We start from the raw sequence: 71,878 nt of genomic DNA, 5'->3' as shown, positions 1-71,878 counted from the left end.
TTGAGATGTTTATACTGATCTAGTTAAATACTTTATGCAGTGAAGTGAATTTCCCCATTGTGAGATCAATAAAGTCTTGAAAATATCTTATGGGGAAAATTAATGGGAACATTTCTTTCAGAACCTCCTGGTGAGCTCCACACTGCAAAAAGTGGATTCTAAGCAAGTAAAAAATGTCTTACTTTAAGAAATAAGTTCTTTTTCCCCCCCTAAAAAGTAATAATGTCTTGCCAAGCAAAGTTTTCTTGAGAAAAAAAATCTTATTTTAGGAAATAAAATCTAGCCATTTCTTGTTCAGATATATTTGCTAAAAAAAAACATGCTAATTTTTCTTTCTTTCTTTCTTTCTTTCTTTCTTTCTTTCTTTCTTTCTTTCTTTCTTTCTTTCTTTCTTTCTTTCTTTCTTTCTTTCTTTCTTTCTTTCTTTCAGTGCTCACGACCACACCCATGGTTTGGAGCACAAGTTCACAAAAACAAAACAGAACAAAGTAATAACAAATATCATTTTAACAGAAGAAGAACCTTTTTCAAAAAGGTACCAAATTTACGAATCACATTTTGACTTTGATTTTGCATACGTGAAATAAGTTTAAACATTGAAGGGTGTCTTACATAAAATTTTGGCAAATACTTTTCTCTATTAGTGACAACTTCCGCATTTGAACATTCAAACAGTAACAACATTACCATTACAGAGATTACAATAACGAAATTTTCTGTCAAAGCCTTCTTATCGGCCCACTACTTTTGCCAGTCGATTGTTTCCGGTTCTTAAATTACAAATGGCGTGTCTGTGGGAGACATTCTCACACAAAAGATACTTTTCTAATTCAAATACGGTTTTAAATTCCACATAAACATCACAAGACGACATAGTGCGACATCCTCCTACCCATTTCTGTATAAACTGGTCCTTTAGGGTTCGTTCCACTTTGAGTTTCAGCCAGTTAACATTGGTGATTTTCTGGGATCTCCAAATATAGGAGAGACCTCAGTCATCTAGGATCTGTTTCACTTGCAGCAACCATGGAGACATGTATTCACCTTTTCTAAACAAGTCCAACAACAGGTTGTACATTTTGTGGCTGTACTTGGTTTCCCCACAATCCAGCAGCTTTCCCCAGAATCCGATCATTCTCTTCTTAATCATTATTGACAAAGGGAATCGTCACAGCTAACATGGGCGATTCCAGAGATGTGGTCTGTATCTATAGACACAGACCACATCTCTGGAATCGCCCATATATGGTCATGTTTGAAAACAGTTAAGGGGGAAAACAATTTGGAGAAAAATCTAAACTTCCTCTAATTATTACTTTACTTTAACAAATGCTGAATTATGAATATAGTTTTCTACACAATAAAGATACAAAGACATGGAGAGGAGCAAAGTGGTTCAACGGCCCAGAAATAATGGAAAATGCTACCATGAGGCTTCATGCTAGTATCGTGCTAATGCTAACGCTAGCTAGCATTAGCTATGACTGTCGTTTTTTTTCACTTCTACTGAACAATCTGCTGTGAATAAACATCCATATGGACCCGGTTTAAACTTGACTCTTTTGTATGTGATAAATAAGTTTATATTTCACTAGAAAATGGCTAAAAAGAGTGAAAAATTGTGTCTCCCAAAATATATATAAACTGGGCTGGCTAAAGCCAATACAAGCAACTTAACTGTACATTATATAAATAAATTACAAATTAAATATAAGCTACTATTAGCACAATTACACTTTTACTTTTCTTCATTTTGCCAGGGCTAAACCAGTTTGACAGACATTTTTTTCCTGCGTTGAAAAAGTAAAGTGCGATTCCTTTTGATTCATATTTTTCATCACGTTAAACCTAATTGTAAATAATGAATCGGAATGAATTGGAAAAAAATCGCTCAAGTTCAAATCTGATAAAGCAGATTTTTTCAAAGTCACCAATGTCGAAGCAGTGGACGTCCGGGAGACACTCGGAGTCATCTGGAGAGGACACGCCCCCGAACAGGTAGATCCGGCCCTTCACCACACTGAGAACAATGAAGCACAGCTGTTTATTAATGCAAGAAAATGAATTGGTGGTCCCCAGACTTAAAGGGATATTTCAGGATTTTTGACATAGGTCCTCATTTCCTAGTTATCTAGAGTGTTGTTGATTCTGGAGATTTTTTTTTTTGTAATTCATGCAGTTCTTATATTTGAAGAGTTTCGTGGCGCTAGGCTAGCACATTTCTATGGTATCAGCTAGCCTGCATTAAAAACAGTCTGACCCGCTCCACAGAGCACCTGAGGCAAATCACTTATAACCTTATATTTGAGCAGCTTCAGCTTCGTGGTTGTATAAGCTACACAGCGGCGGAGTGATCTGCTAGAAAATAGTCCCTCAAAATGCGATCATTCATGTGATGCAGGTCAGTTATATTCCACAGACATTTATATGGTTAGTCTGGTGTTATAAGTGATTTGCCTCAGGTGCTCTGTGGAGCGGGTCACACTGTTTTTAATGCAGGCTAGCTGATACCATAGACATGCACTAGCCTAGCACCACTAAGCGCTTCAAATGTAAGGATTTGAATAACAAAAAAGTATCTCCAGAAATCAACAACACTCTGGGTAACTGGAAATGAGGCCCTATGTCAAAAATACTGAAATATCCCTTTAATATGTAGTACTTTAACATTGCGGACCACATTTTTTCATTACACAAGGTGTTTTTACATTTCCAGAGATGATTTTGAAGTTTCTTTTTCTCTTACACTACAAAAAGTGAATATCAAGCATTGGCTTAAATGACTTGAATTGAGGAAATGTATCTTGTTTTGAGCGGTTTTCACTCATTTAGACACTTTTCCTGATCGGACCAAGTTTGCTTTGCTTGTTTGAGGACATTTCACACCAGTTCTAGGGTAAATCTCGCTTGAAATGAAAAAGTAAAGTTGCCAATGAGATAAGACCAATTTTCTTACCCCATTGTATAGGCCTGTGTAGCACCTCATTTGAAATTTATTTTAATTTTTTTCAATTTTTGTTGAGTTTTTGTCACATTTTTGTTGAATTTTTGTCACATTTTTGTTGAGTTTTTGTCAATTTTTTGTCACTTTTTTGTCACTTTTTTGTTGAATTTTTGTCACTTTTTTGGTTGAGTTTTTATCACATTTTTGTTGAGTTTTTGTCAATTTTTTGTCACTTTTTTGTTGAATTTTTGTCACATTTTTGTTGAATTTTTATCACATTTTTGTTGAATTTTTGTCACATTTTTGTTGAATTTTTATCACATTTTTGTCAAAGAAAATGACCTGAAATAAGGACGAAATGTATCGAAACGAGTCAGAAACATCTCAGAACAAGTGAAATAATCTAGGACAAATGCCCAAGAACTTCTTAACTAGTCAAAACAACTAAAATTTGATTATTATGCTCAAATTGAGATGTTTATACTGATCTAGTGAAATACTTTTTGCAGTGTATATCCCCAGAGCATGTTTTTTATTATAATTATTATCATCAGAGTGTATTTTTACAGTACAAGAGTGTGTTTCGACATTACCAGAGCATGTGTCCTTCTCGAGCCGAGGGAATGGCTCCGCTCTGGGGGATCTGCTCCCACACCACCTCGTCCACCGACACTGGGGCAAAACATACAACATTTCAATCCAGTGCTAACACGGCTAATGCTACTCTGACTTACAATTTCTCTCAAACGCTTTGGCGCATTTCTCAAAACCGAAACACTCTTTCCGTCCAAAACAGATCGGAACCTGTTCTCATGGGCTCTCGTCGAACCAATTCATTCATTTGACAGTTATGGGACAGTGATGACCTCCAGAGGCTAAAGCACTGGCCTCATACAAAATGCTGCCCTTAACCCCGCTTTCACCAAGTACATTTTCTCCAGTTCAGCTCTACCCAAATCTGAAAGCTTCTTGACCGGAGACCTAACTCATCTAAAGCTTGAGTCATTTCGCCATGTTTTTGTTGCATGTTTTTTAGTGTTTTCTAGTGTAACGAAACTGTGATGGAGCCACAAAAATATGACGGAACCCAGTGTTAATTTCGTCGACTAAAATATTTAGTCTTAATTTTGGTCAAAGTGATATTTTTGACGACTAAAATTGGACTAAAACTAAATTAAAAGTTTCTCATGAGACTAAAACTATGACTAAAATCATCCAAACTTCTATTGACCGTCTGAAAGAGCTTCAGATCATTAAAAATCACTGTCAAAGGACGAGCTCTGTGCTTTGTTCATGTGGGAGAAGCTCCATGAAGTCGAGGACCTTGATTAAATATGATTAAAATGAATATTATAAATGCAAAAATAAAATAAAATATGTTGTCAAAATGAACACTGATGGAAACACAACAAAATGGTGACGAAAATGCAACAAAAATGAGGCAAGTGTTTAGATCTGTTTTGTAGACCTTCATTTTCAAGTGAGGCGTTGGCCTATAAGCAGGGGTCCCCGACTGGCAGATCAGGGTCCCCAACTGGCAGACCTGTAAAGTATCATCTTATCTTATCTAAACCAGGACTAACAAGGACTAAACAAGACTAAACCAGGACTAAACCAGGACTAAACAAGACTAAACCAGGACTAAATTAACTAGGACTATACCAGGACTATCTAGGAATAAACCAGGACTAACAAGGACTAAACCAGGCCTAAATCAGGAGTATCTAGGACTAAACAAGACTAAGCCAGGACTAAACTAGGACTAAACCAGGACTAAACCAGGACTAAACCAGTACTAAACCAGGACTAACTAGGACTAAACCAGGACTAAACCAGGACTAACCAAGACTTAACCAGGACTAAACCAAGACTAACCAAGACTAAACCGGGGCTAAAAAAGGACTAAACTATCTATGACTAAACCAAGACTATCTATGACTAAACCAAGACTAACTAGGACTAAACCAGGACTAAACAAGACTAAACTAGGACTAAACCGGGGCTAAAACAGGACTAAACTAACTAGGACTAAACCAGGACTAAATAGGAATAAACCAGGGCTAAACCAGGACTAAACTAACTAGGACTAAACCAGGACTAACCACGGCTAAACCAGAACTAAACCAAGAATAACTAGGAATAAACCAGGACTAAACCAAGACTAAACCAGGACTAAACCAGGGGTCCCCGACTGGCAGACCTGGGTCCCCAACTGGCAGACCTGGGTCCCCGACTGGCAGACCTGGGTCCAGATCCAGACCTCCAGAGGCTTTAGTCCGGTCCCCAAAGTCTTTTCATCCTCTCAATACACTAAATTTCTAACAATTTGAATAACATAGAAATAAAATGGCTAAATTATGAATTCATTGATCAGCCCTGCTGTATTGATAATAATAATGCATTGGTTTTAAATAGAGCTCAAAGACGCTCAAAGACGCTTTACATTCACTCCATACTTGGTGGTAGTAAGCTAATATTGTAGCCACAGCTGCCCTGGGGTAGACTGACGGAAGCGAGTCAACCAGTCTGCGAGAGAAACTGAAAAAGACGTGTCAAAGCGATTGAGAAAAACGGCATCTGTGAGTCAGAGCAGTGAGTTACCTGTGAGCATGTAGAAGTCATTCAAGTAAAGCGGACCATCCTAAAAGATCGATAAAAAGCAACTCGTTTTAGAAAAATGTGCTTCTTTTCGGTTCTGTTTGTGGAGTCAACGAAACCTGACGCTGACCTGGAGAGAACGGAGGCCCCCGAACACGAACGCCACGTTTCCCGCCACAGCCGACGCATGACCAGATCTGGAACAAAACCAGGACAAAAGCACAACTGAGAGTCCACATGACAGGTTTGCAGCTTTTTCTCATTCTCTCTTTTACTTTTACTACTTTTTTACTACCCCCCACGGCCCCAGAAACTGTTGCTTGGAATGAGGCGTCCGCGTCCGTGTTTTCATGCGTTTGTTGAAGTGTTTAAGTCCTCTGATCCGAATGCCTGGGCTCGGGAATGGCATTTCAAACCACAGTTGCAGCATAGATACAGACGGCATCTCGTCATAGAAGGAGGCGTGGCTTCGCCGAGGGGGAAAATAGAATCTTTTAGGAAACACAATTTTCACTCTTTTTAGCCATTTTCTGGTGGAATATGAACTTATTTATCACATGCAAATAAAGTCAAGTGTAACTCGGGCCCATATGGATATTTTCTCACAGCAGATTGTTCAGTAGAAGTGAAAAAACGGCAGTTGTAGCAAGCGCTAGCTAACCGTTAGCATTAGCCAGATGCTAACATGTAGCATCAAGTTAGCATTCTCCATTGTTTATGTATTTATGGGCTGTTGAACCACTTTGCTCCTCCCCATGTCTTTGTATCTTTATTTAGTAGAAACTATATTCATAATTCAGCGTTTGTTAAAGTAGTTTTTGAATAATTAGAGAAAGTCTAGATTTTTTCAATATTGTTTTCCCCCTTAACTGTTTTCAAACATGACCATATATGGGCGATTCCAGAGATGCCGTCTGTATCTATAGCCATGTAGCTTTCCCTCCTCTTTTCAGACGGTGTTTCAGTTTCCCCCTCACACCCCTACACCCCGCCCCAGGCCAGTATACCCCCCCTCTCACCTGGGGCTGGGAGCTTGTCCTTTCACGTTCTTCTCGATCCAGTGTCCACTCGCTAAAGCCATCTTCATCCGCCACAAACCAGGACTAAAGGAATATACCAGGACTAGGGAAGAGTTAAACAGGACTGACTAAACCAGGGCTAACCAGGGATAAACTAGGACTAAACAAGACTAACAAGGACTATACCAGGACTAAACCAGGACTAAATTAACTAGGACTAAACCAGGACTAACTTGGACTATACCAGGGCTAAACCAGGGCTAACCAGGGATAAACCACGACTAACTATGACTAAACCAGGACTAACCAAGACTAACTATGACTAAACCAGGACTATCTATGACTAAACCATGACTAAACAAGACTAAACCGGGGCTAAAACAGGACTGAACTAACTAGGACTAAACCAGGACTAAATAGGACTATACCAGAACTAACCAGGACTAAACCAGGCCTAGATCAGGACTATCTAGGACTAAACTAGGACTAAACCAGGACTAAACTAACTAGGACTAAACAAGACTAAACCAGGACTAAACAAGACTAAACCAGGACTAAACCAGGACTAAACCAGGTCTAAACCAGGACTAACCAAGACTAAACCAGGCCTAAATCAGGACTATCCAGGACTAAACCAGGGCTAAACCAGGACTAAACTAACTAGGACTAAACAAGACTAAACCAGGACTAAACCAGGACTAAACCAGGACTAAACCAGGACTAAACCAGGTCTCCATATACTCAGACTCGTACCTGTCCAGGTGAGCGGGTCTCTGTGTGGTTGTGTCTCGTTTTACAGGCTGCAGACAGCTGGGGGTTGCCGTGGAGACGGAATACACTTGACCCTGTGCTTCTCAAGCTGAGGTACGAGGCTCGCACAGCATCTGTGGCTGAGGAAACACACGGACACTGACATGTGTCTGACCGGCTTTGTTCAGTGTTTCATTGATGTGATGTTTCCACGTTCAGAGACTTTACGCCTGCATTTGATCTGATCACAAACGGTCACAAAAATATTAACTACGTACCCAGACAACAGCTGTGTGTGTTTTTAAATTCAGCTTTAAAGGAATAGATACAGACGGCATCTCGTCATAGAAGGGGGCGTGGCCTCGCCGAGGGGGAAAATAGAATCTTTAGAGAAACTCAATTTTCCCTCTTTTTAGCCATTTTCTGGTGGAATATGAACTTATTTATCACATAAATAAAGTCAAGTGTAAATCGGGCCCATATGGATATTTTCTCACAGCAGATTGTTCAGTAGAAGTGAAAAAACGGCAGTTGTAGCAAGGGCTAGCAAACCGTTAGCATTAGCCCGATGCTAACATGTAGCATCATGTTAGCATTCTCCGTTATTCATGTATTTATGGGCTGTTGAACCACTTTGCTCCTCTCCATGTCTTTGTATCTTTATTTAGTAGAAACTATATTCGTAATTCAGCATTTGTTACAGTATAATAATTAGAGAAAATATACATCTTTTCAAAATTGTTTTCCCCCTTAACTGTTTTTAAAAATGACCATATATGGGCGATTCCAGAGATGCCGTCTGTATCTATAGGCCACCGTTTTTACAAACTGAGATATGTTCTTACCTGAGCTTAGACGAGTTCTTTAGGACCTGTCTGATCTTCCCCCGTGCCTTCAGTCACGTAAACACAGCGCAGACGGCGTTAGCATTTAGCCTCTCCCCCTCTCCTCTATAGCTCCAAAACAGGTCAAGATAGAAGCTACCAAGCTCTTCCACGTTTTCACTATTTAAATATGGTTACGTGAAGTGTTCCACTACAAAGTATAATTACACAAAATTAAACAATGTGGATTTTCTAAGCGGATAAAGGGGGGACTATATTGTAAGGCGTAATAATACCAGGAGTAGTTCCAAATCCGCACAGTAATCTTCACTTTACTGTGATGATGCCAAGCTACTCCTGGTATTATCCCGCTTACAATATAGCCCCCCTTTTATCCGCTTAGAAAATCCACATTGTTTAATTTTGTGTAATTATACTTTGTAGTGGAACACTTCACGTAACCATATTTAAATAGGGAAAACGTGGAAGAGCTCGGTAGCTTCTATCTTGACCTGTTTTGGAGCTATAGAGGAGAGAGGGAGAGGCTAAATGCTAAGGGGGCGCTCTCACACCTTTTGTCTCCCTCAATCTTAGATTATGGTTTTATTGCTACTGCATTTAATATTTGTCTTTTTGGGGGTCTTAGTTTTAGGATTTTGAATCACAATAAAGATGGAGTTGTTCTTTTAGCAGCGGGTGCTTCCTCTCGCTCCCTGACAAAGTGAAAACATCAGCTTTAATTTATATTCTACTATACAGAGAAACATAAGCATGAATCTGTGTCACGCCATATGTGCAAACTGTGCAGCAAAAGTCATTTGTGTAACGTTTGATTCCACACATTGATCATTTTCACCAGATTTCATTCAGATAAACGCCCTGAGATCCTTTGAAAAGTTAAAGAATCACATTTTCTCATCTCAAGATTTCTTTTTCTAATACATATAGGAAAGTAAAAGAAAAATCTGCCATGAAGAATACAAATAAGAAATATGTTCTTGTACTTGTATAACAAAAAAAAAAATTGATAAAATGAATCGAAATAAGAAAACATAAATGTAAAGTTGACTAAATCAATCTTATTTCACTAAACATACAATATTTTTGTGTTGACTAAAACTGTAAACATTTATTTTATAGTAAAGCTAAGTAATATTCTTTTAAAGTGTATAAAGCTAAAACAAACTGGTCTGTAGAGTCTTCACAGATACAAAAACATCCCTCTTTTAGTCCTGACTTGACCCCGTGACCTTTGCAATGACGGGACTTTGACCCCCTCGAACCCGATGATCTCGCGCTCTCACAGTCACGTTTACTGCGCCGTCATTTCTGGCTTTTTATTCATTATTTCTGATTTTTTTTTTTTTTTTTTCCTCACTCAGCCCAGATCCATGTTTTATTCTGACGCTGCCTCATCACGGCGCCACATCCACAGACACGTGCGCCGCGCCGCATCGCGCCGCCTGCTCCGCGCGCGGCGTCCTGCAGGGGGCGCCCCTCTGCAACAAAATCACACAGAGAAAAACACAAGATTAGACTGGAATGATGCCTCCTTTACGCAATGAATCAAGAAAAAAAACAACTGAATTATTACTTTTACTCTGATAATAAATATAATAAATGTTCTGTAGATGATGGTGACGTTGTGTTTAGAGCAGCTCGGGCTTCATCACATGGGAAGGAGCAGCAGTTGAATAAAACATCAGGCGTAAAGATGGCGGAGCTGAAGAGGGAACCGGGTGAGGAGGAGACTTCAGAATAAAAGAGTTGGATCAGCATCATTTCCCTTACACTTAAAGGGATATTTCAGGATTTTTGACATAGGGCCTCATTTCCTAGTTATCCAGAGTGTTGCTGATTTCTGGAGATGTATTTTTTTTAAATGTAATTCATGCAGTTACTTATATTTGAAGAGTTTCGTGGCGCTAGGCTAATGCAAGGCTAGCGCATGTCTATGGTATCAGCTAGCCTGCATTAAAAACAGTGTGACCCGCTCCACAGAGCACCTGAGGCAAATCACTTATAACACCAGACTAACCATAGAAATGTCTGTGTCCATAATTTGGACCATTTTGTATTTAAAAGAACTTATATTTGAGCAGCATCAGCGTCGTGGTTGTATAAGCTGCGCGGCGGCGGAGTGATCTGCTAGAAAATAGTCCCTCAAAATGCGATCATTCATAAGGTTCAACAAAGATGTGACAAAAATTCAACAAAAATGTGACAAAAATTCAACAAAAATGTGACAAAAATGTGACAAAAAATCATCAAAAATGTGACAAAAATTCAACAAAAATTCAAGTAAAAAGTGACAAAAATGTGACAAAAATGTGACAAAAATGTGACAAAAATGTGACAAAAATGTGACAAAAATGTGACAAAAATGTGACAAAAATTCAACAAAAATGTGACAAAAATGTGACAAAAATTCAACAAAAATTCAACAAAAATTCAACAAAAATTCAACTAAAAAGTGACAAAAATGTGACAAAAATGTGACAAAAATGTGACAAAAATGTGACAAAAATTCAACAAAAATGTGACAAAAATGTGACAAAAATGTGACAAAAATGTGACAAAAATGTGACAAAAATGTGACAAAAATGTGACAAAAATGTGACAAAAATGTGACAAAAATGTGACAAAAACTCAACAAAAATTCAACAAAAATTCAACTAAAAAGTGACAAAAATGTGACAAAAATTCAACAAAAATTCAACAAAAATTCAACAAAAATTCAACAAAAATTCAACAAAAATTCAACAAAAATGTGACAAAAGTTCAACAAAAATTCAACTAAAAAGTGACAAAAATTCAACAAAAAGTGACAAAAATTGAACAAAAAAGTGACAAAAATGTGACAAAAATGTGACAAAAATGTGACAAAATTGTGACAAAAATGTGACAAAATTCAAAAAAAATGTGACAAAAATGTGACAAAAATGTGACAAAAATGTGACAAAAATGTGACAAAAATGTGACAAAATTGTGACAAAAAATGTGACAAAAATTCAAAAAAAATGTGACAAAAATGTGACAAAAATGTGACAAAAATGTGACAAAAATGTGACAAAAATTCAACAAAAATGTGACAAAAATTCAACAAAAATTCAACAAAAATTCAACAAAAATTCAACAAAAATTCAACAAAAATTCAACTAAAAAGTGACAAAAATTCAACAAAAAAGTGACAAAAATTCAACAAAAAAGTGACAAAAAATCAACTAAAAAAGTGACAAAATTTCAACAAAATGTGACAAAAATGTGACAAAAATGTGACAAAAATGTGACAAAATTGTGACAAAAATGTGACAAAAATGTGACAAAAATTCAACAAAAATGTGACAAAAATTCAACAAAAATGCAACAAAAATGTGACAAAAATGCAACAAAAATGTGACAAAAATTCAACAAAAATGCAACTAAAAGTGACAAAAATTCAACAAAAATGTGACAAAAACTCAACAAAAAAGTGACAAAATTCAACAAAAATGTGACAAAATTTCAACTAAAATGTGACAAAAATGCAACAAAAATGTGACAAAATTTCAACTAAAAAGTGACAAAAACTCAACAAAAAAGTGACAAAAATTCAATAAAAAAGTGAAAAAAATTCAACAAAAATGTGACAAAAATTCAACAAAAAAGTGACAAAATTTCAACAAAAATGTGACAAAATTTCAACAAAAATGTGACAAAATTTCAACAAAAAAGTGACAAAAACGCAACAAAAAAGTGACAAAAATTCAACTAAAAAGTGACAAAATTTCAACAAAAAAGTGACAAAAACGCAACAAAAATGTGACAAAAATGCAACAAAAATGTGACAAAATTTCAACTAAAAAGTGACAAAAACTCAACTAAAAAGTGACAAAAACTCAACAAAAAAGTGACAAAAATTCAACAAAAAAGTGACAAAATTTCAACAAAAAAGTGACAAAAATTCAACAAAATGTGACAAAAATTCAACCAACAAGTGACAAAAAAAAAAGACAAAAACTAAAAAAAAACATAAAAAAGGTGACTCAACACAGCAACACCGCGAGGAAAAACATCAGTTTTGTGAGTCTTAGCTTTCAAATGAGGTGCTACACAGACCTATATAAAAACCAAAGACGACAGCATGCATTCGGTTTAGTCGGGTGTTAAGAGGTTAACGCGTCTGTCAGTCCTCCTCGAGGCGATCACCCTAAACAACCCCAGGAAGACGCTTCACGCGGGCCGCTCTTATTATGAAGGGATGCTGCCTCTGCCCGGATCCCGCTCCCCCCGCGCACCGCAGCCTTGCCTGAAAGCACGACGCGCACTCGGTTCGGCTGCGCTCCCTGGATCTTACCTCTCGGTGTCGGATGTCCTGGTGCTGCTCCCCGGTGCCCGTGACTCTCAGATCCCCTGACCGCCCCCGCGCTGTGCCACGGCTCCTCTGCAGACCGCGCCGCCCGTGACTGCCCCGCGGGAGGGAGGCTGCGCACGGACCGATCCTGGAGGCTGCGCTGGGACATGGGGCCGGACAAGGGGACGTCCACGGGGCCGAGGGGCGCCTCGTGAGCCGCGGCAGCAGCTGCGACATGGACATCACCGCGGCGGAGGCGGTGGTGAGCAGCGGCCGGGTGGTGCTGGTGAAGAAGATCAGCCTGCGGGACGGCCCCCACGGTGAGGAGGGACGGGGATTATTAATAACCTTATTGATCCATCCGTGCGCGAGGATGGTTCCGCCATTTTGAGCCTATTTCATAATCCTACCAAATCACCTGCTGCTGTTCGGACACTGCCAGGGGGGAAATCTGGCTTTATATTCAAATGGATTCAGCATTTTGACGCAGGGAAATGAATGTTCACCTGAGAACGGGCTGCGGCTCGTTTTATTTAAGGGCCTTGAAGATCATCTAAGGCCATCCTTAAATGAATCTCCCTCCGACATATAAACAAAACTAAACCAAAGCACGACTAAACCAAAAACATGCGTCATGTAATTACAATCCACATTTATTTCGACATATTCCTTTTCATCTGAAATTTTTTATCACATTTTTGTCTTTTTTTTGTCATTTTTTTGTCAAATTTGTATCACATTTTTGTCATTTTTTCGTCATTTTTTTTGTCACATTTGTATCATATTTTTGTCATTTTTTCGTCACTTTTTTATCAATTTTTTCGTCATTTTTTCGTCACATTTGTAGCACATTTTTGTCATTTTTTGTCACATTTTTGTCATTTTTTTGGGACATTTTTCGTCACGTTTTTGTTATTTTTTAGTCATTTTTTTTTATCAATTTTTTCGTCAGTTTTTGTCACATTTTGTCTCATTTTGGTCATTTTTTGTCATTTTTTGTATCACATTTTTGTCATTTTTTTGGTCATTTTTTTGTAGCATTTTGTCACATTTTTGTTATTTTTTCGTCCGTTTTTTATCAATTTTTTCGTCATTTTTTTGTCAAGTTTGTATCACATTTTAGTCATTTTTTTGTCATTTTTTATCAATTTTTTCGTCATTGTTTTTGTCACATTTTGTCTCATTTTTGTCATTTTTTGTAGCATTTTTTGTCACATTTTAGTCTTTTTTTTGTAGCATTTTGTCACATTTTTTGTAATTTTTTCGTAATTTTTTTGTCATTTTTTTGTCAAATTTGTATCACATTTTTGTCATTTTTTGTCACATTTTTGTCATTTTTTTGTCCGTTTTTTATCAATTTTTTCGTCATTTTTTGGTCACATTTTGTCTAATTTTTGTCCTTTTTTGTCACATTTTTTGTCACATTTTTTTGTCACATTTTTGTAATTTTTTTGGTCATTTTTTATCAAATTTTCATCACATTTTATTGAAGGCCCTTTAAGATCATCTAAGGCGAATCAACACTTTGAAGGCCATCCTTAAACGAATCTCCCTCCGACACACAAACAAAACTAAACCAAAAAAACACGCATCATAATCACAATCCACATTCATTTCCACATATTCCTTTTCATCTGAAAGATCCACAGCTCTGGGTACAACACGTGGGAGGACGATCTCGCCGTCACATCTGCTTTTACGCCTCTATATTATCGCGTTATTTGGCCATTTTAGCCTAAGCCGATTCATATCTTTACACTGAAGTTCGTTTGTAACCGTTACGCCGATAAAAATGTCCAAATTGGGCCTAAAGGGCGCACCTTTAATGATTTTTGAGGGGGGGAAACAAGTCCACATGTTGAATCATCAGCTGTTTGTGGTCTGTGGGGAGGGGAGGGGGGGGGGGGGGGGGGGGGGGGGTAAACTCTCGTCACGTTTTGATATGCGCCAAACACGTGCGCCCCCATCCTCTCCGTCTCCCCCTGCGCGTTTTTCTTTCGGGTCCTTTACGCATTGTTCCGCCCAAACCGCGCGTAATTCCAGACGGGTCGTCGTTTTTTGGACCCCCCCGTGCCGGCGCAGTTGGATGAGATTGTGTTGGGATGTTGGGAATGAGGAGCTAAGATGTCCGCGCGCCTCTCTCGGCTCGGAGCGAGGATTACGTAACGCGCGTAAGGGACTGCAGAGGCGACCATTTTACGCGCGCCCGCACGCGCAAGCGCAGGGCATTAATGTTAGATCAGAGCGATGCCTTTGATGTGAGATGAGAAAAGGGAAGCGGTGTTTTATGTTGGGGGGGCTGGGAGGGGTGTCAGGTTAAGGACAGGGCTGGCTGGGTTTGTTTTTATCATGGGTTGAGCGCGCGCAGGTCTGATCTGAATGGAGGAATGAAAACAAGCCTGGTTTAGGTCTGTTTGGACCTGGGCATTTTTTGTCTTTTTCTTTTGTCAAATTGTTGTTATTTTTTTGTCAAATTTTTATCCCATTTTTGTCATTTTTTTGTCACATTTTCTCATATTTTTGTCATTTTTTCGTAAATTTTTTGTTATTTATTTGTCGAATTTTCATCACATTTTTGTCATTTTTTGGTCACATTTTTGTCTCATTTTTGTCATTTTTTGTCACATTTTTGTTATTTTTTTGTCATATTTTCATCACATTTTTGTCATTTTTTGTCACATTTTTTGTCACATTTTTTGTCACATTTTTTGTCACATTTTTATCCCATTTTTGTCATTTTTTTGGTCACATTTTCTCATATTTTTGTCGAATTTTCATCACATTTTTGTCTCATTTTTTGTCATTTTTTGTCACATTTTTGTTATTTTTTTGTCATATTTTCATCAATTTTTTTTCATTTTTTGTCACATTTTTGTCATTTTTTGTCACATTTTTTATCACATTTTTGTCATTTTTTGTCACATTTTTGTCATTTTTTGTCATATTTTTTTATCACATTTTTGTAATTTTTTATCACATTTTTGTCATTTTTTATCACATTTTTGTCATTTTTTCGTCAATTTTTTGTCAATTTCTTGTGACATTTTTGCCACTTTTTCATCCATTTTTCGTCACTTTTTTGTCAATGTTTTCTCACTTTGTTGTCACATTTTGTTCATGAAATGAGAAAAGGGAAGCGGTGTTTTACGTTGGGGGGCTGGGAGGGGTGTCAGGTTAAGGACAGTTTGTTTTTATCATGGGTTGAGCGCGCGCAGGTCTGATCTGAATGGAGGAATGAAAACAAGCCTGGTTTAGGTCTGTTTGGACCTGGGCATTTTTTGTCTTTTTCTTTTGTCAAATTGTTGTTATTTTTTTGTCAAATTTTTATCCCATTTTTGTCATTTTTTTGTCACATTTTCTCATATTTTTGTCATTTTTTCGTAAATTTTTTGTTATTTATTTGTCGAATTTTCATCACATTTTTGTCATTTTTTGGTCACATTTTTGTCTCATTTTTGTCATTTTTTGGTCACATTTTTGTCTCATTTTTGTCATTTTTTGTCACATTTTTGTTATTTTTTTGTCATATTTTCATCACATTTTTGTCATTTTTTGTCACATTTTTTGTCACATTTTTTGTCACATTTTTTGTCACATTTTTATCCCATTTTTGTCATTTTTTTGGTCACATTTTCTCATATTTTTGTCGAATTTTCATCACATTTTTGTCTCATTTTTTGTCATTTTTTGTCACATTTTTGTTATTTTTTTGTCATATTTTCATCAATTTTTTTTCATTTTTTGTCACATTTTTGTCATTTTTTGTCACATTTTTTGTCACATTTTTGTCATTTTTTGTCATATTTTTTTATCACATTTTTGTAATTTTTTATCACATTTTTGTCATTTTTTATCACATTTTTGTCATTTTTTCGTCAATTTTTTGTCAATTTCTTGTGACATTTTTGCCACTTTTTCATCCATTTTTCGTCACTTTTTTGTCAATGTTTTCTCACTTTGTTGTCACATTTTGTTCATGAAATGAGAAAAGGGAAGCGGTGTTTTACGTTGGGGGGCTGGGAGGGGTGTCAGGTTAAGGACAGTTTGTTTTTATCATGGGTTGAGCGCGCGCAGGTCTGATCTGAATGGATGAATGAAAACAAGCCTGGTTTAGGTCTTTGTTTGGACCTGGTTTATTGTTTTATACTTGATTTAAGCCTGATGGATAAAGTCTTTTCCAATATGAGCAACTGAGAAGTGGTTTCTGATTAAACCATAGTTTAGAATAAAGAGTCCAACCAACCAAATGTTTGGGATCCTTTCATTTAACCTCTTAACTCCCGCCTGAACCGAGAGGAACTTTTTCCTCACGTCATCAGATTTGTTTCCATCATTTTTTTGCTGGGTGTTCAACTCATTTTTGTAACTTTTTTGTCATTTTTTTGTCAAATTTTTATCACATTTTTGAAATTTTTTTGGTCATTTTTTGTCATATTTTTCCGTCAGTTCTTTATCAATTTTTTGTCATTTGTTGTTAGATTTTGTCTCATTTTTGTCATTTTTTGTCATTTTTTTCCATCAGTTTTTTAATCAATTTTTTGTCATTTGTTGTCATTTTTTTGTCATTTTTTTGTCCTTTTTTTGTCAATTTTATTTATCACATTTTTGTCATTCTTTTGTCATTTTTTTGTCATAGTTTAGAATAAAGAGTATATATATGAATAAAGCTATATAGGCCTATATGTATTTCTGTGCATGTCTGAGCTGTTTCGGTCGTTAATCCTCTGTGTCCGCTTTCCTTCTATCCTTTCCCTAAGCGGCAGGATGTTCAGATCAAATAAATAAAAACATTTTTGTCATTTTTTCGTCCATTGTTTTCATCACCTTTTTGTCATTTTTTGTCAATTTTTTGTTATTTTTTGTCACATTTTGTCTAATTTTTGTCATTTTTTGGTCAATTTTTTTATCACATTTTTTCTGCATTTTTTGTCTAATTTTTGTCATTTTTTGTCATTTTTTCGTCAGTTTTTTCGTCAGTTTTTAATCAATTTTTTGTCATTTTTTGTCACGTTTTGTCAAATTTTTGTCATTTTTTAATCACATTTTTGTCATTTTTTGGTCAATTTTTTATCACATTTTTGTCATTTTTAAAAAAATTTTTTTTTAATTTTTTTGTCAAATTTTTATCAAATTTTTGTCATTTTTTCGTCAGTTTTTTATCAAATTTTTGTCATTTTTTATCACATTTTTGACATTTTTTTGTAGCATTTTGTCACATTTTTGTCATTTTTTTTGGGTCATTTTTTGTCAATATTTTGTCATTTTTCGTCACTTTTTTGCCACATTTCCATCATTGTTTTCGTCTCAGTTTTGTCGCTATTTTCACACCTTTTTCCCAGAAGCTTTTGGACTGGGGTAAAGCCAAACTGGAGAAAATGTGCTCGGTTCAGGTGGGAGTTAAGGGGTTTAAAAGAGCCGTTCAGACGACTGGCCCACTTTTAGATCAACTTTTTTAAGAAGCCAAACTGAAAGCACATATTGGGCAACAACTAAACCGGTCAGAGGTGTTTTGACAAAAGCGCTTTGAGCAAATTGAGAGCGTTTACCTTCACACAGGCGAGGCTGGTGATGTCTTGCTCGAGGGTACAGCACAAGGCACACAGTCATGGTTATAAACACTTTTGTCTGTGTTTTCTGTGCCAGTTACCCGGAATGGGACGTCCCAGTGTGTACCACGCCATCGTCGTCATCTTCCTGGAGTTCTTCGCCTGGGGCCTCCTCACCACGCCCATGCTGACGGTGAGTACCACCACTGCGATACTGCTACTCCAATGTCAGTGTTTCTGCTGGACGAAACCACTAAGCAAAAATGCTGTGATACATTGTTTCTCTCCCTCGCTTGACTGTCGGACAATCAAAAACCGCCGCTGTTCAAAGCTTGTGTTTTAGCTGCTTCTTTCCTGTGTTGTTTTGCCTTGGCGCCACTGAATCATTTCATGCACGCCACGCCATCAAAATGTGGTATTTGTCCACAGGCTCTTGGCTTTATTTGAACTGCCTGAGGCCCTGTCCACACCAAGTCAAGCTCAGCACTACAAGCAATGATATTGTATCTATTCTGGCGTTTTGGGGATCTGAAAATGCCGTTTACGTGGCCCCGTTACTGCGGCGTCTCCACAAGTGTTTCTTAAACGATTACATCAGAGCACCAGTGTTGTGTCTGTGACATGGGCTGTGTCCGAATGTCCTATATAGATACAGACGGCATCTCGTCATAGAAGGGGGCGTGGCTTCGCCGAGGGGGAAAATAGAATCTTTTGGGAAAAACAATTTTCCACTCTTTTTAGACATTTTCTGGTGGAATATCAACTTATATCACATGCAAATAAAGTCAAGTGTAAATCAGGTCCACATGTATATTTTCTCACAGCAGATTGTTCAGTAGAAGTGAAAAAACGGCAGTTGTAGCAAGCGCTAGCTAACCGTTAGCATTAGCCCGATGCTAACATGTAGCATTATGTTAGCATTCTCCATTATTCATGTATTTATGGGCTGTTGAACCACTTTGCTCCTCCCCATGTCTTTGTATCATTATTTAGTTGAAACTCTGTTCATATTTCAGCATTTGTTACAGTAGATTTTGAATAATTAGAGAAAGTTTAGATTTTTTCAAAATTGTTTTCCCCCTTAACTGTTTTCAAAAATGACCATATATGGGCGATTCCAGAGATGCCGTCTGTATCTATAGTGACTCTATAGTGATCACGCCATTTTGTCGGGGTGTCCGAATGTCTAGAGAGAAGAAAGTGGGGAACTCGAAATTTCCCACAATGCATCTGGAAAAGTAGTGAGCATCGATGGTCACTAAACGGGTCAATATAGACCACAATGCATTGCGGGAGTCGGAGAACACTGCAAAAAGTGGATTCTAAGCAAGTAAAAAATGTCTTACTTTAAGAAATAAGTTATTATTTTTTCCCTAAAAAGTAATAATGTTTTACCTGCAAAGTTTTCTTGAGAAAAAATAATCTTATTTTAGGAAATAAAATCTAGCCATTTCTTGTTCAGATAAATTTGCTAAAAAACATGATAATTTTTCTTGCAACAAGAAAGAAAAACTTTTTGAATCTTCTTCAGCTTTAGACAAAGAATATTTTTTCTTACATTAAGATAAAATAAGAAAAACTAAGATCAACAACTCTTAATGTAAGAACTGATTCTCACAGAGAGAAAATACATTCCATTCTTTAACGTGGGCGGCTCGGTGGCACAGCGGTTAGAGCCTCAGCTTCACAGCTCGAAGGTCCTGGGTTCGATTCCCACCAGGACGAGGCCTTTCTGTGTGGAGCATGTTCTCCCCGTGTCTGCCACTAAAAACATGTACAATAGGTGAATCCTCCAGCAGGTGATTCTGACCATCAGCCTGGCTCATGGAGACGGGTCTCCGGGCGCGGCAATACTTTCCTTAAATATTAGTATTTATTAACAACATTTTGCTCACAAATGTGTGAAATTTAGAACATTTTACTTAAATCAAGCAACATTTGAGTAAAATATCCACAATTTTTCACTAAATAAGAATGTTTTCCTTAAATTATTCCATTTTCTGAGGACATTTTGCTTAAATCTAGAAATTTATTTGCTTAAATTTAATGAGAAAAATATTCTAGGAAAAAGAATTCTTTGCAAGAAAAAAATGCTAACCCCATTGGCAGAATTTTTTCCTTAAAACAAGACAAAATGACTTATTTCAAGATTTTTTTCCTTGTTTTTTGGAGGGTACTTTTTGCAGCCTGACAGAGACAGGTCTTTGAACGAAACAACACGACTGAAGTAAATCATCTGTTTCAGTCGCGTGTTTGTATTTGTCAGTAATAAACGACTTCAAACGGTGACAAGATGCTAACGTTAGCTGCTTAGCTTCAGCTTAGCTTCAGCTTCCTCTCGAATAATCCAAGCCATTCACGTAAAATCCATGTGAAATATAACGTATCTGACTCGTATTAATCCATAAATATTCCACTGCCTCTGAGTTTGGTCTTTATCGCAGAAATACTTTATTCCCGGAGTTTGTACGAATCGCCAACAGAATCAGTGGCTATATAGTGGACTGTGTCGTTCAGTCTGTGTTAAGTAAAAGTCAGTTTTTCTGCTTTAGTCGTGTGAGTCTGAAGAATTACATGGAAGAAAAACAAAAACAGTTCTGTCCCGTTTTGAGCGTTCCGTTCTGCTTCCACAGGTTCTCCACGAGACGTTCCCTCAGCACACCTTCCTCATGAACGGTCTCATCCAAGGGGTCAAGGTAAGGACCTGGGGGGGGGGGGGGGGGGGGGGGACAGACGAGGGGATCAGGAGGGGGGCTGACCGGTCTTGCTCTCTGCAGGGGCTGCTGTCCTTCATGTCGGCTCCTCTGATTGGTGCCCTGTCGGACGTGTGGGGCAGACGGACGTTCCTGCTGGTCACTGTGTTCTTCACCTGCGCCCCCATCCCGCTGATGAGACTCAGCCCCTGGTACAGTACTACTACTACTACTACTACTACTACTACTACTACTACTACTACTACTACTACTACTACTACTACTACTACTACTACTACTGCTACTACTACTACTGCACTACAAACAGTAAATATCAAGCATTGGCTTAAATGAAAGGCACAAAACAAACCAATCCGTTCTAATATTTTGGACTGATCTGAGTTGTTTGCGCTTTAGATCTATGAGAACTATGAATGGATCTTTTTCCTCACGTCATCAGATTTTTTTTCCCCATCATTTTTTGGGGGGGGTTTCAACTCATTTTTGTAACTTTTTCGTACATTTTTTGCCACTTTTTTAAATTATTTTTTCATCATTTTTTTTGTCCTTTTTTGTAACTTTTTTGTACATTTTTTGCCACTTTTTTTCATTATTTTTTCATCATTTTTTCATCATTTTTTGGTCAATTTTTTGCCACTTTTTTTGTCATTTTTTCGTCATTTTTCTGTCACTTTCTGCCATGTTTTTTGTCCTTTTTTTATCAATTGTTTTGGAAATTTTTGTGACATTTTTGCCGCTTTTTTTGCCACTTTTTTGCTATTTTTTCGTCATTTTTTTGGTCCTTTTTTGTCAATTGTTTTGTACATTTTCGTGACTTTTTTGTCACTTTTTCGTCAAATTTTTGTCCATTTTTGTAATTTTTTTTTGCATTTTTTGTCATTTTTTGATCATTTTTTTGTCAATTGTTTTGTACATTTTTGTGACATTTTTGCCACTTTTTCATCATTTTTTTTTGCCACTTTTTTGCTATTTTTTCGTCATTTTTTTTGTAAGTTTTTCATCATTTTTATGTCCATTTTTTGCCACTTTTTCATTATTTTTTCATCATTTTTTGTCAATTGTTTTGTACATTTTTGTGACATTTTTGCCACTTTTTCATCATTTTTTTTTGCCACTTTTTTGCTATTTTTTCGTCATTTTTTTTGTAAGTTTTTCATCATTTTTATGTCCATTTTTTGCCACTTTTTCATTATTTTTTCATCATTTTTTGTCAATTGTTTTGTACATTTTTGTGACATTTTTGCCACTTTTTCATCATTTTTTTTTGCCATTTTTTTGCTATTTTTTCATTATTTTTTGGCAAGTTTTTCGTCATTTTTTTGGTCCTTTTTTGTCAATTGTTTTGTCAATTTTTTGTCACATTTTTGTAACATTTTTTGCCAAATTATTCGCATTTTTTTGTGTCAAATTCTTATCACTTTTTCGTCATTTTTTCCCTCAATTTTTCGTCAAAGTTTTGTCCATTTTTTATCAATTTTTTGTCACTTTTTCATCAATGTTTTCTCACTTTTTCCCCATTTCCATCCTTGTCTTCGTCTCAGTTTTGTCGCTATTCCCACACCTTTTCCCCAGAAGCTTTTGGACTGGGGCTAAAGCTGGAGAAAATGTGCTCGGTTCAGGTGGAAGTTAAGGGGTTGATATCGCCTGCAGTTCACAAACTACCCACCGGGAGGGGGGGTGCTGCAGCGCCCTCAGCACCCTGGGTTCCCACGTCCTTGCTTTCACTCACACTGATCTTACACATAGTTTCAGAAACTAGAAAGTCTTGGCTTTCAAATGAGGTCCCACACTGTCATATAGTAGTAGTGTCATGTTCATTATCACAGTTGGCCACAATTGGTCTGTATTACCTATATATTACCTATAGATATTACCTTTAGACACAGACCAATGCATTTTTCCCCTGATGATTTGTTACCAATCTAGATCATTAATAATTGTGTAAATTCGATTTTTTTTTGGCCACTAAATCTCTCAAATCTTCGCTCATACTGGGTTTTTTGACGCGCATGATCTCTCCACTGCCGGTATTTTAGGTGGAGTGATACTTGTTTTGGTGTTAAACTGCAGTACTGTGCGTTTTCCAGGTGGTACTTTGCGATGATCTCGATGTCCGGTGCCTTCTCCGTCACCTTCTCCGTGATCTTCGCGTACGTCGCCGACGTGACCGACGAGCGGGAGCGGAGCACCGCGTACGGACTGGTGAGGGTTATAAAAGAAAACATGTAGAAGAGGGGTCACGTGGTCAAAACTTAAGTGCTATTCACCTTATTCTGGAAGTTCAAGAGGCAAAAAGAGGCAGATTTTTTGAGGATCTGAACTTTCTACTCTACATTTCTAAGTAAAACGTATACATTGGGAGCATATTTTGTCCTATTTAAAGCATTGCAATACGCACTCCTAACCAGAAGGAGGCGCTGTACTGTCACTTCTGACCGTAGACTGTAAAAAATAATAGACTCCTCCTCCTCACTCCTCCCCGTTTGCCATAATAACTACGTTCGAGGGGGGAAGTCATGGCGGATTTACAGACTCCTCCCCCCCAGCTCTGACGAAGCATGTTCCTAAAAAGGGCATAAGGGCGGGATCTTCACTGTAGACTCCGCCCCTTGTGTGACGTGTAGCTCGCGCAGCTCCAATGCGAACAGTCCGGCCCTCATTTGTACGAGATTAGCTAGCGGCTATATGGAGGTGCTACAGCAATGGCCGCCCCTAGTGCCCCGTCATACAGTATGCGCTGAGTAAGAAGACTCTGAACTTTCTGCCGTGACAAAATAGACCAAGTCCAAAATTCAGCATTTTGACCGTCACCGTAAGGCAAGGCAAGTTTATTTGTAGAGCGCAATTCATACACAAGGCAATTCAAAGTGCTTCACAGTTAAAGCAGCATAAAATATAAGAAAAACAAATACAATCGATAAAAACATCAACATAGAATTAATCAATTACAGTAAGTAGGCGGCTGCATATATGAAAAAAAAACACCTAACCCCAAAAAATTGCTACAAAAGGCCTTTTGATGGTTTTCTGTAGTATCAGGTGTGTTTATTAACATACTAAAAGTCTACCAAAATCTGACCACTGGAAAGGTCTCATTTTCAAGATGGCGTCCAAGAGGGTGGCGCGATCCTCAAAATGCCCATTACTCCTTTATTATTCATCCTAGACAAGTCATTTTGGTTCTAACCCCATGTTTTGGGTGTCTAGGAATCCAATGGGCTTGTTCAAATTGTAGTCACATGATCACATAATCATGATATACAAATCGTGGACAAAGACTCCACGGAGTTATAGAGTTCCAGAAGAATGAGATATTTATGCACAACTGCCTGCCGAACACCACGGTGTAGTTGCAGAGGATGTGGACGACCATGCACACCTGCTTGTGGACCACGTCAAGTGGAAAATTGTGCCAATCCACATAATCCACCTTTATGGGAGGAACAGTGTGACAATGACTATTTGTAAATCTGGTGCAAATCAAAGGTATTTCTTCAAAAATAATTAAGATTTGTAATCACTTTGTAATTGTAATCCTTTCACTATAATTTAAATATGCTAACTGATAAAATGCTAAGATAACAGAGAGGCCACGTCGGCCCTGACATGGTGGACCTGGAAGGGTTTTAACCTTCCAGATCTACCATGTCAGGGCCGACGTGGTCGCTCACCTCGCAGACTTTAGTGAATATCTCCGTGAGTAAATGACGTACCTTTTATTGCGTTGGGAAGAAGAGGGTTGGGGCTTTAAAATGAGCCCATCCATGCCCCTCTAAGCCTCTGGGAAGCAAAGGTTGCGTTGATAATGTGCGCCGTTGCCATGACAACTCGCTAATGTTAATATATAGAGTCTTTGTCCACGATTTGTATATCATAATTATGTGATCATGTGACTACAATTTGAACAAGCCCATTGGATTCCTAGACACCCAAAACATGGGGTTAGACACCAAAAGGGCTTATAATAATAAAGGAGTAATGGGCATTTTAAGGATCTCGCCACCCTCTTGGACGCCATCTTGAAAATGAGACCTTTCCAGTGGTCAGATTTTGGTAGACTTTTAGTATGTTAATAAGCACACCTGATATTACAGAAAACCATTGAAAAACCTTTTGTAGCAATTTTTTTGGGGTCAAACCATATATGCAGCCGGCTAAAGAGGTAAGAGTGTAGATAAAATACTTTCAGTTATATGCATTTTTAAGTCTTGTTTTGACTCGCTCTGTCTTGAGCACTATTTCACTCTGTGTTACTATTTTTAGTGTCTTGACCGTAGTTACCACAATGGAATTCTTAGCTTAGCCTCTTTGTCTTTCCTTTTGCTGCTTTGAACATGACCATATATGGTGGATTCTGTATCTATCAGCTCTCCAGAATGTTGAAATGTGAACATACTGAGTCGAAATGTTTTAGTGTCGCAACATAATTTTCATAATATCCAACACTGTTATCGAATATCAAATTTTGTGATGTGGTGTCGCCTCATAACTGCAATCACCGTTCTCCGTGGCAGGTTTCGGCGACCTTTGCGGCCAGCCTGGTGACCAGTCCCGCCATGGGGGCCTACCTCTCGGCCTGGTACGGGGATAACCTGGTGGTGCTGCTGGCCACGCTCATCGCTCTGGCGGACATCCTCTTCATCCTCCTCGCCGTGCCCGAGTCCCTGCCCGACAAGATGAGGCTCAACACCTGGGGAGGGGCCATCAGCTGGGAGCAGGCCGACCCGTTCGCCGTACGTATTCTCCACACTGTGTTACGCACTATGTCGCGGTCACACCATTTTGAAGTGATGTCAGAATGTCCAGAGAAGAAAAAGTAGTGCAGCGATGGTCACGAGTCAATATAGGTTTTTGGTCTTTTATCCAAACACAACACAAATGCTTAAATACACATCGTGTCTCTGGCAGGCTACTTAAACTAGCATGCATATTAGTTATTAAGGCTGTGCAATTAATCGAAATTCGATTATAATTTCGATTATTACACGAAACAATTACAAAATTAGCATAATCGGGATTTTTTTTTAAATTATTATTATTACTAGCTGAGACCCGGCCTTCGGCCGGGCCTCAGCTAGTCTCCACATTTGATATTCTGAGATTATGAGTGATTACAAAGAAATGTCCAACCGGTCACACAGTTCAGCTGTAGATCAGTGGTTCCCAACCCATTCCAAAAACTAAGGCCACTACAAATGTGTAAAAGAATGAAGGCTAAAAAAAATTTCAAACAAACTGCAATTGGAGTGTTTGATGCACCCGTGCTCCTTTCTTATAAACTACAACGACAATATTTTTGCTAAACTCGGGGAACAGGATTCAAGAGACAGTGGAATAATTATGGATAAATATTAGGGGTTCAGCTCTAACGGTTTGGGTCACGGTGCAGGACCCGTGGTTTGGTGCATCACAGTAGTGCACAATAAAAAAAATAATGAGTAGGTTTTGAACTGAAATAGCCTAATGATCGTTGTTAGACAGTATTTATAACCTTACAATCAAATTGGCAATGCTTTCAAAGCTGCTTTAGAATAAAATGTACCTCTGGGCTCACAATACGTGAAAGCAAAATAGAAAACAAATGGTTCAGCAGCAAAAAAAAAAAAAGAAAAAAACTATGCAGTGCAGGCCATGCGCTCGTTAAGCGGTAGTTTCATTTTCGCTTTTACTCACATGGAGGATAAATCAGTCGGAGCAGCGCGTGTGATTAGAGGCTCGTGTTTGAGCAGGTTTTGGGCACGCACGCACACGCACACACATACATACATACACACACGCACACACACACATCGCCCTGTTTGGATGCACGGCACGCGCACGGCAGTCAGATCTCGTGCACTCGCGTTGTTGTGACGGCGGGTTGTCCTCGGCCAGCAGCACCGCGGTCCATATGGACCCGTGGCCAATGCCCGCGGCCGGTGGGACCGTCACGTGGGGGCCGGCCGCGGATGTAATAATAATAATAAGAGTAATAATGCATTATAGCGCTTTTCCAGACGCTCAAAGTCGCCTAACAATTTGGTGCATTATTCATGGACAGGCAACCAGTCTGCGCACATCAGCCCCAACACCAACCACGCACACACTCAGTACTGTCGCCAGGCTTCCTGGTGTTCCCAAACGGTCTCCCATCCCAGTCCTAACCAGGCACTTCCCTGCTTAGCTTCAAAGTCGGTATGGGAAATAAACATGGCGGCGCCAAGGCGGCGGCCATTGAGATTGCGTTTTCTATATTGCAGACTTGCATTATTTCATGGCGCTGGGATTATTTTCCCTTCGCATAGATACAGACGGCATCTCTGGAATCGCCCATATATGGTCATTTTTGAAAACAGTTAAGGGGGAAAACAATTTGGAAAAAATGTACATTTTCTCTAATTATTCAAAAACTACTTTAACAAATGCTGAATTATTGATATAGTTTCTACTAAATAATGATACAAAGACATGGGGAGGAGCAAAGTGGTTCAACAGCCCATAAATACATGAGTAACGGAGAATGCTAACTTGATGCTACATGTTAGCATGGGGCTAATGCTAACGGTTAGTTAGCGCTTGCTACAACTGCCGTTTTTTCACTTCTACTGAACAATCTGTTGCGACAAAATATCCATATGGGCCCGATTTACACTTGACTTTATTTATGTGATAAATAAGTTGATATTCCACCAGAAAATGGCAAAAAAGAGGGAAAATTGTGTTTCTCTAAAGATTCTATTTTCCCCCTCGGCGAAGCCACGCCCCCTTCGATGACGAGATGCCGTCTGTATCTATTGAGCCACGGCTCATGCTTTTGCCTGACATAAAAACAAACGGCGCTGTGTGATGATGTCATCAGGCCGCGCTGCTCAGTTTGCTTGCGCAGGTGTGAGGGCTGGCCAGCAGGGGGCAGGTGTGAAACAGAGACCTCTCCTTAATCGAGGCATTCTTCAAATAATATGTACTTTTATGACTGTTCAGAAAACAGAAAATATTCAGCACAGTTTTTTTTTTATATTAATGAATATCCCTGTACTTGCCTCTTGTGTTTTACAGTCTCTGAGGAGGGTGGGCCAGGACCCCACTGTGCTCCTGATCTGCATCACCGTGTTCCTGTCCTATCTGCCCGAGGCGGGACAATACTCCAGCTTCTTCCTGTATCTGAGACAGGTGAGCCTTTACATCTGCACCACAGGAACCTCATGCTGAAGCCATTCTTACAGCTTACTCTCTATAGTACTTTTATGTACTTTTACTCATCATTGTTTGTTGTATATTCCTCTGTCTGTTTCAGGTGATAAACTTCTCCTCCACCACTCTTGCCGTCTTCATTGGAGTCGTGGGCATCCTCTCCATCATCGCTCAGGTAGAAGCTCTGATCTTCAGGCTGTGGTTTAGTCCTGGTTTAGTCCTGGTTTAGTCCTGGTTTAGTCCTGGTTTAGTCCTGGTTTAGTCCTGGTTGAGACCCTGGTTCTTTCTCCTTCTCAGACCCTGTTCCTGACTCTGCTGATGAGGACTGTGGGGAACAAAAACACGGTTCTTTTGGGTCTGGGATTCCAGATCCTGCAGTTGGTCTGGTATGGCCTCGGCTCCGAGCCCTGGTACGAGAACCCTCTGCACCCGTCACTCCAGTGTCTACCCTCTGCTCCTCCTGACCCTCTCCTCCCTCTGACCTTCTCCTCTTCTCCTTCATACCTTCTCCTCTTCTTCTTCTAACCCTCTCCTCTCCTCCTTCTGACCTTCTCCTCTTCTCCTTCATACCTTCTCCTCTTCTCCTTCAAACCCTCTCCTCTCCTCCTTCTGACCTTCTCCTCTTCTCCTTCATACCTTCTCCTCTTCTTCTTCTAACCCTCTCCTCTCCTCCTTCTGACCTTCTCCTCTCCTCCTCCTGACCTTCTCCTCTGGGCTGTTTCAGGATGATGTGGGCGGCCGGGGCAGTGGCCGCGATGTCGTCCATCACGTTTCCCGCCGTCTCCGCTCTGGTGTCTCAGTCCGCACACGCCGATCAGCAAGGTGCCTCCTCTTCATCAACTTTCACACAAACAAAACTATATTCAGTTTAATAATGGCCGTGGGAACCCAGGGTGCTGAGGGCGCCGCAGCACCCCCTGGTGGATAGTTTGTGAACCGCAGGCGATGTTAACCCCTTAACTCCCACCTGAACCGAGCACATTTTCTCCAGCTTTACCCCCAGTCCAAAAGCTTCTGGGAAAAAGGTGTGAAAATAGCGACAAAAGTGAGACGAAAACAAGGATGGAAATGTGAAAAAAAAAGTTAGAAAACATTGACGAAAAATGTACTAAAAAATGACCAAAAATTGACAAAAAAGTGAGAAAAATTTGACGAAAAATTGAGGAAAAAATGGACGAAAAAGTGACAAAAAATGACAAAAATTGACAAAAAATGGACAAAAAAGTGAGAAAACATTGACATAAAAGTGGTAAGAATTTGACAAAAAAATGCGAATAATTTGACGAAAAAGTGACAAAAAATATACAAAAAATGATTTACAAAAAAGTGAGAAAAATTTGACGAAAAATTGAGGAAAAAATGGACGAAAAAGTGACAAAAAATGTATAAAAAAATAACAAAAATGGACAAAAAATTGACAAAAAAGTGAGAAAAATGTGACGAAAAATTAAAAAAAAATGGACGAAAAAGTGACAAAAAATTTACTAAAATTGACCAAAAAGTGAGAAAAATGTGACAAAAAAAATGAGGAAAAAATTTACAACAATTTCCCAAAAATGACAAAAACTGACGAAAAATGGAGAAAAAATGGACGAAAAATGGATAAGAATTTGACAAAAAGATGTGGATAATTTGACGAAAAAGTGAAAAAAATTTACAAAAAATTTACAAAAAATGACAAAAAAAGTGAGAAAAATTTGACAAAAAATGAGGAAAAAATGAGGAAAAAATGAGGAAAAAATTGACGAAAAAGTGACAAAAAATTTACAAAAAATCCCCAAAAATGACAAAAATTGACAAAAAAATTGCAAAAAAGTGAGAAAAATGTGACGAAAAATAGAGAAAAAATTGACAAAAAAGTGATAAGAATTTGACAAAAAGATGCGAATAATTTGACGAAAAAGTGACAAAAAATTTACCAAAAATGGCAAAAATGTTACAAAAAAGTGAGAAAAATGTGACAAAAAAATGAGGAAAAAATTTACAAAAAATTCCCAAAAATTTCCCAAAAATGACAAAAAAATGACAAAAAAGTGAGAAAAATGTGACGAAAAATGGAGAAAAAATGGACAAAAAATTGATAAGAATTTGACCAAAAAAAAGGCGAATAATTTGACGAAAAAGTGACAAAAAAAGTCACGAAAATTTGACAAAAATGAGACTGCCCGACAAAAAAAGTGATGAAAAAAAATCTGACATGAGGAAAAAGATCCATTTAGTTGTGTAGGTCTTTCAAATGAGGCGTTACACTGGCCTACAGGATTTGGGTAAAGCTGCACTGGAGAAAATGCTCTCGGTTCAGGCGCGAGTTAAGAGGTTAATAAATAGGATTTATGCACAGAAAAAGTATTTCGGTGGTAAATTTTGTCCCTGAGCGCCCCCTAACTGAAACATCTTCCCACGGCTCTTTCCCTGACCCTGTCCCGTGTCTCCGGTCGCAGGCGTGGTGCAGGGGATGATCACCGGGATCCGGGGGCTCTGCAACGGCCTGGGTCCGGCCCTGTACGGATTCGTCTTCTACATGTTCAACGTGGAGCTCGACTCTATGGACCCGATGCAGGAGCAGTACAGCATCATTCCCCAGCAAAGTCCCGCCAAGGTAAGACCCGAGTTCGACTCTACCCCAGCTGGTGTCAGACGAGAGTCAGGGGGGAACAGCGACACCCGCAGGAGACACGGAGAAGTGGAGATTAGAGGCCGATATTTGGGTGTTTTTCAATACCGGCTGGTCTAGTGTTGATAAAAGCTGAAATCTCCGGAACCGAGACTTCTCTTTTGCGTTGGAAAGAGCTTTACAACTTCCAAGGCCTCATCAAATCAGTTATGAGTCTGTTCACTGCAAAAAGTATTGAACTAGATCAGTATAAACATCTCAATTTGAGCAGAATAATCCAAATTTTAGTTGTTTTGACTAGTTAAGAAGTTCTTGGGCATTTGTCCTGGATTATTTCACTTGTTCTGAGATGTTTCTGACTCGTTTTGATACATTTCGTCCTTATTTCAGGTCATTTTCTTTGCCAATGGGGAAAGAAAATGGGTCTTATCTCATTGGCAATTTTACTTTCTTATTTCAAGCGAGATTTACCCTAGAACTGGTCTGAAATGTCCTCAAACAAGCAAAGTAAACTCGGTCCGATCAGGAAAAGTGTCTAAATGAGTGAAAACCGCTCAAAACGAGATACATTTCCTCAATTCAAGTCATTTAAGCCGATGCTTGATATTTACTTTTTGTAGTGTGTAGACTTTTATAAATGAGGCCCCTGATCTAACCCTCGTCCCTCTCCCACAGTGGACTCTTGTGCCTGACGTTGGTCTCAAAGGTTAAGGAACAGGAGGAAGGAGCTATTCTAGATGCAACCTAAGACTGTTGCTGAACAAAATAAATCTGTGTAGACTTTATATAAATGAGGCCCCTGATCTAACCCTCGTCCCTCTCCCACAGCGGACTCTTGTTGGCCTCAAAGGCTAAGGAACAGGAGGAAGGAGCTATTTTGCCACGTTCTAGATGCAACCTAAGATTGTTGCTGAACAAACTAAATCTGTGTAGACTTTTATAAATGAGGCCCCTGATCTAACCCTCTTCCCTCTCCCAGGGCGGACTCTTGTGCCTGACGTTGGCCTCAAAGGTTAAGGAAAAGGAGGAAGGAGCCATTTTGCCACTTGCTAGATGCAACCTAAGACTGTTGCTGAACAAAATAGATCTGTGTAGACTTTTATAAATGAGGCCCCTGATCTAACCCTTTTCCCTCTCCCACAGCGGACTCTTGTTGGCCTCAAAGGTTAAGGAAAAGGAGGAAGGAGCCATTTTGCCACTTGCTAGATGCAACCTAAGACTGTTGCTGAACAAAATAGATCTGGGTAGACTTTTATAAATGAGGCCCCTGATCTAACCCTCGTCCCTTTCCCACAGTGGACTCTTGTTGGCCTCAAAGGTTAAGGAACAGGAGGAAGGAGCTATTTTTACAACTTGCTAGATGCAACCTAAGACTGTTGCTGAACAAAGTAGATCTGTGTGGACCTTTATAAATGAGGCCCCTGATCTAACCCTCGTCCCTCTCCCACAGCGGACTCTCGTGCCTGGTCCTCCGTTCCTGCTGGGGGCGGGTCTGGTCGTCGTGGCCTTCCTCGTGGCCTGGTTCATCCCCGAGAAGTCGCACCCGGCGGACGGCGACCTGACGCTCGCCCACAAGCCCCGCCCCGACAGCAAGCACTCGCTCTCCTCGCTGGCCGGCGTCCACATCAACACGCCGCTGCCGGGGAGCGAGGAGGAGGCGCCGGCCCCCGCAGCCAACCAGGAGGACTCCGAGCCACTGCTGCAGGACAGTGTCGTCTGATCCGACCCGTTTGAACGCCGGCGCCTATCGGCCGAGCGGGCGGGGACTCCGGCCCGGGGGATTGGACCGAGAAACGCGGTTAGAGCCAAATTGGGCGGGACTTTGGTTTGACTGACAGGAGGCAGAAAAGAAACGTCTTTTCCCAACGTACGAAATGGACAGGACGATTATGATTGTTTTTGACCCGATACTTATATATACTTCCCCCAATATTGCGTTCAGAGGTGGTCAGCGACAAAGGAGGTTTACTTGAGTACTTTACACTACTTAAGTCGCGTTACTTTACTTCTACTCCACTGTATTTGAAAGATAACACTTTCTACTCCACATTACATTTCTAAAAAGTCTCAAAAAGTGAGAAGTAAATTTGCTCATGTATGTCATTTTAAAAGCCTTAAAATGCGCCCTCCAGAGCAGTAGGTGGCGCTGTGCAGATGCGCCGTCAATGCCATCGACCGACTTAAGGGAAGAAGGTTTGTCCCCGTCGTGTTGCCGTACAGGCCGTGTGTTTTTGAAGCCGCAATGTTATTTTTCACGACACTTATTGGAACGGATTTGTACTTTATACATTTTTTCTACAGCAAATACTTCAGTACTTTCACTTAAATATGACTGGGCTACGAGCATATTGACATTTTATTGGGAAATTGGGTAAAAGAGAGAGCATATTAAGCCCGTTTTTTGAGCACTTTGTGATGTTTTCCAGGTAAAATGTGCTCGTTTTAGCTTCTTAGTAAAAAAGCCAACATTTTTTCCCCACGTTTTTTTGAATGATAGATCCTCAGACGCCCTTTCCCTGTGAGAGAGTGAAGGCGGCGGGTAAATGAAGGAGCACAGCGGCGTTAAAACCTAGGGCTCGGCTGCTGATACCTGGGACCTTTTGTTTGTCCATATAATTCAATTTAGTGGACAAAACCTTTTTTCTGAAATGACCCAAATGGCATTCCTTATTTGTGTTAGGTTTCATGTTTTACCATAGGCCCACCTTATGAGCATTATTATCATCTATTCTTTTCATTTTTTGTTTATCTTTTACTTGGAACATGTGCAATAATGAATCAAGCACCCCACAGTTATATTAGAGGAGTCTCCACTGCTGATGTGATGTATTAGAAAACTCGAAATCCCTAGTTTCCGACACAAAACAGTCTCTATGCCTTACAAAGTTAGGCCCAAAAGTCGGCCATTTTGTAGATGACGGGAGCCCCCGACAACATAGATATCAGGGTCATTTGAGGAGGGCTCGTTCAGTCTACTGTTATTCAATCATGTCCAGATCTGCTCTGCTATAGTACAGGGATGTTAACCATAAAGCAGCTCCGAACATCTGCGCTATAGATACAGACGGCATCTCGTCATAGAAGGGGGCGTGGCTTTAGAGAAACACAACAATTTTTCCACTCTTTTTAGTCATTTTCTGGTGGAATATCAACTTATTTATCACATACAAATAAAGTCAAGTGTAAATCGGGTCCATATGGATGTTTTCTCACAGCAGATTGTTCAGTAGAAGTGAAAAAACGGCAGTTGTAGCTAGCGCTAGCTAACGTTAGCATTAGCCCGATGCTAACATGTAGCGTCAGGTTAGCATTGTCCGTTATTTTTGCATTTATGGGCTGTTGAATCACTTTGCTCCTCCCCAGGGTCGGACTGGCCATGTGTCCATTCTGGAGGAGCACAGAAGGGCCACTGGCTCTTGGGCCAGCGGTCTGGCCTTTCCATTTTCTCCTCTTAAGCTTGGCCTTAACCGAGCTTTACCTAAATCTATAAGCTTAAAAGAAAAGAATCAAAATGGCGACGAAAACGAGGAGGGAAACGGAGCAAAAATGTGCCAGGAAAGCAACAAAAACATGACAAAAAAGAGACGAAAACACAACAAAGCAATGGAAAAATGGAATACACAACAAAAAATAATTCAGCATTTGTTAAAGTAGTTTTTGAATAAAGATACAAAGACATGGAGAGGCGCAAAGTGGTTCAACAGCCGATAAATACATTAAAAAAACGGAGAATGCTAACATGATGCTACATGTTAGCATCGGGCTAATGCTAACGGTTAGCTAGCGCTAGCTACAACTGCTGTTTTTTCACTTCTACTGAACAATCTGCTGTGAGAAAACATCCATATGGGCCTGATTTAGACTTGACTTTATTTGTATGTGATAAATAAGTTCATATTCCACCAGAAAACGGAGAATGCTAACATGATGCTACATGTTAGCATCGGACTAATGCTAACGGTTAGCTAGCGCTAGCTACAACTGCCGTTTTTTCCACTTCTACTGAACAATCTGTCGTGAATAAACATCCACATGGGCCTGATTTAGACTTAACTTTCTTTATATGTGATAAATAAGTTCATATTCCACCAGAAAATGGCTAAAAAGAAGGAAAATTGTGTTCCCCTAAAGATTCTATTTTCCCCCTTGGCGAGGCCACGCCCCCTTCTATGACGAGACGCCGTCCGTATCTATGACAGTCTAAAGGAAAATTCTACATAGACTTGAAATCGACAACTTTTCTTTTTTAGCATTTTAACTTCTGAGCAATTTCTTCTGATTCTGTTAAGAAAGTGAAAGAGGAACTTCCTGTCGGTGTCAAAGTAAAAGCGCGGACTTTTGTTGTTGTACAAAGTCATCCGCTCACGTCTTTCATTTCTTTTCGCCGTTTATGTCGATGTATTTTATCATTTCTCCGTGAGTTCTTTTGTTGTTGTTGTAAACGTCGCAAAAACAAACGAAAAAAAAGAAGCTGCTAAAAGAATGATGTTTTTGAATGTCACGCAAAAAAAGGCACTGAATATTTAGAGATTTATTACTCCACAGAAATATAAAACAGTATTTTTTAGCAAAGTAAGTACAGTATAAGACAACTCGTACCTCGGATGTTTTACTGTAAATACAAACAAGTCACTTTATAAAGCGTTTTGGAGCGTATATTAGTATTATTTATCAGACCGGGTTTAGTCCCCGTCTCTCACCCTGGTACTCTACGTCCTGTACTGTACAGTTACTCCCCAAAGGCCGGGGCTCTGGGCCCTGTCCCGCAACGGCCCGGATCCGCAGGGGTCCGAGAGTTTGTTTGAATCGTAATGTGTAAAATGTAAATACTGTAAAATCTGTGTGGTGTTCATGTCACGGCTGTAAATAATCAACATGTCCAACAATAAATATCACGGGAACTCGAGAGTCTTCAAAGTCTTGGATTGTAAACATTTCATCCGATAGTTCAAGCCTGGTTTAGATGGGGTTTTTTGTGTAGGGGAGACCGAGGGTAATTGTCACACGGGGTAAACTGTCACATTGCCACACTAGAGGGCGCTGGTGCTGATACAGTGGTATGAAATATTTGGACACCCCTGTCATGATTTTCCTTAATAAATCATTGGTCGTCTGGAAAAGATTTAAGGCGAGACGCTGCAGGTGAATAGGGAAAAAATGTATATTTACAGATATACATTTGAAGCTTTTGCTGTAGATCACTGGCATAAATGTGAGAAAAAAATAATTAATATTAATATTATAAGTAATCTTTACTGGGCGGATGCCAATTTACTCCTGGTATTATTATGCCTTACAACATAGTCCCCCCTTTTATCCGCTTAGAAAATCCACATTGTTTAATTGTGTGTAATTATACTTTGTAGTGGAACACTTCACGTAACCATATTTAAATAGGGAAAACGTGGAAGAGCTTGGTAGCTTCTCGCCGTCTGCGCTGTGTTTACGTGACTGAAGGCACGGGTGAAGATCAGATAGGTCCTAAAGAACTCGTCAAAGCTCAGGTAAGAACATATCTCAGTATGTAAAAACGGTGGTCTGTTCCTTTAAAAAAGAATGGTCCAAAAATCGTAGGATCACTTTTATGCCTTTTCCCAAACCAAGCTTTTGTGAGCGCCATGATCTCAAATGTTACCTTTGATTAGTGCCGTTTTAAAGCTAGTCGTCACACAGACTGAGGGGTTGGTTGTCACATGGGGCATAAATGGTGGGAATTTTGGTCTTTTGTGTCTAAGACGCTTTTATGATGACTTTATTTTAACATTAGCTTATATAGCATAGCACAACATTAGCATTATAACACTAGCTTCTATATTCTATTTATGTTTGGGTCATTTCACACCTCATAGAGCAAAATCAACAGCTTGTTCAATTTCGTGTTGTAATGTGAACACATCTGGCATCGCGACTTCTTAAAACTTATGTTGTGGTTTTATCTCAAACAGCAAAAAAAGTCACAAAGGTTTATCAAATTTCATGTTAACAGCAAAAACTCCATTATTAACACAGCACAAATCTGGCCATTTAAAAACATTCTGGCAAACAGCGAACAGGGCTTCTTACGGTTTTCTTTTGAACATGCCACTCTGCCATAAAGGACAGATTCGTGCTGTGTACGACTAATATTTGTTCTGTGGACAGTTTCCCCCACCTGAGCTGTAGCTCTCTGCAGTTCATCCAAAGTCAGAGCCGTGGGAAGATATTTTAGTTAGGGGGCTCTGAGGGACAAAATTTACCCCCAAAATACTTTTTCTGTGCATAAATCCTATTTATTAACCTCTTAACTCCCGCCTGAACCGAGAGTATTTTCTTTACCCAAATCCTGTAGGCCAGTGCAACACCTCATTCATCTCATTTTTGTCAAATTTTCGAGACTTTTTTGTCACTTTTTCATCAAATTATTCTCATTTTTTTTGTAAAATTCTTATCACTTTTTCGTCCATTTTTTGTCAAATTTTTCTCAATTTTTCGTCCATTTTTCGTCAAATTTTTGTCAATTTTTTGTACATTTTTTGTCACTTTTTCGTCAATGTTTTCTCACTTTTTTGTCACATTTTCATCCTTGTTTTCGTCTCAGTTTTGTCGCTGTTTTCACACGTTTTTTCCAGAAGCTTTTGGACTGGGGGTAAAGCTGGAGAAAATGCGCTCGGTTCAGGTGGGAGTTAAGGGGTTAATATTGCCTGCAGTTCACAAACTATCCACCAGGGGGGTGGATAGTTTGTGGGGGGCTGCAGCGCCCTCAGCACCCTGGGTTCCCACGGCCTTGTCCAAGGTCATAATGGGCTTCTTGGTAACAGCTCTGGTCAGTGCTGTCCTTGTTCGGTCAGTAAGTTTCGGAGGACGGCCGGGTCTTGGCAGGTTTGCAGTGAAAAAATGAAAGAGGATGTTGATACTGATACTGTGATTGACTTTAGAGGACAACATATTTGAAAAAATAAATTAAAAAAATGGACACATGGACTTTGTTTTCAGTCCTTTATTGTCTCAATTTCACTCCAGATCTGAAACAAAATTCTTGAAAGTTTACACATCTTTTTGTCACGCAAAAAAAGGCGAGGTTTAAGAGGAAACACTGTCATCACCGTCGTCTGCTGACATTTTTCCACAGATTCAGATGAGAATTGTAAAGGCCATTTTGTCAACATGGATATTTCTCACACTGGAGCAACACCTCCCTTTAATAGCGTTTTATTGAAGATAGTTTATTAGAAGACAAAATAAGACATCCAAATTCCCCTCTGAGACAAACCCATACATTTAACCCAAGCTTTTTCAAACAAACTGATTTTGTCCTTCAAAATAACAGCAACATATACAGTATATAGTTTTATTGATTTCTTCTATTCACCTGCAGTGTCTTATCTGAAACGACACAAAGACTTCCTCAAACTAACCGGGGATCAGCGCCCTCTGCTGGTTCTCAGGAGGACACACTTCAGACCTGGTTCTTTCACTCCTAAATTCGTCGTGTCCACAAACTTGGAATTGCAACGAATCTGCTCAAGACTAAACAATAAATACTAAACACTACAAAAAATGGCAACACAAACAATTGTAATGTAAACAAAATAAGCCAAAAGACAGACAATTATGTGCCAAAAGTGATAGAAATGAATAAAAATGGTATGTTTCTTCCAGTTCTGCTTAGAGTATGAGTAAGTAAGTTCTAGCAACATCTTTTGTCTTTTTGCGTGACTGAGCGCACGCACAAAGACCCGACAGGTACGCATCAACTCGTCTAAGCTCAGGTAAGAACAATCTCAGTATGGAGAAACAGCAAAAGCAGTACTAAGTAACTCTTGCCCCTAGAGGCCATAAGCGCAACTGCAGGTGTCGTAGAAAGTTGCGATTTTTTTAACTTATTAATTGTCTTGGAGAGTATTTAATGCCGTAATGGATACAGACGGCGTCTCTGGAATCGCCCATATATGGTCATTTTTTAAAACAGTTAAGGGGGAAAACAATTTTGAAAAAAATCAAAACTTTGTCTAATTATTCAAAAACTACTGTAACAAACGCTGAAATATGAATATAGTTTCTACTAAATAAAGATACAAAGACATGGGGAGGAGCAAAGTGGTTCAACAGCCCATAAATACATGAATAACGGAGAATGCTAACTTGATGCTACATGTTAGCATCGGGCTAATGCTAATGGTTAGCTAGCGCTTGCTACAACTGCTGTTTTTTCACTTCTACTGAACAATCTGCTGTGAGAAAATATCCATATAGATACAGACGGCATCTCTGGAATCGCCCATATATGGTCATTTTTGAAAACAGTTAAGGGGGAAAACAATTTTGAAAAAAATCTAAACTTTGTCTAATTAATTATTCAAAAACTACTGTAACAAATGCTGAATTATGAATATAGTTTCTACTAAATAAAGAAACAAAGACATGGGGAGGAGCAAAGTGGTTCAACAGCCCATAAATACATGAATAACGGAGAATGCTAACTTGATGCTACATGTTAGCATCGGGCTAATGCTAACGGTTAGCTAGCGCTTGCTACAACTGCTGTTTTTTCACTTCTACTGAACAATCTGCTGTGAGAAAATATCCATATGGGCCCGATTTACACTTGACTTTATTTATGTGATAAATAAATAAATTGCCAGAAAATGGCAAAAAAGAGTGGAAAATTGTGTTTCTCTAAAGATTCTATTTTCCCCCTCGGCCAAGCCACGCCCCCTTCTATGACAAGATGCCGTCTGTATCTATCTTGTCAATCAACTCGTTTTCGGCGTCATCTCTGACTTTTTTTTAGCTCCGCAATGACGTTAGCTTGAATGGCTCCCATGTTTTCGTCGTCTTTGGCTAGCTCGTTAGCCGCTTTGGTTTCTGAGGATGAGAGATCTTCCAGTTGGGCAGTTTTTTGTGGATTCGCCCTTGTTCTTCGTTTACCCCCTGACATACTACATTGGACAATAATTTTCAAGAGAGCTAAGAGAGAGGGATATTGTGCATCCAATTATACAACGGAAATGTTTTTTTTCACTCAAACTTGGTGTAAATACTGTTTAAAGTGACGCTAGCCCGCAGTTAGCTTTGCCCGCTAGCCTGTTAGCTTCTTCTTCGTGATTCCATTAGTGTGTATTGGTGGCTCCGGCCCGGTGGCAGCCAAGTTGCAAACATTGTTTTCGGGCCAGAGACACCAGGGGGAGATGAAAGACCCTCCGATCATCCCTTTAACACTTGGGACTACGGAAAGGATTTATTAAGGTAAACACGTTACTTAGTACTGCTTTAAAGTTGCTACTTATCACCACAGGGAGATTGTGGGAAAATCTGGATGTGAAACTAGTTGATGTTTGAGCTTTTTCAGATCAATATTGCATTTTCTTACCAACAAAACGTAAGATATTGATGAACATAGAGGCCGACTGATGCATCGGGCTGATATTTGAATATTTCATTCCAAAAAACGGCTGATATATCTGGATGTTTCATGTCAGCAGAGCTTTAAAACTTCGTAGGCCACAGAAGACCTAAACATTTTTTGGAATGAACATTGGTCACAAGTTCGTACACCTTGGATCGTATTTTATATGTGTTATGTTCCAGACTTTTGCTTATAATTTCCGCACCGTAAGAGATTGAGATTTGAAGAACCTCCTAAACATGAATGCCCTCTGCCTCTAATACAGCGCCCCCTGCTGTCACGGTTGAACACTGACACATTTCACAGTTAAGAAGCATCATACACAGACAGGATTATACAAAATTAGCCAAATATATCGGCCGTGCAGATCGGCGTTTGGAAAACCCATATCGGTCGACCTCTACATAAACACGTGTTTGAGATTAGTACCTGCAAGACACGTCTCTTGTCTTGCTATGAACCGGTCCAAAATCAAGGCTAAAAGTTCCAACATTCTCTCTGGTGCTTTATCCACAGGTCGATACAGTGTTAATTTCGCCGGCTAAAATATTTAGTCTTAATTTTAGTCAAAGTGATGTTTTTGTCGACTAAAATTGGACTAAAACTAAATTAAAAGTTTCTCATGAGACTAAAACTATGACTAAAATGTCCAGATATTTTACACTACAAAAAAGTAAATATCAAGCATTGGCTTAAATGACTAGAATTGAAGAAATGTATCTTGTTTTGAGCGGTTTTCACTCATTTCGACACTTTTCCTGATCGGACCAAGTTCACTTTGCTTGTTTGAGGACATTTCAGACCAGTTCTAGGGTAAATCTCGCTTTGAAATGAGAAAGTCAAATTGCCAATGAGATAAGACCAACTTTCTTACCCCACAGTTTCAAGATAAATAAAAGCGGGGACAGGACACAGCCTTGTGGTGAGCCCAGTGGACTTGCACCAGATAAATGGGGGATTTCCAGAAGAAAATGACCTGAAATAAGGACGAAATGTATCGAAACGAGTCAGAAACATCTCAGAACAAGTGAAATAATCCAGGACAAATGCCCAACAACTTCTTAACGAGTCAAAACAACAAAAATTTGGATTATTATGCTCAATTTGAGATGTTTATACTGATCTAGTTAAATACGTTTAGCAGTGTAGTCGACTAAAATAAGACTAAATAAAAATGAAAAGGAGAGACTAAAATCATCCAAACATCTATTGAAAGTCTGAAAGAGCCTCAGATCATTTAAATTCACTGCCAAATGAACAGGTTTGAGCTTTATTCATGTGGAAGCAGCTCCAGCACTGCAAAAAGTATTTAACTAGATCAGTATAAACACCTCAATTTGAGCATAATAATCCAAATTTTAGCTGTTTTGACTGGTTAAGAAGTTCTTGGGCGTTTGTCCTGGATTATTTCACTTGTTCTGAGATGTTTCTGACTCGTTTCGATACATTTCGTCCTTATTTCAAGTCATTTTCTTTGCCAATGGGGTAAGAAAATTGGTCTTATCTCATTGGCAATTTTACTTTCTTATTTCAAGCGAGATTTACCCTAGAACTGGTCTGAAATGTCCTCAAACAAGCAAAGCAAACTTGGTCCGATCGGGAAAAGTGTCTAAATTAGTGAAAACGGCTCAAAACAAGAAACATTTCCTCAATTCAAGTCATTTAAGCCAATTGCTTTTTGTAGTGAGGAAGTCGAGGACCTTGATTAAATATGATTATAATGAATATTATTAATACAAAGTCGACTAAATTAGTCTTAAATTTAGTCGACTAAATTGACATGCAATTTTCGTCGACTAAAACTAGATTAAAATTGAAAAAAATAATTTTAGACTAAAACTAAAACTATAATATAATATGTTGTCAAAATTAACACTGGGTCGATAAAAGCAGGACATGACACCTTTTACAGTAAAAAACAGAGGCTACATTTTGGAAACCTTAAGTACCCACATCGTAAATATTTGTCCAACAATGCCAGCACTGTCGTCCTCACTTGCTGCTGAAAATGGGGATTCAAAAGTGAACGCGCTGCTCAGATTTAGTTCTCCAGCCTCCTGCAGCAACATGAAAATATGAAGTCACGTCAGGCCAGTGGCATTTAGTCGTGTTCTCCGAGGAAAAGGCCAACGACGCCAGCACAAGCCCACCTCTTCATGCACCGTACAGTGTCTATGGTCAACAGTGAGCAACAGTCTTAGTTTTGTGCGTATCGTCCCCATGAGGAAAGGTGTATGGAAGATTATTGTGTCTTCAGATTTTGAATTTAAAACGTCCGTGGATTTTTATACTTGACATATATTTGTCCTGGAATTTCAGTCCTTGTCAGACAGTATATTATTTGCAATTTTCAATTCAAAATTAACTTTTTAACCTCTTAACTCCCACCTGAACGGATCCCATTTTCTCCGGTTTGGCTTTACCCTGATCAAAAAGCTTCTTGGGAAAAAACACCAAAATAGCCACAAAAAATGCAAGGAATTAAACACAACAAAAATGTGACAAAAATTCAACAAAAATAAAAAAAAATCCAAAAAAAATTCAACAAAAATGCGACAAAAATTCAACAAAAAATCACAAAAAACTAAACTAAAAGTGACAAAAATTCAACAAAAATTCAACAAAAAATTACAAAAAATCAACAAAAAAAAGACAACAATTCAACAAAAAGTGACAAAAATGTGACAAAAATTCAGCAAAAATGTTACAAAAATGTCACAAAAATTCAACAAAAAATCAACAAAAATTCAACAAAAATGTCACAAAAATTCAACAAAAATTCAACAAAAATTCAACAAAAATTCAACAAAAATTCAACAAAAATTCAACAAAAAGAAAGAAAAAAAAAACATACAAAAGGTGACACAACACAGCAACAACGCGAGGAAAAAGATCATTTGAGTGGGTCTCAGCTTTCAAATGAGGTGTTCCACAGCCAAAAGAGGACAGAATGCATTTGGTTTAGGCGGGTGGTAAGAGGTTAAAACGTGAATGCATACGTTTTCAACCTTCCAATAGGTCAAAATTCAAAGTAAACATTCCTCTGTACCTCTGTGGGACAAATGTAAGTGAAAATGGGAATGCAACAATTCTGGGCCAGCAAACGGATTAGTTTAGGACGGCTTTAAGAGGGGAATTCAGTGACAAACTAAATTCAAAATGTGTCGACGTGAGAAATCTTCCGTAAACATGTTCTCTGCGTTCCAAATTCGGCGTGGCGGCGGCGGCGGCTAGCTGTTGTTGTCCGCCGTCATGTACTTGAGCGCCGCGAAGCCGTAGCGCCGGGACATGTTCTGCTGGAACTCCTCCTTCAGCGTCTGCAGACAGGCGCGGTACTGCTTGTTGGAGCGGAACTTGGTGATGTCGAAGCTGGGCGCGTGGGGCATGTGGATCATGTAGGCGTTGGGCAGAACCACGAACTCGTACTCCTGGGAAAAACACACAGAGGGTTTTGGGGGCCTGGGTTAGACCTGGTTTAGTTCTAGGACGATAATAAACAAAACAAATGCTGCCCTCAGACCAATTTATGGTGGCCCTCGGCCTCTTGCTGTATCGGTACACATCACCAGAGATGGACCTTTTTATTTGAAATGTAATAATTCTATACAATTCTAACCAAAAACTACATTTCGTTGCGAGACTGAGCTGGCATGACGGTTTGAAGCTTAAATAGAGGTATGGGGCACAATTTAAAGCAGTGGTTCTCAACCTTTTAGAGCCGCGACCCCCATTATAACAGTTAATTAGGATCGTGACCCCCCACCCGGGTCAGACCATGGGAAAAACAGGGACATTAACCCGTTAACTCCCGCCTGAACCGAGCACATTTTCTCCAGTTTGGCTTTACCCCAGTCCAAAAGCTTCTGGAAAGAAGCTGAGACGAAAACAATGATGGAAATGTGACAGAAAAGTGAGAAAACATTGACAAGAAAGTGACGAAAAATTGATGAAAAAATGATGAAAAAATGACAAAAAAATGACAAAAATGTGAAAAAAATGTGACAAAAATGTGACAAAAAAAATTGACCAAAAATTGACGAAAAACATAACAAAAAAATGACAAAAAATGTGACAAGAAATTGACAAAAAAATGACGAAAAAAATAACAAAATAATGACAAAAAATTGACAAAATGTGACTAAAAAATTACAAAAATGTGAAAAAAAAATGTAACAAAAAAATGACAAAAATGTGATAAAAATGTGATAAAAAATGTACAAAAATGTGACAACAAATGACAAAAAAATGATGAAAAAGTTACAAAAATGAGTTGAACACCCAACCAAAAAGTGATGAACAAAAAATCTGATGACGTGAGGAAAAAGATCCTCTCGGTTCAGGCGGGAGTTAAGAGGTTAACCTATACAACTCTTAAAAAACAAAGAATAACAATGGCTAAAACAAAAATGAATTAAATTTAGAACAAATAATGGCACCCTGGTAAAATAACATGTACGCTACGACACCATAATAATAATATTACAATATATATTTTATCTATATGCTCTGGCGACCCCCCAAATTTGTCTCGTGACCCCCTAGTGGGTCCCGACCCCCACGTTGAGAACCCCTGATTTAAAGGTTAGTGCTAGATCGTGTGCTCCGGAGGGACGGTCTGCTGTGATTTTGTATAGATCTATGAGTTGGTTTGTCTAAAAATACAAATAATCCTAATCCTTAAGGTTAACCCCTTAACTCCCACCTGAACCGAGCACATTTTCTCCAGTTTGGCTTTACCCCAGTCCAAAAGCTTCTGGAAAAAAGCTGTGAAAATAGCGACAAAACTGAGAGGAAAACAATGATGGAAATGTGACAAAAAAGTGACGAAAAATTGATGGAAAAAGTGGCAAAAATGTCACAAGAAATTGACATTAAATTTACGAAAAAATGACAAAAATGTCACAAAAAAATTACAAAAAATTGACAAAAAATTGACAAAAAAATGTGATAAAAAATTGACAAAAATGTGACAAAATGTGACGAAAAAATGACAAAAAATGTGATAAAAAATTGACAAAAATGTGACAAAATGTGACGAAAAAATGACCAAAAATGTGATAAAAAAATGTCAAAAATGTAACAAAAAAATGACAAAAAATATGATAAAAAATTGACAAAAATGTGACAAAAATGAGTTGAACGCCCAACAAAAAAAATTTGGAAAAAAAATCTGATGACGTGAGGAAAAAGATCCTCTCGGTTCAGGCGGGAGTTAAGAGGTGAACCATTTCCTTGGCCCTAACCCTTAATTTGTGTCATGATATCTCACGTTTTCACAGCAGACTGTCCCTCCGGAGCAGACGATCTAGCACTAACCCAATTTAAACCTCTGCTAGTCGAAGGTGTTGCGGCACTAACTACTGATCCACGGCCCTTAACCCCGTGTACGCTTCAATATACGGCCCCCCATGAAAAAAAGTTTGGACACCCCTGCCTTAAAGGGACTATAGGGAGTTTAAAAATGTTAAAACCAAGTATTTTCCTCCTACATGCTCCAGCCATGTCCTAATGTGTAGAATGAGCTCAGATCTGCCTCTAAAATCCTGCACTGTCGCTCAAAAAAGGTGTCACTTCGGGTCTGAATTGCCGTTATGCACGAGGTTAATATAGAAGCTGCAGTTACGCATATGGCCTGAGGTGGCAGTAGTGAGTGTAAAATGGCCAACTTGCATCCAGCCCCTTTAAAGGAGCTATCCCTGATTTTTTTTTATTTTCTGTCATTGGAATAAAATGTGCTTTGTCCTTTAGTATATGGTAAAAGCAGACATTTATCCCCAAACACGGGTTTTAAAGCCTTTTAAACAGTTATAAAATGTCAGGCTGGTAGGTATTTTTTATAGTGAAGGGACAGTTTTCCTCTCTGAAAGTTGTGAAACTTGGTTTAAACTCAGTCCCTGTGACGAATTTTAATGTGTAATGTGTTAATGGATCTTCAACTATAGCTATACACACAATCTACACAAGGATCTCCCTAGTATTTAAACACATATCCAGCCCATGTGTCCGAATAAAGGACTATTATTTGTGCCAGTGGACGATGGTTATTCCAGGTTAGCCCCGTTAGCTTGTTACAATCGCCTACAGCTCATTGTTGATGAAAAGTCCACAATAAACCACAAATGCATCAGTGTGTGATCATCTCAAAGGCTGCTTTATATAGTTACTGCTTTATTGACGTTGTTTTTGCATAATATTTGTTTTCACAGGACTTACACACAGACTCAATAAAGTTGTGTTGGGCAGAGAGAGATGTCAGTGCTTATGAAATGGCACTGACAGTAAAACAGTAGGTGTCAGTAGTAAGCCCTGCTCTGTACCCCCATCCAACACCCCTCACTCCCCTCCACACGCTGCCTGTGATGCATTCAAGTGACAAAAAAGCGCAAAAATGTCACAAGAAATTGATAAAAAATGGACGAAAACATGACAAAAAAGTGACGAAAAAGTAAAAAAAAATTTGACAAAAAAAATGTGATAAAAAAAAATGTGATAAAAAATTGACGAAAAAATGGCAAAAATGTCATAAAAAAATTACAAAAACATTACCAAAAATTGACGAAAAAATGACAAAAAAGTTACAAAAATGACAAAAAAATTGGACAAAAATGTGACAAAAAAGTTACAAAATTTGACAAAAAATGACAAATTGACCAAAAAATGCCAAAAATGTGATAAAAACTTGACAAAAACATTACAAAAAATTGACAAAAAAATGACAAAAAAGTGACCAAAAAGTTACAAAAAATGACAAAAAATGACTAAAAAATGACAAAAATGTGATAAAAAATTGACGAAAACATTACCAAAAATTGACGAAAAAATGACAAAAAAGTTACAAAAATGACAAAAAATTGGACAAAAATGTGACAAAAAAGTTACAAAATTTGACAAATAATGACCAAAAATTTACCAAAAAATGACCAAAAAATGACAAAAAAGTGATAAAAAATTGAAAAAAACACATTACAAAAAATTGACAAAAAAATGACAAAAAAGTTACAAAAAATGACAAAAAATTGACAAAAAATGACCAAAAATGACAAAAAAGTTACAAAAATGACAAAAATTTTGACAAAAATTTGACAAAAAATGACAAAAAAGTTACACAATTTGACAAAAAATGACCAAAAATGTGACAAAAAAGTTACAAAATTTGACAAAAAATGACAAAAAATGACCAAAAAGTTACAAAAAATTAAATGTTTTTCCCACCAAACTTCGACACATCCAGGAGGGTTAAAATATCGACCAGTGAATGTAGTTATGTGTCTTGGATTTTCTGTTGTTTTTTTCCGTGCTTTTCCTCACCTGTGCGTCCAGCTCCATGATGTGGGCCACCTTGTTCCAGCCGAAACCCACGAAGCGGCGGTCGTACTCGGGAGTCGAACTGGAGACCATGACGTACGGCTCAAAGTCGGGCTCCCACTGCACGCGGTACGGCGTGGTCGACGTGCGCCACTTGGCGAAGTTGGTCGGAGCGTGGCCTTTGGTCCAGACGTGATACCTGAACGTGAAGAGCGTCCCCATGTCCAGCTGGGACAGCAGCTCGGCCTTGGACTTGGGGAAGGACAGTCGGTACCTCAGTGTCTCGAAGGCAGGGACCACCAGGGCCTTCTTACTGTGGGACATGTCCAACTGCAACACAGACCTCCTGCAGACAGAGAGAGCAGAGGGGTGTGAAGAACCAGGACCATTTCTGGATACTACAAAAAGTAAATATCAAGCATTGGCTTAAATGACTTGAATGGAGGAAATGTATCTTGTTTTCAGCGGTTTTCACTCATTTAGACACTTTTCCTGATCGGACCGAGTTTGCTTTGCTTGTTTGAGGACATTTCAGACCAGTTCTAGGGTAAATCTCGCTTGAAATAAGAAAGTAAAATTGATCAGCTGCAAAACAGACGATTTCAGATTTTTGATTTTCATTAAAAGCTTTAAAAAAAATCTTGTTACACATGGAAGTTGGAACCTTTTTAACCTCTTAACTCCCGCCTGAACCGAGAGCATGTTCTTCAGTTCAGCTTTACTTGGGTAAAGCTGAACTGAAGAAAATGCTCCTGTAGGCCAGTGTAACACCTCATTTGAAAGCTAAGATCTTTCTTTTTTTGTCATTTTTTTGTAATTTTTTTTGTAATTTTTTGTAATTTTTTTTTAATTTTTTGTAAATTTTTTTGTAATTTTTTTTGTCGTTTTTTTGTCATTTTTTTGTCATTTTTTGTCATTTTTTGTCATTTTTTTGTCATTTTTTTGTCATTTGTTTGTCATTTTTTGTCATTTTTTTGACATTTTTTGTCATTTTTGTCATTTTTTTGTCATTTGTTTGTCATTTTTTGTCATTTTTTGTCATTTTTTTGTATTATTCTTTTATTTTTTTTTGTCATTTTTTGTCATTTTTTGTCTTTTTTGTCATTTTTTTGTCATTTGTTTGTCATTTTTTGTCTTTCTTTCCCCATTGGCAAAGAAAATGACCTGAAATAAGGACAAAATGTATCGAAACGAGTCGGAAACATCTCAGAACAAGTGAAATAATCCAGGACAAACGCCCAAGAACTTCTTAACTCATCAAAACAACTAAAATTTGGATTATTATGCTCAAATTGAGATGTTTATACTGATCTAGTTAAATGCTTTTTGCAGTGTGGGAAGGGTTTGGGCCACATAAGACATTTCTTAGCGTGACTGCCAAGGGTTTCAACATTTTCTCATGATACCAAGTCTCGAGAACCATGTGCAGAGACGGAATAAATGCAATGTGAATTAGTGCTGTGATTGATGACTGATGAGAACAACAGTCTCTGGATTCAGAAGTTCTAAAAAAAGGTCTTCCTCTTCCGATTTTGCAAGCAAGAACACTCAATGAGGTAAGAAAGTAGGGCTGTTCAATTAATCGAAATTCGATTACGATTTCGATTACAACAGTAAACGATTACAAAATTAGCATAATCGCAAAAAAATCGATTATAATTATTTTTTTTCAATTTTCTTTTTTTTCTCTTTTTTTGTTTTTCAAAAAAAAAAATGTTTTCAATTTTTTTTCCTACTTTTTAATTTTTGGATTTTTGTCTTTTTCTGCTGGATTTTTGTCACTTTTTTGCTGGATTTTTGTCACTTTTTTGCTGTTTTTTTGTCACTTTTTTGCTGTTTTTTTGTCACTTTTTTGCTGGATTTTTGTCACTTTTTTGCTGTTTTTTTGTCACTTTTTTGCTGTTTTTTTGTCACTTTTTTGCTGGATTTTTGTCTTTTTTTTTGATGGATTTTTGTCTTTTTTTCTGCTGGATTTTTGTCACTTTTTTGCTGGATTTTTGTCACTTTTTTGCTGGATTTTTGTCACTTTTTTGCTGTTTTTTTGTCACTTTTTTGCTGGATTTTTGTCTTTTTTCTGCTGGATTTTTGTCACTTTTTTGCTGGATTTTTGTCTTTTCTTTTTGATGGATTTTTGTCACTTTTTTGCTGGATTTTTGTCACTTTTTTGATGGATTTTTGTCTTTTTTCTGCTGGATTTTTGTCACTTTTTTGATGGATTTTTGTCACTTTTTTGATGGATTTTTGTCACTTTTTTGATGGATTTTTGTCACTTTTTTGATGGATTTTTGTCACTTTTTTGATGGATTTTTGTCACTTTTTTGATGGATTTTTGTCACTTTTTTGATGGATTTTTGTCACTTTTTTGCTGGTTTTTTGTCACTTTTTTGCTGGATTTTTGTCTTTTTTTGTTGGATTTTTGTCACTTTTTTGATGGATTTTTGTCACTTTTTTGATGGATTTTTGTCACTTTTTTGCTGGATTTTTGTCTTTTCTTTTTGATGGATTTTTCTCTTTTTTCTGCTGGATTTTTGTCACTTTTTTGATGAATTGTTGTCACTTTTTTGATGGATTTTTGTCACTTTTTTGATGGATTTTTGTCACTTTTTTGATGGATTTTTGTCACTTTTTTGCTGGTTTTTTGTCACTTTTTTGCTGGATTTTTGTCTTTTTTTGTTGGATTTTTGTCACTTTTTTGATGGATTTTTGTCACTTTTTTGCTGGATTTTTGTCTTTTCTTTTTGATGGATTTTTCTCTTTTTTCTGCTGGATTTTTGTCACTTTTTTGATGAATTGTTGTCACTTTTTTGATGGATTTTTGTCACTTTTTTGATGGATTTTTGTCACTTTTTTGCTGGATTTTTGTCACTTTTTTGCTGGTTTTTTGTCACTTTTTTGCTGGATTTTTGTCTTTTTTTGTTGGATTTTTGTCACTTTTTTGATGGATTTTTGTCACTTTTTTGCTGGATTTTTGTCTTTTCTTTTTGATGGATTTTTCTCTTTTTTCTGCTGGATTTTTGTCACTTTTTTGATGAATTTTTGTCACTTTTTTGATGGATTTTTGTCACTTTTTTGATGGATTTTTGTCACTTTTTTGATGGATTTTTGTCTTTTTTTGATGGATTTTTGTCACTTTTTTGATGGATTTTTGTCACTTTTTTGATGGATTTTTGTCATTTTTTTGATGGATTTTTGTCACTTTTTGGATGGATTTTTGTCACTTTTTTGATGGATTTTTGTCATTTTTTTGATGGATTTTTGTCACTTTTTTGATGGATTTTTGTCTTATTTTGATGGATTTTTGTCACTTTTTTGATGGATTTTTGTCACTTTTTTGATGGATTTTTGTCACTTTTTTGCTGGTTTTTTGTCACTTTTTTGCTGGATTTTTGTCACTTTTTTGATGGATTTTTTTAAAGGCAACAAATAATCGTTTGAATAATCGTGATTTCAATTATGACAAAAATAATCGTGATTATTATTTTTTCAATAATCGAGCAGCCCTATAAGAAAGAACCCTAGAGTGCCAGCTAAAGACTTACAGAAATCAACAGCTCTAAAAAAAAAGGAGTTTGGCCATTGACCCGACCCCCATCTATCGGAGCGTGGGAGGGCATCTGGCTCACCTGAGGTACTCGTAGAGGCCGTACATGGGCAGGAAGTCGATGTCGGACAGGAACATGTAGGGCGTCTGGACCTCCCTCATGGCCACGTTGCGCAGCAGGTTGACGGGGTAGAACTGTCCCTCCTGGGAAAGGATTCGTTTAGGTCCAGTTCATAGAGACACGCACAGTTTTTCATTGGACAATTTCGGCCCGCGAGACGATTTTAATCCGGACGGCGGATTGTGGAGCACAAATTCCAGAGTGTGTAAAAAAACAAAAACAAAAAGGCAAGTCTCTAGCTCGCTTCCTGGGCGGAGTTTTGAAGAAGAAAAAAATAAAAGAAGAATAAAAAAGAAGAAGAAGAAGGAAAGGCAGAAGAAGGAGAAGAAGAAGGAAAGGAGGAGGAAGAAGGAGGTAAGGAGGAGGAGGTGGAGGAGGAGGAGGAGGAGAAGAAGTAAGGAGGAGGGGAAGAAGGAGGAGAAGAAGAAGAGGAGGAAAGACAGAAGAAGAAGAAGAAGGAGGAGGAGGAGAAGGAGGGGAAGAAAGAGGAGAAGAAGAAGGAGGAGAAGAAGAAGGAGGAGAAGAAGAAGAAGGAGGTAAAGAGGAGGAGGTGAGGAGGAGGAGAAGAAGTAAGGAGGAGGGGAAGGAGGAAGAAGAAGGAGGAGAAGAAAAAGAAGAAGAAAAAGGAGGAGGAAGAAGAAGAAGAATGCGGTAAGGAGGAGGGGAAGAAGGAGGAGAAGAAGAAGAGGAGGAAAGGCAGAAGAAGAAGGAGGAGGAGGAGAAGGAGAAGAAGAAGAAGAGGAGGTAAGGCAGAAGAAGAAGGAGGTCAGGAGGAAGAAGAAGGAGGGGAAGAAGAAGAAGAAGGGGGAGAAGAAGAGGAGGTAAGGCAGAAGAAGAGGAGGAGGTAAGGAGGGAGAAGGAGGAGAATAAGAAGAAAAAAAAGGAGAAAAAAGGAGAAAAAAAGAAGAAGAAGAAAAAGAATGTGGTAAGGAGGAGGGGAAGAAGGAGGAGAAGAAGAAAAAAAAGAAGAAGAAAAAAGAAGAAAAAGAAGAAGAAAAAGGAGGAGGAGGAAGAAGAAGAAGAAGAATGCGGTAAGGAGGAGGGGAAGGAGGAGAAGGAGAAAAAAAAGGAGGAAAAAAAAGGAGAAAAAGAAGAAGAAGAAGAGGAGGAGGTAAGGCAGAAGAAGAAGAAGAAGAAGGAGGAGGTAAGGAGGAGGAGAGGAGAAGAAGGAAAAGGAGAAGAAGAGAAGGAAGAAGAAGAAGAAGGAGGAGAAGGAGGAGAAGGAGGAGGAGAAGAAGAATGAATAAAATAACCAGAATGCTCACTACTATTCCACACATGTCCAGCAGAGGGCGCAGTACAGAAGCTTCCACAGTAGAAGCAGTCTAATCTGTGACATAAAAGACTGATGTTCTTGCTCATTAGGTCCTGAGCAGCTAAAAGGCGTCACCTTGTAGACGATGTGATACCCGACGTTGGCGCGGCTCAGCAGGACCTCCGAGCCCTGGGCGTAACGCAGGAACTGCTGCGCCTCCGCGTCCGACAGGTACAGGGCCAGGCTGATGGGACCGTCCCAGTGCTTACAGATGGCTTCTAACATCTGCAGCCTGCAAGAGAGGAGGACACGGCTGAACCGGGACCCAACCAGGACCAGGGCCGGTCTAGAATAATTTTTGGAAGATCGCATTTTGAGGGACTATTTTCTAGCAGATCACTCCGCCACCGCGTAGTTTATACAACCACGAAGCTGATGCTGCTCAAATATAAAGTCTTTTAAATACAAAAGGGTTAAAATTATTCTATGGACACAGACATTTATATGGTTAGTCTGGCGTTACAAGTGATTTGCCTCAGGTGCTCTGACTGTTTTTAATGCAGGCTAGCTGATACCATAGAAATGCGCTAGCCTTGCATTAGCCTAGCGCCACGAAACTCTTCAAACATAAGAACTGCATAAATTACAACAACAAAAAATATCTCCAGAAATTAGCAACACCCTGGATAACTAGGAAATGAGGCCCTATGTCAAAAATCCTGAAACATCCCTTTAATGCCGACTTAACTGTGTGAATAAACAAGTTTGACGAAGATGAAGAAGATGGAGCTCGTTATAACCTACTCTGGACACACCTGTTCTTTATTCTTACCTAACGATAATGTCACGGAGAAAAAGAAGCGCGTTTGGCTACGTGGACAGGATTATATACAGTCTATGATTCAACCTTCCTAAAGAAGAGGCCACTCCCGTCAGAAGTTGTTTTTTTTCTCCGGGATTCGGCGACTATCAGCCAAAATATTGTTTTCTGTGACTGTCACTGATGGATGTTTGGTGAACCTTCACCAGAATCAAAGGATTCTGGTGAAGGATGGATTCACTTTTATAACCAACGCGAATCCCATAATGTAAACAGCGATGGACCAGAGCGGTGAGTCAATCCAAACGCGGGTTAGCTTGTGTGTTAGCATATTAGCATGTGTGTTAGTATATTAGCATGTGTGTGTTAGCATATTAGCTTGTGTGTTAGCATATTAGCTTGTGTGTTAGCATATTAGCATGTGTGTGGTAGCATATTAGTATGTGTGTGTTAGCATATTAGCTTGTGTGTTAGCATATTAGCATGTGTGTTAGCATATTAGCATGTGTGTTAGCATATTAGCATGTGTGTTAGCATATTAGCATGTGTGTGTTAGCATATTAACTTGTGTGTTAGCATATTAGCATGTGTGTTAGCATATTAGCATGTGTGTGTTAGCATATTAGCATGTGTGTGTTAGCATATTAGCATGTGTGTTAGCATATTAGCATGTGTGTGTTAGCATATTAGCTTGTGTGTTAGCATATTAGCTTGTGTGTTAGCATATTAGCATGTGTGTTAGCCATTTATGAAGCTGTGTTGCAGATGTCAACTCCTTATAACTGCATCGTGAAGCAATTTCACTTATTGCTGTTTATTTATATTACGGTAAAGTATGAGCGGAGAGAGGGGGCGGAGTTAACTGAATCGAAGCGTTTTGTCTTCCAGGTTTGAAAAATACCTCCAGAAAATACTTATATTTATCACAAAAACGAGTGCTCCATAGTGGTAGAGGTACAATATATCATATAAATGCCTATACTTAACTTTGGACTGGCTAAAATAGCAGGATACAGATGCTTTAAAAAATCCCGGCATTAGTATTTAGTCAACATTAATTATTGTGAGTCACCCCCACTCTAAAACAAATCTAACCCAGGTCTAACCCGGGCCGTACCGGTCCATGGACAGCTGCGCGACCAGCGTGACGTCGGTGCGGTCCGGCGAGGGCGTGTAGTCGTAGTGCAGGTAGTACAGGTGAGTGCGGTGGACGGTGAAGCGCTCCCGTCTGAACTCGTAACACGGGTCGTCCTCGTCCAGCTCCGACAGGGTCCTCTGCAGCTGAGGACGGAGACACGGGGGGGGGGGGGTCAGCTTTCACCGGAGAACCCTGGCGGGGGCGGGACTCTCTTACCTTCTCGGTGTTGAGGTCCGGCTCGCTGGGACACCCGAACAGCTCCCGCCGCAGCAGGTTCCCGTCGTACTCCAGGAAGGTCAGGTACAGGTTTCGGAAGAACTCCACGTGCTTGTTCTTCACGCGCAGCTTCTTTGGGGAGTTCCAGTGGATCACCTGCAGGGGGAGTTATAGTTTCATTGCAGAGCAGGGTGGGATCAGAGAAGTGGGAAGATGTTTTAGTTAGGGGGCGCTGAGGGACAGAATTCACCCCCAAAATACTTTTTCTGTGCATAAATCCTGTTTATTAACCTCTTAACTCCCGCCTGAACCGAGAGCATTTTCTCCAGTTCAGCTTTACCCAAATCCTGTAGGCCAGTGTAACGCCTCATTTGAAAGCTAAGATCTACAAAACTACTTTTTCTGTTGGGCAGTCATCTCATTTTTGTACCTTTTTCGTCAAATTCTTCGCATTTTTTCGTCAAATTCTCATCACTTTTTTGTCAATTTTTTCCTCAATTTTTCGACAAATTTTGCTCACTTTTTCGTCAGTTTTTTGTCATTTTTTTGTCATTTTTTTGTCAATTTTTCATAAATTTTTTCTAAATTTTTCGTAAAATTTTTCTCACTTTTTTGCCACTTTTTCACCAATTTTTTCTCAATTTTTCGTTAAATTTTTCTCACTTTTTTGTCAATTTTTGTCATTTTTAAAAAAAAAAATTGTCACTTTTTAATCCATTTTATTTTCTCAATTTTTTGTCTATTTTGTCTCAATTTTTTGTCAATTTTTTTGTCAATTTTGTCTCCATTTTTTGTCAATTTTTTGTCACTTTTTCATCAATTTTTTCTAAATTTTTTATCAAATTTTTCTCACTTTTTTGTTCATTTTTTGTCCATTTTTGCCAATTTTTTGTAATTTTTTTGTAAATTTTGTCACTTTTTCATCCATTTTTTTCTCAATTTTTTGTCAATTTTTTCTCACTTTATTGTCCATTTTTTGTCCATTTTTGTCATTTTTTTGTAAATTTTTTGTCCATTTTTTCTCAATTTTCCATCCATTTTTTCAAACTTTTTAGCAAATTTTTTGTCACTTTTTCGTCCATTTTTTTTCAATTTTTTGTCAAATTTTTGTCATTTTTTGTAAAAAAAATTGTCACTTTTCGTCAATGTTTTCTCACTTTTTTCACATTTTCATCCTTGTTTTCATCTCAGTTTTGTTGCTATTTTCACACCTTTTTTCCAGAAGCTTTTGGACTGGGGGCAAAGCTGGAGAAAAAGTGCTCGGTTCCGGTGGGAGTTAAGGGGTTAAACAGTATTTACAGCCAAGTTTGAGTAAAAAAAAAAGATCTCCATTGTATAATCGGATGCACAATATCCCTCTGTCCCTTCGCCTTTTCTGTCAGCGTAGTATTTACTCTCCAAGACAATTAATAAGTTAAAAAATCGCAACTTGCTACGACACCTGCAGTTGCGCTTATGGCCTCTAGGGGCAAGAGTTACTTAGAACAGCCGGTTGAGACGGCGTAAAAGCGATAACGATTTTAAGGATTTCTCTTCACCTTCAGGTCGGAGACGTCCTTGTAGCATTTCTCGGAGCGCGTGTGGTCCGACAGCTGCACGTTCCAGTAACACGGGAGCGGGTAGACCATGAAGGGGTTCTGCTTGATCACCGCGTTAAAGATGTCCTGAAGAAAACACACAAATACACAATAAACAAAAACAACAATATTTACCATTTACAAGGGCTGTTCTGGTTGTTTGTTTGAGGACATTTCAGACCAGTTCTAGGGTAAATCTCGCTTTGAAATAAGAAAGTAAAATTGCCAATGAGATAAGAGCGATTTTCTTGCCCCTTTGGCAAAGAAAATGACCTGAAATAAGGATGAAATGTGTCGAAACGAGTCAGAAACATCTCAGAACAAGTGAAATAATCCAGGACAAATGCCCAACAACTTCTTAACTAGTCAAAACTACTCAAATTTGAATTATTATGCTCAAATTGAGATGTTTATACTGATCTAGTTCAATACTTTTTGCAGTGAACACACAGTGGCATCTCTCTTCATTTACATCTAGATAAACACAGTCTTATTTCAGAAGGAATAAATCAACCGAACCAAATTAAACTAATTTATAATTTAAAAAACTCAAATCATTAAAAGTAAGTGCTTAAAGAGGGGGTATTATGCTTTTTTCAATCACATAGCACCAGTCTATATCACACTACAATGATGACGAAACCTTCTGTTGGTCTGTAAATGCAGTAAATTACCGTAAATTCTCTCGGCTGGCGGAGGCAAATTAAAGCCGGTCTCTAAAACAGGCCGGGGCTTTTATTAGAAACTATAGCTGTAGAAATATTCCCCATGTTAGGAATTTGTCTCATACTGGTGTAAATGAAAACTCACGTGCAGGAAGTAACAAACGGGAACCCGGGCCGAGAGGGGGGACGCTGTGGAGGAGCTGATCCGAGCGTAACTTTGACACAGATTTAGCCACTTTTCAAACCTCCTGTGACGATATTTGGAAACAGGGCAACAAATGTTGCGTGACCCTCCAGGGTTTTAATAAAATCTCCATCGCGTCTTCAAAGCACGTCCAGCTGCTCCGTGTGCAGGTCAGTCTCACGCCTCAAAATAACTCCTCCCATCAGCGCGAGCGTCTCGTCTTCTCTCGGGTCAGTCTCATGATCGATCACAAACACAAACGCTCCGTCTAAACTCGCCTTTTACACGAGATAACAACAAATAATCCGGTCCTTGGTAAAAACGAAACAGAAACCTGCAGTGACACTGATGTCAAAGCTCCGCTAACAGCAACGAAACACTTCCTGTTGTCCCGACAAAATAAAAGGCGTCAATGTTCCAGCCGCTGGGAGAGGGTTTGAAATGTTCATTAATAAATGAACCTAATATTTTAGGTGCAAATGGACACAAATCTCGTTTTTCTTTGTTTTCCTGGTCGTCCGTTTGGCTCAAATAGAAATAAAGGCCTGTCTCTAATTGTGGCCTGGTTCCAATAAAGGCCTGGTCCCAGATGCCCTTGAGTAAATAAAGGCCCCGGCCTATATTAGAGCATTTACGGTATCACAAAATCAATATTTAGTCCCACCCCTACTGCCAGGATCAGGAAGAGGAAGAGTTCCAGAGCGGAGGAGCAGATGTGGTCTGTGCTTCAGCTTCAGCTCGGGCCAAATAAATACTGTATAGTTGTTGTAGTAGCAGCACTAGTAGTACTAGTTGTAGCGGTAGTAGTACCTGATCAGCCAGGGAGGTGGACAGCATCCCCATGAGCTCCCTCTCTGCCGTCAGCCTCCACATCTGCTCCCAGCGCAGCTTCCTCAGACGATCCAGCAGCAGCAGGATCACGCCTGGACACAAAAGAGTGAAAGATCCGACGTTAAACCCGAAAATCCCGAGAGGAGACGGGTCAGCACCAAGCCGCTTCCTCGCACGGCTCAGGAGTTGAAACATGGAGCTGAAAAGCACCGCTCCAGCCAGTCCCACTCTCCAAAGGGTTCTGAAATCCTAAAGGGACTGACAGTCATTAGTCCCAGTGTTAAAGCCCCTTCTCAGTGCAGGGCGGGAGCAGTAGTAACAAAAGTAGTAGTAGTGATAGTAGTAGCTGCAGTACCTGTATTGAAGCCCCTCCCCAAGGCGGGCCAGGGCCGGTGGTTCTTCCACAGATTTCCTAAATACCAGTCGCTCTGGTTCTCCACCAGACCCAGCACCTGCTGAGCTGCACAGACACACAGACAGTATGAAAACACTGGGGTAGGGCTGCTCGATTATTGAAAAAATAATAATCACGATTATTTTTGTCATAATTGAAATCACGATTATTCAAACGATTATTTGTTGCCTTTAAAAAAATCCATCAAAAAAATGACAAAAATCCGTCAAAAAAAGACAAAAATCCAGCAAAAAAGTGACAAAAATCCAGCAAAAAAAGGACAAAAATCCATCAAAAAAAGAGAGAAAAATCCAGCAAAAACTGACAAAAATCCAGCAAAAAAAGACAAAAATCCAGCAAAAAAGTGACAAAAATCCAGCAAAAAAAGTGACAAAAATCCAGCAAAAAAAGGACAAAAATCCATCAAAAAAAGAGAGAAAAATCCAGCAAAAACTGACAAAAATCCAGCAAAAAAAGACAAAAATCCAGCAAAAAAAGACAAAAATCCAGCAGAAAAAAGACAAAAATCCAGCAAAAAAGTGACAAAAATCCATCAAAAAAGTGACAAAAATCCAGCAAAAAAAAGAGAAAAATCCTGCAAAAAAATGAGAAAAATCCATCAAAAAAGTGACAAAAATCCAGCAAAAAAAAGAGAAAAATCCTGCAAAAAAAAGGACAAAAATCCAGCAAAAAAGTGACAAAAATCCATCAAAAAAAGAGAAAAATCCATCAAAAAAGTGACAAAAATCCATCAAAAAAGTGACAAAAATCCATCAAAAAAGTGACAAAAAATCCATCAAAAAAGTGACAAAAATCCATCAAAAAAAGAGAAAAATCCATCAAAAAAGTGACAAAAATCCAGCAAAAAAAGAATTTGAAAAAAAAAAAAAATGAAAAAAAATAAATAATAAAATGAAAAAAAATAATAATAATCGATTTTTTGCGATTATGCTAATTTTGTAATCGTTTACTGTTGTTATCGAAATCGAAATCGAATTTTGATTAATTGCACAGCCCTACACTGAGGAGACTTCAGGTACATGTCAGTACTTGTTGATGTTTGTGCGATGACCTCTGACCTTTGAACTTGTGGAACACGGCCCAGAGCTCGGCGATGTCGGTGGCGAAGGTGATGTCCGTGTCCAGAACGATGACCTTCTGCAGAGCGGAGGGCAAGGTCTTCGTCAAAACCAGCTTCATCAGGCCGTAGATGCCGGAGTAATGTTTGTTGGGAATCCACGAGACCTCTGACTGTCGAAAGAGCACGAGACAGGGGTAAGACCAGGACCAGGACCAAGACCAGGACCAAGACCAGGACCAGGACCAGGACCAGGACCAGGACCAGGACCAGGACCAGGACCAGGACCAGGACCAGGAGGAAAACTCAAAAACAGCCCTGGACTCTGACCGGCCCGGCCCAAATGAGCGTGATTGTGACACTTCCACAAAGACATATTTTAACCTGTTACCCCCCGCCTAAACCAAATGCATTCTGTCCTCTTTTGGCTGTGTAGCACCTCATTTGAAAGCTAAGACCCACAAAACTGACCTTTTTCCTCGCGCTGTTGCTGTGTTGTGTCACCTTTTGTATGTTTTTTTTTGTCACTTTTTGTTGAATTTTTGTTGAATTTTTGTTGAATTTTTGTCACATTTTTGTTGAATTTTTGTCACATTTTTGTTGAATTTTTGTTGAATTTTTGTCACATTTTTGTCACATTTTTGTCACATTTTTGTTGAATTTTTGTTGAATTTTTGTTGAATTTTTGTCACATTTTTGTTGAATTTTTGTTGAATTTTTGTCACATTTTTGTCACATTTTTGTTGAATTTTTGTCACATTTTTGTTGATTTTTTGTCACATTTTTGTTGAATTTTTGTTGAATTTTTGTAATTTTTTTGTTGAATTTTTGTTGAATTTTTGTTGAATTTTTGTCACATTTTTGTTGAATTTTTGTCACATTTTTGTCACATCTTTGTTGAATTTTAAATTATCTTTTCTATCATTTTTTGTTGTGTTTTTTTGTCCGTGTTTTCCTCATGTTTTCATGACAATGACAAAAATGTGACAAAAAATGACAAAAAAATGTGATTAAAATATGACAAAAAAATACAAAAATGTGACAAAAATGTGATACAAATGTGACAAAAAAATGACAAAAATGTGACAAAATGTGACAGAAAAATGACTAAAATTGGATAAAAAATTGAAGAAAAAAGGACAAAACTGACAAAAGAAAGACAAAAAAATGATAAAAATGTGACAAAATATGACAAAAAATTACAAAAATGTGATTAAAATTTTACAAAAAAAATACAAAAAATTTACGAAAAAATGACAAAAATGTGACAAAAAAAAAAAAGACAAAACTGACAAAATGTGACAAATAAATGACAAAAATGTGATTAAAATTTGACAAAAAATAAATAAATAATTTGACAAAAAAAATGACAAAAAAAATCTGATGACGTGAGGAAAAAGATACGTCTCCAGTATCGGACCCCTAAAATCCATATTGGTCGGGCCCTAATTGTCGGGTGGCAGAGGGAACCACAGTCGTAGGCCACAAATACCTAATGAAAGTGGAGAAGTAGACGACCACATGCATGCGAGATGTGCCACGAGAATAAACCTTTAGCTACAGCAATTCCTCGCTCAAAGTACAAAAATCTGAACTTTTTCTGTTTAAAACCGGGCTGAAGTGCACCTTGAGCTCGTCTCCGTCGTAGAAGTTGACTCTGACGGCGGGGACCATCCAGGACGTGAAGAGCGAGGACAGGATCTTCTGTGCGATGGAGTCGGTGATGAAGTGGAAGTGCAGAGGGTTCCTCCTGGACACACACACGGATCACAGGAGAGGTCAGTGGTGCCTGGGTTCGACTCCCAGGCCTTGTGGGGTCAAGTCTAGGCTCATTTAATCTACATGAGTGCATCCAGGGAAACAAATCAGATACAGAGCTATATCTGTAATTAACCCCTTAACTCCCACCTGAACCGAGCACATTTTCTCCAGTTTGGCTTCACCCCAGTCTAAAAGCTTCTGGAAAAAAGGTGTGAAAATAGCAACAAAACTGAGACGAAAACAATGATGGAAATGTGACAAAAAGTGACGAAAAATGTATGAAAAAGCGGCAAAAATGTCACAAAAATGTCACAAGAAATCGACAAAAAATGACAAAAATGTGACAAAAAAATGACAAATATTTGATAAAAAAATGACGAAAAAATGACAAAAATGTGACAAAATATGACAAAAAATGACAATAAATGACAAAAAATTACAAAAAAATGTAACAAAAAATGACAAAAATGTGACAAATGTGACAAAAAAAATGACAAAAATTTGACAAAAAATTACAAAAATGTGATTAAAATTTAACCAAAACAATACAAGAATTTGACAAAAAAATGAAAAAAAAAACAATGACAAAATTGTGACAAAATGTGACAAATATTTGATAAAAAAATGACGAAAAAATGACAAAAATGTGACAAAATATGACCAAAAAATGACCAAAAAAGACAAAAAAGACAAAAAAAATGACAAAAATTGGACAAAAAAATTACAAAAAATGTGATTAAAAATTGACAAAAAAAAAAAATGATTAAAAAATCACAAAAATGTGACCAAAAAATTACAAAAAATGACCCAAAAAAAAGAAAAAAAAAAGAAAAAAATGTGATTAAAAATTGACAAAAAGATGACAAAAAACTGACGAAAATATGATAAAAATGTGACAATTTTTTTTTACAAAAATGTGACAATTTTTTTTTTTTTTTACAAAAATGTGATTAAAATTTGGCTAAAAAAATACAACAATTTGACAAAAAAGACAAAAAGACAAAAAAATGACAAAAATGAGTTGAATACCCACCAAAAAAATGGACAAAAATCTGATGACGTGAACAAAAAGATCCTCTCGGTTCAGGCGGGAGTTAAGAGGTTAATACAATTTCAATCTCATTGCAACTCGGACAAACAAATAGAACTGCATGCGGCAGCAAGACAAGAGGATCCTGTGAACTTAAGTGTAAAATAAGGGATTCAAACGATCAGGACCATGTGGATATTTGAGGAGCCTCCACAGCATCCAGGAAAGGCCTCATTTATCGTTTTTATCATTAAAACAAATCGAAAATCGAAAACCGAGGAGGTCCTGACCTGTGGAACAGCACGGACTTGACCAGCGTGACCACGTCCCGGCTGGCGTTGTACCCGGCGCAGACGATGGCCACGTGGATCGTCTGAAAGAGAGAGAGACGCGCTCGATCCCGGCTCATTCGTGAAACCATCTCACCAGTGTGTGAACCTCTCACCTCACACTTGTCCACGACGGGCTGCTGGCTGCAGTCGGAGCCGTTGGCCCCCCGGTGGGCCCCCCGCAGCCCCCCCCGCAGGGCCTCGCTGTCCCCCGTGCCCTCCTCGGACTGGGCCTTGCCCCGACTCCTGGACAGGGTCTGGCTCCGGGTCCGATTTGAGATCTGTTTGAGGCGACACATGTTTTAGCGTAGGTATCGGAAAAGAGGGTGCACTACAAAAAGTAAATATCAAGCATTGGCTTAAATGACTTGAATTGAGGAAATGTATCTTGTTTTGAGCGGTTTTCACTCATTTAGACACTTTTCCTGATCGGACCAAGTTTACTTTGCTTGTTTGAGGACATTTCACACCAGTTCTAGGGTAAATCTCGCTTGAAATAAGAAAGTAAAGTTGATCAGCTGCAAAACAGACGATTTCAGATTTTTGATTTTCAATAAAAGCTTTACTCAAAAAAAAAAAAATCTTTTTGTTACATTTTGTCATTTTTTTTGTCATTTTTTATTTATTTTATAATTTTTTTGACATTTTTTTGTCATTTTTTTTCTTTTCTTTTTTTTTTCTTTTTTGTTATTTTTTGGTCATTTTTTGTCACTTTTTTGTCACTTTTTTGTCACTTTTTTGTTATATTTTTTGTCATTTTTGTCATTTTTTTGTCATTTTTTTTGTTTTGTTTTTTGTCATTTTTTGTCATTTTTTTTGCCATTTTTTTTGCCATTTTTTTTTGTCATTTTTGTCATTTTTTGGTCTTTTTTTGGTTATTTTTGTGTCATTTTTTTGGTCATTTTTTGTCATTTTTTGGTCTTTTTTGGTTATTTTTTTTGCCATTTTTTTTTTCTCAAAAAGTTGCATCTTTAAAGTACAGGTATTGAAATGAATGCAACCATATCTGGCCCTGTTTATACATATCTTCACTGCAAAAAGTGGATTCTAAGCAAGTAAAAAATGTCTTAGTTTAAGTAATAAGTTCTTATTTTTTCCCTAAAAAGTAATAATGTTTTGCCGAGCAAAGTTTTCTTGAGAAAAAAAAATCTTATTTTAGGAAATAAAATCTGCACTGGAAAAAATGCCATCTTATCTTGGAAAAATAGCTTGATTTGTACTTGAAATAAGACTTTTGATGCTGATTCTGACTAGGTTTAGACTCGTCTTGAAATAAGATTGCCAATGGAACAAGCATTAATTTGCGTAAAATAAGACAAAAAAAACCTGAAATGAGACAAAATGGTCAAAGACAAGAAAAATCTGTCTAGTTTCATTGGCAATCTTGTTTCAAGACGAGTCAAAACCGTATCAAAAGCAGCATTAAAAGTCTTATTTCAAGCACTTTTAAGTCATTTTTGTCTAAGATAAGATTTCATTTTTTCCAGTGTGGCCATTTCTTGTTCAGATATATTTGCTAAAACATGCTAATTTTTCTTGTAACAAGAAAGAAAAACTTTTTGAATCTTCTTCAACTTTAGACAAAGAATATTTTTTCTTATTTTAAGAAAAACTAAGATCAACAACTCTTAATGTAAGAACTGATTCTCACAGAGAGATAATACATTCCATTCTTTAAAGTGGGCGGCTCGGTCCTGGGTTCGATTCCCACCAGGACGGGGCCTTTCTGTGTGGAGCATGTTTTCCCCATTTCTACCACTAAAAACATGTACAATAGGTGAATCCTCCAGCAGGTGATTCTGACCATCAGCCTGGCTCCACATCATGGAGACGGGTCTTAAATATTAGTATTTATTAAGAACATTTTGCTCAAAATTGTGAGTAATTTAGAACATTTTACTTACTATTATTTTCATTATTATAAATGTATGAACTCACTGTAAATACCTGACACCTGGTGCATAAAAAAAAAAAGAAAAAAAGAACATTTTGCTCAAAAATGTGAGTAATTTAGAACATTTTGCTTAAATCAAGCAACATTTAAGTAAAATACCCACTAAATTCACTAAATAAGAAGTTTTCCTTAAATTATTCCATTTTCTGAGGACATTTTGCTTAAATTTAGTGTTTCTTTCTTGTTTTATGATGAGAAAAATATTCTAGGAAAAATAATTCTTAGCAAGAAAAAAATGCTGACCCCATTGGCAGAATGTTTTCCTTTAAAACAAGAAAATGTCTAATTTTAAGATTTTTTTTCCTTGTTTTCAGGAGGGCACTTTTTGCAGTGTTGTGTACAGTTTTATAATTTCCGGCTACAAAAGGTCAAGATGGGTGAACTGCTGCACCCCAAAACACACGAGGTCAGCGGCAGGTTCAATAATCCAATGTGCAGAGAGAAACTTATCAATTTTGACCCAAGTTTTCGCATAACGTTGCCAAAGGAAGAGTCCCAAAAGAACTTGCCTGACACAGAGGGGATCATAGAACATCTGTTGAAAACACTCCAGCCTCACCTCATGGTTCTGGTCTGGACTCTGGTTCAGCTCCTGGTTGAGTCCGGTTCTGGCGAGGGTCTTGGGAGCCCGGCTCAGCTCCCTCCTCAGGGCGCGGTTTTCCTCTTCCACGGCCCGGACGCGCAGCTCCAGGGCCTGACGCTCGCCGGCGCCCTCTGCTGCCGAGGAGGACAGAGGCTCCAAGGGCGTCAGCGAGAAGGACCTCACTGGAAACCAAACAAAAATGGCCGTCACGTGGGATCGTGGCTTAAATACTTAGATTCCGTCCGTACCCTGGAAGCCCACGGCCGACAGGTAGATCCAGGCCAGGGCGGGTACGAAGAGCACAGCCAGCGCCGCCAGCAGCCGCCTCCTCCCGCGGCACACGCCCATGATCCCAAAAATCAGTCTCCCATGATCCTCAGGGGCCGCGGGAACTCAATCTCCCATCATGCAGTGGGACTGTTCAGGATGTGGATGGGAGAAGGTCGGATCCAGGACGTGGCATCGCTCTGGAGCAGAAGAAAGTTTACAACGGTGAATCGAGCAAAGCGGGTACGGACAATGTATTGAGATATGTCATTATTGTGAGACGCGTATTGTATATGAATATGATAACGATACGAATGTGATGATGTGAAAAAAATTCAACAAAGATGTGACAAAAATTCAACAAAGATGTGACAAAAATGTGACAAAAACTGAACAAAAATGTGACAAAAATTAAACAAAAATTCAACAAAAATGTGACAAAAACTGAACAAAAATGTGACAGTTTTTGTCACTCCGCTTCGCGTCGGGGTCCAGTTCGCCCGGTCGGTGCTTATTTTCCTGATAATGACCAGCGTTCTATACATTATCCCGCTTATTATACGGCCATTTGCCAACTGAACACACACAACATAAACTTCGTACACTTTTATGAAGGTCGAAAGGTTTATTTAGTGACATCCGCGACAAATAGTTCCCAAAAGTTTGCGCGTTGCTCGGCAACGTTTTGCTAGGCTAGAAGCAGCAAGGCTAGCAGCTAGCCTAGCTGCTAAGCTGAAGGCGCAGTTGGAGGAATGGTGGTGAATCTCTGGGTAAGTTGAAAGTCAGACTCACGCTAACTTCACGAGTGATTCCCCGACTTCTCTCTCAGTGACGGGACAGATAGTGTCGCTGCTACGTACGGGCGGAGTGATATGAAAACACCAACTCCGTTGCCATTGGCAGCGTCATTATTTTTCTCAGAGGTCCTTTATCAGAAAATAATGACCGGTAGAACGTTGGGAAATCCCATTCAAATCAACGGAGCTTCTACTTACGTTGTGAAGAGCCGTATAATAATTTGAAAGAATCTTGGCCTGGACACTCTTGAGATTTTTAATCTCAGCGACAAAAAAAAAAAGTTATGGCACCATTATTAACGGCACATAGTTGCCTGTATTTGTCATTCCAGTCTAGGGCTGCTCGATTATTGAAAAAATAATAATCACGATTATTTTTGTCATAATTGAAATCACGATTATTCAAACGATTATTTGTTGCCTTTAAAAAAATCCATCAAAAAAGTGACAAAAATCCAGCAGAAAAAAGACAAAAATCCATCCAAAAAAAAAAAGACAAAAATCCATCAAAAAAATTACAAAAATCCAGCAGAAAAAGACAAAAATCCAAAAATTAAAAAGTAGGAAAAAAAAATGAAAACATTTTTTTTTGGAAAAAATAAAAATGAAAATAAAAAAATACTGAAAAAAAAAATTATAATCGTTTTTTTTGCGATTATGCTAATTTTGTAATCGTTTACTGTTGTAATCGAAATCGAATTTCGATTAATTGAACAGCCCTGTTCCTGACTAGTTTTGACCGTAGTATTATTATTATCACTATTAGCCCAGAATTACAACATTTTTCCACATTAATGACGTCAGTGTTGATCTTTTGTTTTGCTGCTGAATTTAGAAAACAGGGAAGACCCTGACGGTACAAATGTTACTTTTTACTTTGTTATAGCATCTGTAAACTCACATTATTAACCCTATGAGTTCTCTCCTTTCTTTACTGATTCCAGCAATGGCCGTTACCACAATATTATTGTCTCTGTCCCTTATTGAACAAATGAAGGCTCTGTCCTACAAAATACAATGAAAGGAGTAAAACATACAGTTTACATTTAATAAAATAATAATAATCATTTCAACTGTAAAACATGAGCTAAACACCGTCGTATATCTGTCTTTACCAGCAGAGGGCGCACTATCGCACACTATCACGGTGGATTGGCTTTTTCTGGTAGATCTGCCTCTGCTCCGGGTCTGCAGTTAAACATTATTGAACTGATCCGTTATTCCCGTGAGTGTCGTTGCACAAAACTGTTCATTCACTTAGACAGATGGCGCCATTTCAAAAACGCGAGCGCCTTAAATCTGCGGTCCCGACTTAGCCGCTGCTCCTCCAGTGAGTCTGTGCACACTCAGCCTCCCCAATAGCGGATCCGAGCGGCGGGGAGAAGCTAACTTGTCCGCTCACCTGATGCGGAGGATCACGAGGCGCTCTCAAACGCGCATTAATCCCACAGATCCAAAAATAGACACCCGGGGGAAGACGGAGCGTGGAGCGTCTGGGGCGAGGCGCGTTCAGCCTACCCTTAAACCCGGCGCAGGAGACCCCCCTCTCCGGGGCTCGATCCGCGTCGACTCCTCGGTCCCTCAGCCCGTGTCCAGACGCAGGAACAAAAAAAACGGCCACAACGCGTTCACACGGAGCCCGAACTACGCGCGTCCCCCGTGCGTAAAAAGCCGTGTCAGCGCGCGCGCGGGGTTCAGACGCGCCAGTGCCGTGCCAGACTAGTGTTAAATCTTTGGGGGTGATTTTTTTTTTCCTGTTGTGCACGGCCTCTCCACAGCAGCGTCTTTCTTCCTGGCGTGACGCAAGGACGGGAGCCAATCACAGGGCGGGGATTGTGCGGACGGACCCGGAGAGTCTGGACGCGCTCGTGGACAGTTAACACGAACGTTATATTCATGTCGCTCTGTTGCTACTTTTTTTTTGCTTTTAGATTTGGGTAAAGCCAAACTAGAGGAAAATTTGACAAAAAATGACAAAAATTAGACAAAAAAAATTACGAAAAAATGACAAAAATGTGACAAAAAATTGATCCAAAAATGACAAAAATTAGACGAAAAAATGACAAAAATGTGCTAAAAAATTGACCAAAAATGACAAAAATTAGATGAAAAAATGACAAAAATGTGACAAAAATGTGATAAAAAATTGATCCAAAAATGTCAAAAATTAGACGAAAAAATGACAAAAATGTGATAAAAAATTGACCAAAAAATGACAAAAATTAGACAAAAAAATGACGAAAAAATGACAAAAATGTGACAAAAATGTGATAAAAAATTGATCCAAAAATGACAAAAATTAGACAAAAAATGACAAAAAATGTGACAAAAATGTGATAAAAAATTGATCCAAAAATGATAAAAATGAGACGAAAAAATGACAAAAATGTGACAAAAATGTGATAAAAAATTGATCAAAAAATGATAAAAATTAGACAAAAAATGACAAAAAATGTGACAAAAATGTGATAAAAAATTGATCCAAAAATGATAAAAATGAGACGAAAAAATGACAAAAATGTGACAAAAATGTGATAAAAAATTGATCAAAAAATGATAAAAATTAGACGAAAAAATGACAAAAATGTGACAAAAATGTGATAAAAAATTGATCCAAAAATGACAAAAATTAGACAAAAAATGACAAAAATGTGATAAAAAATTGAACCAAAAACGATTAAAATTAGACAAAAATTAGACAAAAAATGACAAAAAATGTGACAAAAATGTGACAAAAATGTGATAAAAAATTGATCCAAAAATGATAAAAATTAGAAGAAAAAATGACAAAAATGTGACAAAAATGTGATAAAAAATTGATCCAAAAATGATAAAAATTAGACGAAAAAATGACAAAAATGTGACAAAAATGTGATAAAAAATTGATCCAAAAATGACAAAAATTAGACAAAAAATGACAAAAATGTGATAAAAAATTGAACCAAAAACGATTAAAATTAGACAAAAATTAGACAAAAAATGACAAAAAATGTGACAAAAATGTGACAAAAATGTGATAAAAAATTGATCCAAAAATGATAAAAATTAGAAGAAAAAATGACAAAAATGTGACAAAAATGTGATAAAAAATTGATCCAAAAATGATAAAAATTAGACGAAAAAATGACAAAAATGTGACAAAAATGTGATAAAAAATTGATCCAAAAATGACAAAAATTAGACAAAAAATGACAAAAATGTGATAAAAAATTGAACCAAAAACGATTAAAATTAGACAAAAATTAGACAAAAAATGTGACAAAAATGTGATAAAAAATTGATCCAAAAATGACAAAAATTAGACGAAAAAATGACAAAAATGTGACAAAAATGTGATAAAAAATTGATCCAAAAATGACAAAAATTAGACGAAAAAATTACAAAAACGTGACAAAAATTGACACCAAAAAATGAGTTACAAAAATTAGTTGAATACCCAACCAAAAAATGATGGGAAAAAAATCTGATGACGTGAGGAAAAAGATCCTCTCGGTTCAGGCGGGAGTTAAGAGGTTAAGGCGGGTTTAAAGGGGCTAGGAGCAAGTTGGTCATTTTATGCTCACTACTGCCACCTCAGGCCAAACGTGTAACTGCAGCTTCTATATTAAGCTCGTCTGGGCTCATTCTTCACATTAGGACATGGCTGGAACATGTGGGGGGAGGAAAATACATATTTTAACATTTTTAAACTCCATATAGTCCCTTTAATTTTTTTTAATTTTTAATTTTAAATAGACAAATGTGGTCAAAGTGGCGAGGTAAAAGTGCATCACCCTCCATTAGAAAGGATTAAGAAAAGAAAAAAAATCCTACTTTAGCTTGTTAAAGACAATACAAATTAAATTAAAGGCCCCATCAGATTTTTACATTAAAAATAATGAAAAAGGAAGCCACTAAATCAAAATATCAGCCGCCGTCCAGATTAATTCCTTACTTTCACATCCAAATTCTCTAAAAGGACTCGTGTATTGGCACATTTCACAAATGGCCGGGGTCACTTTTCCAGAAATGCTACAACACTCACCAGCAAATTCATGAAATAGATACAAATGCTTTATAATTGAGTGTTTCGTTCTAAAAATGTCTGAGTTAACAACATTGAGAACAAAAAAATCAGATATTGGGCCTTTAAATATTAGCCTACATTTACTACTTTTGGGAGCATGTGGTTCCGCCTGAACAGCAATAACACGTTAGTTATGCTAGTTCCTCTGAGCTGAAGCTGTGGGCGCTAGTACTTCCTGTTTGTATTCATTTCCATTAAGATTAGCTTCGACCAGTGAGTTTCTGGTAGAAATATTTCCATAGAGGAGACGTTTATGCTTATAAGGATCAGTGAGTTTGTCTTGAAGCTAAAGGCTAATTTAACCTCTTAACTCTGGCCTTTTTGTTGGGTATTCAAGTCATTTTTGTTGCTTTTTTTTTCATTTTTTTTGTCACATTTTTTTTTTTTCATTTTTTGGTCAATTTTTTATCACCTTTTTGCCGTTTTTTTTGTCACATTTTGTCACATTTTTGTCATATTTTTGTCATTTTTTCGTCAATTTTTTCTCACTTTTTTCTCACATTTCCATCATTGTTTTCGTCTCAGTTCTGTCGCCATTTCCACACCTTTTTTTCCAGAAGCTTTTGGACTGGGGTAAAGCCAAACTGTAGAAAATGTGCTCGGTTCAGGTGGGAGTTAAGGGGTTTAATGCATTACACAATTTGAAATAGTGCCTTTTTATGTATATTTTTTTGATAGCATGTTAGCCTTTAGCTTCAAAACAAACTATCAATCCTTTATGATCACAGGCGTCTCCCCTGAACTCGCTACATCATGATTTGAACACAGTAAATCATCGACCGGGAACTCACCGCCCACAACATAATATAAAGACAATGTGATTATTATTCCGGGAAAAGAATACAGACAGGAAGTACTGGCGCTCACACCTTCAGGTCAAAGGAACTAGCATAGCCGTTCTGCGCAACAAGCCAATTGGGCTACACAAAACCATTCAACTTGAAACTTAAACTACTATGTTACTTTAAAAGGAATAGGGCACCGTCTTTCCACACTGAGATGTTCTTACCTGAGCTTAGACGAGTTGATGCGTAGCTGTCTGGTCTTTGTGCGTGCGCTCAGTCACGCAAATGTTAGCATAGCCTCTCCCAGCACAGGCAGATGGCTCCAAACTTGGGCGAAGTTAGAAGCTACCAAACTGTTCCACGTTTTCCGGGATACTACTAAAGTACCCCCTTTATGTAACTAGACTTAGACTTTAGACGTGGTTCTTGTACCCCTCGAGTCCTTCATTTAAAGTACCCCCTAAACTCTAAAGGTGCAGCCAACTATTTACAAAATGATCTGCACACAAAAGCACTGAAGTTCAAACCATATACTGGAAATCACTGTCCAGTAGGGCTGCTCGATTATTGAAAAAATAATAATCACGATTATTTTTGTCATAATTGAAATCACGATTATTCAAACGATTATTTGTTGCCTTTAAAAAAATCCATCAAAAAAGTGACAAAAATCCATCAAAAAAGTGACAAAAATCCAACAAAAAAAAGACAAAAATCCAGCTGAAAAAAAGACAAAAATCCATCAAAAAAATTACAAAAATCCAGCAGAAAAAAGACAAAAATCCAGCAAAAAAAGTGACAAAAATCCATTAAAAAAAAGACAAAAATCCAGAAGAAAAAGACAAAAATCCTGCAAAAAAGTGACAAAAATCCAAAAATGAAAAAAAAATTGAAAAAAAAAAATTGAAGAAAAAAAAAAAGTGAAGAAAAAAAAAAAAAATTGAAAAAAAAAATTATAATCGATTTTTTGCGATTATGCTAATTTTGTAATCGTTTACTGTTGTAATCGAAATCGTAATCGAATTTCGATTAATTGCACAGCCCTACTGTCCAGTTTCTCCTGCTTTAGATGGTTCTACTGTGATGAATATGATGAACGTCTACCCATCCGGCGCCCTCATGTGGAGACAACACACCACGCGGTTTCATGCACTTCTTTAATATTTCCATTTGTCGTCTTCACTGTACAGCCTTAAATATTATACACATACGTCCAAAAGCCCAGGTCCTAAACCAGGTCCAAACAGAGTCCCCCCGGCCTTTCGCGGCCCCGAGTCCCGTCTT

At 38.2% G+C, this 71,878-nt stretch overlaps 3 protein-coding genes across 3 annotated transcripts in view; 1 reads left to right on the top strand and 2 right to left on the bottom strand.

The window, feature by feature from the left end:
* The window catches only part of LOC306981647 (uncharacterized protein), a 13,746-nt gene extending 7,118 nt beyond the window's left edge, over window positions 1-6,628 (bottom strand). The window contains exons 1-5 of the mRNA XM_079581275.1: window positions 6,562-6,628; window positions 5,673-5,739; window positions 5,546-5,585; window positions 3,538-3,616; window positions 1,932-2,020 (exon numbers count right to left, since the gene is read on the bottom strand). Of these exons, the coding sequence (XP_079437401.1) occupies window positions 1,932-2,020; window positions 3,538-3,616; window positions 5,546-5,585; window positions 5,673-5,739; window positions 6,562-6,623 (337 nt within the window). The 5' untranslated portion in view covers window positions 6,624-6,628. The remainder of the gene's footprint in view (window positions 1-1,931; window positions 2,021-3,537; window positions 3,617-5,545; window positions 5,586-5,672; window positions 5,740-6,561) is intronic.
* An 11,443-nt stretch (window positions 6,629-18,071) lies between these two features.
* On the top strand, window positions 18,072-32,497 carry mfsd14ba (major facilitator superfamily domain containing 14Ba). Its single transcript, XM_079581276.1, has 11 exons — window positions 18,072-18,207; window positions 20,648-20,710; window positions 20,792-20,919; window positions 22,816-22,930; window positions 25,243-25,461; window positions 27,764-27,877; window positions 28,002-28,073; window positions 28,196-28,308; window positions 28,623-28,720; window positions 30,340-30,497; window positions 31,963-32,497. Exons 1-11 carry the CDS (start codon window positions 18,121-18,123, stop codon window positions 32,230-32,232), a joined length of 1,437 nt encoding a protein of 478 aa, XP_079437402.1. The 5' UTR covers window positions 18,072-18,120; the 3' UTR covers window positions 32,233-32,497.
* A 10,619-nt stretch (window positions 32,498-43,116) lies between these two features.
* Window positions 43,117-67,229, bottom strand: large1 (LARGE xylosyl- and glucuronyltransferase 1). Its single transcript, XM_079581344.1, has 16 exons — window positions 67,146-67,229; window positions 64,928-65,146; window positions 64,656-64,861; window positions 62,259-62,423; window positions 62,104-62,186; window positions 60,649-60,772; window positions 59,024-59,195; window positions 57,906-58,010; window positions 57,530-57,642; window positions 55,832-55,957; window positions 54,294-54,449; window positions 54,057-54,220; window positions 52,255-52,411; window positions 50,826-50,947; window positions 47,206-47,548; window positions 43,117-43,325 (listed from the first exon to the last, which is right to left on the bottom strand). Exons 2-16 carry the CDS (start codon window positions 65,025-65,027, stop codon window positions 43,128-43,130), a joined length of 2,334 nt encoding a protein of 777 aa, XP_079437470.1. The 5' UTR covers window positions 65,028-65,146; window positions 67,146-67,229; the 3' UTR covers window positions 43,117-43,127.
* Between the last annotated feature and the right edge of the window lie 4,649 nt (window positions 67,230-71,878).

The sequence above is a fragment of the Gobius niger genome (assembly GCF_951799975.1).
Source record: "Gobius niger genome assembly, chromosome: 22".
Lineage (NCBI taxonomy): Eukaryota > Metazoa > Chordata > Actinopteri > Gobiiformes > Gobiidae > Gobius > Gobius niger.
Note: the sequence above shows the minus strand (reverse complement) of the source record. Positions and strands in the feature narration are given on the sequence as shown.

Excerpts from the sequence above, each read along its gene's own strand:
- mfsd14ba (XM_079581276.1), top strand. The coding sequence starts at position 18,121 with ATGGGACGTCCCAGTGTGTACCACGCCATCGTCGTCATCTTCCTGGAG. Across the intron at positions 18,208-20,647 it reads TCACCACGCCCATGCTGACG|GTTCTCCACGAGACGTTCCC; the intron begins GTGAGTACCACC and ends CTGCTTCCACAG. Across the intron at positions 28,721-30,339 it reads CGCACACGCCGATCAGCAAG|GCGTGGTGCAGGGGATGATC; the intron begins GTGCCTCCTCTT and ends CTCCGGTCGCAG.
- large1 (XM_079581344.1), bottom strand. The coding sequence starts at position 65,027 with ATGGGCGTGTGCCGCGGGAGGAGGCGGCTGCTGGCGGCGCTGGCTGTG. Across the intron at positions 64,862-64,927 it reads GTCGGCCGTGGGCTTCCAGG|TGAGGTCCTTCTCGCTGACG; the intron begins GTACGGACGGAA and ends TTTGGTTTCCAG. Across the intron at positions 54,221-54,293 it reads CGGACCTCAACACCGAGAAG|CTGCAGAGGACCCTGTCGGA; the intron begins GTAAGAGAGTCC and ends CTCCGTCCTCAG.